General features: G+C 55.4%; 2 protein-coding genes across 2 annotated transcripts; one reads left to right on the top strand and one right to left on the bottom strand.

The window, feature by feature from the left end:
• The first annotated feature begins 15,350 nt into the window (after positions 1-15,350).
• On the top strand, positions 15,351-39,502 carry LOC127038376 (transmembrane protease serine 9-like). Its single transcript, XM_050930954.1, has 9 exons — positions 15,351-15,432; positions 16,636-16,789; positions 21,751-22,019; positions 22,275-22,411; positions 23,343-23,491; positions 36,916-37,218; positions 38,175-38,454; positions 38,578-38,691; positions 39,330-39,502. The coding sequence occupies exons 1-9, from the start codon at positions 15,384-15,386 to the stop codon at positions 39,480-39,482; spliced, it is 1,608 nt and encodes a 535-aa protein (XP_050786911.1). The 5' UTR covers positions 15,351-15,383; the 3' UTR covers positions 39,483-39,502.
• A 3,571-nt stretch (positions 39,503-43,073) lies between these two features.
• On the bottom strand, positions 43,074-60,416 carry LOC127037983 (synaptophysin-like protein 1). Its single transcript, XM_050930297.1, has 6 exons — positions 60,358-60,416; positions 59,679-59,750; positions 52,753-52,871; positions 51,284-51,488; positions 47,032-47,220; positions 43,074-43,606 (listed from the first exon to the last, which is right to left on the bottom strand). The coding sequence occupies exons 1-6, from the start codon at positions 60,373-60,375 to the stop codon at positions 43,481-43,483; spliced, it is 729 nt and encodes a 242-aa protein (XP_050786254.1). The 5' UTR covers positions 60,376-60,416; the 3' UTR covers positions 43,074-43,480.
• Between the last annotated feature and the right edge of the window lie 9,170 nt (positions 60,417-69,586).

The raw sequence follows: 69,586 nt of genomic DNA, 5'->3' as shown, positions 1-69,586 counted from the left end.
GACACCCCATTACTTCCAGGAGCTGCGCAGAGACACGGCAGGCAGGAAGTCTGCTGTAACCCCACTGTGCCATCAACCAGACTTTTAAAGGCCTGGTCAGCTGTGCTAACCGGAGCTGCCAGGGTCCCTTTTTGACTGGACATTCTGGTCGAAAACCAGACACCTGGCAACCCTACCCCCCACACGTCCACGCTCGCATGTTCACACACGTGCATTCAAACACAACCATGCACCTCTGCATTCTGCAAATACGGTAAGGGCTGTTCTAAAGAGGACGGGGATCGACTGTTCTCTGTGTCAGCCGAGAATGAGAAGGAAACAGCTACATCTGTATCAAAGGAGATGGAGGGTAGATATTTGGAAGCTGCTTTCTCAGCTCTGGAATCGACTTCCAAGACCCGTCACTGGAGGTTTTAAAGAACAGGTTGGGCAAACACCTGCGAGAGTTGGTCTACATTTACTTGTTCCTGCCGCAGTGTGCGGGGATGGACCCGCTGACCTCTCGAGGTCCCATCCAGCACATCATTGCTGTGATTCAATGTGCACACAGCCCCACACCTCCGCAGACAAACACCAGCGCACCAACAGAATATGGAACGCCCAACCATGCAGGCAGGCACTCAGTCTTCTTTGCACAATACTTGTGGATAAACACACAGTCATTCGCTCACACTTGCACATGCTCACAGATAAACGCAATCACGCACGTGCACGTACTCACCGCTTAACACACACACACACACACACACACACAATCATCCACCTATGTTCTCACAAGGAAACACAGACAAACACAGGTATGCGCACGCACACACACACATACACACACAATTGCACCCAAGCACATGCACTCAGAGACAAACGCTCACACGCACACAGCCAGAAACACACAAGTGTGCAGACACACACACCCCGCCACAGCAGGGCTCATCTCCTCCAGTAGAGGGTGACACACACACACACACACACACACACACACACTCACCTGCAGTCACCAACAGCAATGCGATGCCCAGCTGCTCCATGCCGGTGGGGGCTGCTGGCTCCGGGAAGGCCCCTGTGTGCCAAGGGGCTGGGGGGGAGGAAAGGAATCATTACTGGGGAATTGGCCCATAAGACACTCCCCGCCCTGAGCCCTGCCCATCACCCTTGCAGGCCTGCCACCCTCAAGGAATCTTGTGCTTTGATGGGTTCTCGCCAGAGCATCTCAGCACTGACCAATGGGAAAAGAGTGTGAGGGACGCTGTAGGTCTGGTCAACCAGTAGGGCGGAGCCCCCATCGCGCCCCGGCAGAGAAAGGTGCTTGGGCCATGGGGCCCGCAGGCAGGTTGGACGCGGTGAATCACGGGCTAAGAGGTGGTTGGATTCAGGCCAGGCCATGCGGTGGCGTCCTCCATCCCGAGGCCTGACTGCACGCACGGCGCCAATGGGCTGCACGCGCTCTTCGTGGGCGTAAACACCAGTGGAGTCACTCCTGATTTACACCAGGGCAAGCAGGGGAGGACTTGGCCCCAATGACACCAATGGAGTCACTCCTGATTTACACCAGATGAGCGAGAGGGGAATTGGCCCCATTGATGCCAGTGGAGTCACTCCTGATTTACACCAGGGTGAGTGGGAGAGAACTCAGCCCCATTGACACCAATGGAGTCACTCCTGATTTACATAGGGTCATCGAGGGGGAATTGGCCCCATTGATGCCAGTGGAGTCACTCTTGATTTATACCGGGTCCTCAAGGGGGAATTGGCCCCATTGACACCAGTGGAGTCATTCCTGATTTATACCAGGGTGAGCAGAGGAGGACCCGGCCCCATTGACACCAATGGAGTCACTCCTGATTCACACCAGATCATCAAGGGGGAATTGGCCCCATTGACACCAGTGGAGTCACTCCAGATTTACACTGGGTGAGCGAGAGGGGAATTGGCCCTATTGACGTGAGTGGAGTCACTCCAGATTTACACCAGGTGAGTGAGGGGGAATTGGCTCCATTGATGCCAGTGGAGTCACTCCAATTCGGCCCCAGCGCTCATGCCAGAGGGTCAGAATCTGACACCGGTAAGTGAGTGGCACCACTGAACAAAAACCCAGCCAAAACCACATAATCAACAACCTGTGTGTCGAGATCACACGTCGTAATCAAAATACTCCCGCCAAAACCACATAATCAACAACCTTTGTGTCGAGATCACACATGTCATTTCTGATCATGGTTCCAACGCGCCCTGACAGGTCAGAAAGAGGCCCCCATGCTGCAGAGCCAAAGAGAAGAGAACCAGGCGGGCTGGGCCTGCGAATTACCTGCAGCTCTGGCGTCCGCAGCCTCGTGCGATCTGTGGACGGAGACAGGCGCAGCGTAGCTTTATAATGAGACTTCCTGGCTGGCCAAGAGAGATCTGGTCTGTCAAATCTGCCCTCAAATCTGAGGATCACACAATGTCAAGATCTCCAGGTGGGAACCTCCCAACGCCTCCAGGAGCTGTGCCTATAGGGTGGATTGGCCCAGGGAGCAGGAGCAGGGCGGATAATTGTGTTCTGCCCTTCCCCACGAGTTAATCTCTCCGGGTCAGTCAACAGCCGGCAAGGCAGCTTCCAAAGAACCAGCTCCGATCTCAGTTCCCTCTTTCCCCACCCATCACCAGCTTTTATTCCAGTCCTGCCTGAGGCAGCAGGAAGCCGCCGCTAGTGACAGGGTGTTTCAGTCTTCATCCTTAATCCTTCCCAGAAGTAAGAAGTCACATGCTCTTCCTTCTCTGATTCTACAAGCCATGGGGACCGGCCAGGTGCAGAAGGAGGTGCAGAAGGGGCAGGTGGAGAGGGATTTTTTCAGCATAGTTTTGCAACAGAAAAAAAAAACCAACCCACTGGTTCATTAAAAGTGAGATTGGGGACAAACTTCCTGATTTTGAGAGACCAAATTGTCTGGTTTGACAGTTTTCTGAACGAAAAGTGTCGGGTTTTTCAGCTCCCGACAGTTTTACCTTTCAGACTTGGATTTAATTTAGCTGGAAAACAAACAGACAAAGCTAAATCCATGAAAAACAGTTGAAAATCAAAACGCTTCAAAACAATCACCGCAAAACTTTTCCATTGACCCTAGCTGAAATTGTTTCCAATGTTTGTTTGAAAAGCTTGTTGAAAATTTGATTTTTTGGCCCAATTTTGGGGGAAAATGTTGAAATCTCGCAAATTCTCACAAGATAGGAGAAACGCTTTCATCCCACCCCTGACTCTGGGTCCATTCTGCTCATGTCAAGGCCAGGCCAGCCAGGCGTGGACTGTCCCCGTCTACCTAAGGAACCTGACCCTAGAGGAGTCCTTAGTAATAATACCTAGTTGTTCATGAGTAGATCTCCAAGTGCTTTACAAAGGAGTGCTGTGTCATTATCCCCATTGTACAGATGGGGAAACTGAGGCACAAAGCAGGGAAAGAACTACTCCAAAGTCATCCAATTAACTAGTTGGACAACTTCCTTAGGGACAGGGTGGAATCGCCATCACTTGGAAAATGGACATCGCTTTCTAAAAGCACCACACTAGCTCAACCATCAGATATGGGCTGGATGCAGGAATGCAAGCAACAATCCTTCTGCTGGAAAAAGCTCCATCTCCTCACTATGACCCCACCCCTCACCCAGGCCCCTTACCCCCCTGGGAGTATAGAGCCTGAGCCCACTGCTCCGAGAAGGGGGAGCTGCTCTGAGCGTAACTGACTCAGTGACGCTGCCTGAATCTGCAGAGAGCCCGAACCCCTCACTGAGAGAGGACAGCTGCCTCCAATGTACCTGGCTCAGTAACACTGTCTGGGTCTGCAGGGAGCCTGGGACAATTGCTCAGTGAGCAGGGAGCTGACCTGAGTTTGACCTGATACATAACACCTTAGCTCAGCAGTGGCAGGGCACCGGGAATGTCATCACAAGTGACACATCTCAGCGCGATGTCACAAGAATGATACAGAACTCCCTCAGGGCAGCTCTCATAATGATCGGGAGGGGCCAGTTTAAATTAGGGCCCAGGATGGGGAAGCAGAAATACGCCCACCAGCTGCTCCACAGAGATCCTTTATGTTGCTGTTATCTGTGCGGGAAACAACAGATGAGGGACTGACTCACACGTGAGTGAGATCAAATGCCCACGCACTCTAGTGAGCAATGCATCAAGGCCAGGGTAATATGCAATAGTGTCTATTCTTGTTCCTCAGCCTCATCCATTGACACACACCTCATCCTTTCCTAGACCAGGAGCACTGGGTTCCACATCCCATCTACTGCAAGGAGGTAGCTGAGTACTCTAGGTGGCAGCTGATTCAAGATCTGGGTTAAAATATTCCAAAAAATGAGATCCTGATTAGAGCCGGCCAAAAGCCACACTGCCCAATCCATGACAAATCCCGGCCTGTTTTCATTCTGATTTGGAGCAAGAACAGGAAAACTCCCTTCAGAAACACTAAATTTCAATTTGGTTTGGCTGGAACATTCTAGCTCACTACGGAGAAATTTTTCTTCTGATTCCCCCACGGAAATGCTGATATTCGGTTCGGTTTTGCCACGATAAAAATTGAAAAGTTCCACTCGGATTCTGACTTCCACCCTTAGTTTAAAGTGCATGATCATCGATGGTTACAGCTATGAGCCAGTCACGGCTGCTGTGATTTTATGTGACTTCTGCAACTTCTGTCCTGCACGGCGGACTCCAGCTGTCAGCCCCGGGCAGCGAGGCTTGGGCTTCCGTGATCTATTTTTTATTGCCTGAGTCCTGTCTGTGACTTTTACTAAAAATCTCTGTGACAAAATCTTAGCCTTATTTATAGTTGAATCGAAAATCAGCTTGATTCTGGGATGTTAGATGGGTTGAGATCTGAGTTACTACAGAGAATTCTTCCCTGGATGCTAGTTGGTGAGTCTTGCCCACATGCTCAGGGTTTAGCTGATGGCCATACTTGGGGTCGGGAAGGAATTTTCCTCCAGGGCAGATTGGCAGAGGCCCTGGAGGGTTTTTGCCTTCCTCTGCAGCGTGGGGCACGGGTCACTTGCTGGAGGATTCTCTGCAGCTCGAGGTCTTCAAACCACAATTTGAGGACTTCAATAACTCAGACATAGGTCAGGGAGTTGTTACAGGAGTGGGTGGGTGCGATTGTGTGGCCTGCATTGTGCAAGAGGTCAGACTAGATGATCATAATGGTCCCTTCTGACCTTAAAGTCTACGAGTCTAGGAAAGGTCACTTGAAAATGAAAGAGCAAAGTGTTCCCTTTCAATCCCATCTAACTGCTTTTTTCTTTCTTTCCATTTTTCTTTTCTAAACACAGTTGCATTCAAAGGGTGGAAATGGGATTTTTCTGATGGAAAGAATGGGTTTGTTTGGAAAATTTCCCACCAGCCCCCCACAGACAAAGGGGGCAGATTTAATTACCAACTCAGGGTGCCCTCACTTATCCTCGCTGACGACCTACCAGCTGAGGCCTTTCAGGACTTAGTTCCCCTTTTCCCAACGCACCAAACTGACCCAGGAGCCTGAACTTGCCGTGAATTAAGCACCTAAACCCCTTTTCCAATCTGGCTCTAAATCACTTTGGAAGATAGGACTTAGGCTGTTAAGGAAATTTTTTAACCCAGATCTGGAACCGGCTGTGCTGCCAGGAAGTAAGGTAATTCTTTCCGTAGCGTGGTGCTGAAGGTAAGGGCAGTAGGCTCGGACACAGCCTTCCTTGGTTCTCTTCCCAGCCCTGCCATGGTGTGACCTTGATCGAGTCCCTTCATCTCCCTGTGCCTCACTTTCCCCTTCTACCCACGTCTATTCCGACTGTAAGCTCAGGGAGTGTTTCTCATTTTGTATAGCACCTGGTACAACAGAGCTGTGACTGGTGTCACTGACTGCTACCATAATACATCTGCTTGAGCTCGCACCCTTGTCATCATCCCCTTGGTAGAGTCATAGATTTTGAGAGCCAAAGGAACCATTCCACCCATCCAGCCTGCCCTCCTGCATGGCCCAGGCCAGAGAATCTCCCCCAGGGATCCTTGCCTCCAGCCCAGATCTGGGGGTTGAACTAGAGTGACGCTAAGGTTGCCCTTTTGCTGTGTGCCCTTAATTCTGCCCCTTCATATATTTCAAGCCAATATTTGGTGGGTGAGCTAGAACAGAGCTGTTAGAGAGAGGTGCCTGATCTCTGTGGAAAGACCCCAAGGGCTGGAGAATCCACCCATCCCTGGGCAGTCATTCCTGGGGCTGGTTCCCCTTATTTCCAGTCTGGATTGGTCTGGCTTCAGCTCCCAGCTGCTGAATCTTGCTCTGCTGTTGTCAGCTGGCTTAAGGAACCCTCTGCTCCCCGAAATCTTCTCCTTGGGGAGACGCTGACAGACCCGAATCAAGTCCCCTCTGAGCTGTCTCTGGGAGAAACTCCACTGATCGAGTTCCTTCAGTCTCTGCTCTCAAGCAGGTTTTCCAGCCTTTGGATCATCCCCATCACTCTTCTCTGAACCCTCCCCAATGTCCTGTTTGACATGAGGCCACCCCCCAGAGCTAGGTGCAATCTCCAGTCAGGGTCTCCCCAATGCCATATCCAGAGGGGACCCCATCTCCTGGCTCCTGCTCCCTAACCCCAGCTTCTCCAGCCCATCGTCTCCCTCTTAGCCACAACATCACGTGGGGAGCTCATGGGTAGTCAGCTCCCCCAGGACTCCTGGGTCCTTCCCATCACTGAGCTCCAGGGTGCCCTCCGCCCTGGATGCGTGAGCTGCAATAAATAAATATTTATGAGCAAAAATCACCCTGTTCCTTTATAGAGTCACACAAGGAGCCCAGGGGCAGCTGGTTTCACCTGGATCCTGGCATCCCATGTTGTCCGCTCAGGTTTCTTGTAGCTCTGCCCAATTTACCCCCGAGATCTCTACAAATCCCCCCTTCTTTCCTTCTGCTTTAATGAGCAAACCGCTCCAGTCAGCCTATTCCACTCCCCACAAGCCCACACACAGCCATCCGCCGACCCTCTGCAATCCCGGCCACCCTGAAAGGTGATCAGTGCCGTGAGTCATCCTCTCACCTGGGCTTAGGGCCAATCCCGCTCCGATGCCAACACAACAATCACTCAAGGCCTTCCACTGAATCACTCAAAGCCACAAGGCGGTGGCTTGGAGAATTGCACACACTCGGCTTATCTTCTGGGAAACTTGAAACTTAGGGCTAAACGGCTTCCAGGTAAAACTGGGAAATCTGGCACTCAGGAGTTTCAATCACCCAGTCATTAGTCCTCTTGTTCGTGCGTTGACGCTCAGCTCCCACAATACACTGGGGGCATTCCTGACAGGCAAGATTTTGACATAGCCTTTGGTAATTGAAGACCAGCTTGTGACTCTGTAAGGTCTAGTGGATAGAGCAGGAGTCCTGGGTTCTAGTCCCAGCTCAGCCACTCCCCCTGTGCCTCAGTTTCCCCATAACTTTGTAAAGTGCTTTGAGAACTACTGAGGATAAGAGCCAGGGCACATTATAATTGCAGAGAGAGAAAATGAAACAACATGTCAAAGGAGCTCAATCAATTTTGATTCTCCTAAAGAAGGAGAAGCAGTAAATATCAGCCTCTCCGAGGGGAGAGATTTTGGGGAGCAGAGGGCTTTGAACCCAGCAGAGAAGAACCAAGCAGGGTGAAAGCCAACAGTTGGCAGAGGAAGTCTAAAAGTTCATATTAGAAAGAAAGAGGATTCTTCAGTGGGAGGGGAATTAACATTGGATCAGCTTGAAGAGGGGCACATGGGACGCTCCATCTCTTGGTCAGGACACCTGGGTTTTCTTCTTAGCTCTGTTAGGCTCTGTGTCACCTCAGGCAAGTCACCACCCCCTTCCGTGCCTCTGTTTCTCCTCCTGCCTTTTGGCAATTGAGATTCTGAGCTCTTTGGGGCAGGGCAGCAACTGACACAACGGGGCCTTGATCTCAGCTGGGGCAGGGCCTGTCTCCCACTGTGTGTCTGGGCAGTGCCTGGCACAATGGGGCCCTGATCTCAGCTGGGGCAGGCCTGTCTCTCACTGTGTCTGGGCAGTGCCTGGCACAACAGGGCTCTGATCTCAGCTGGGGCAGGGCCTGTCTCCCGCTGTGTGTCTGGGCAGTGCCCAGCACAATGGGGCCCTGATCTCAGCTGGGGCAGGGAGTGTCTCTCGCTATGTCTGAGCAGTGCCTGGCACAATGGGTCCCCGATCTCAGCTGGGGCAGGACCTGTCTCTCGCTGTGTCTGGGCAGCACCTGGCACAACAGGGCTCTGATCTCAGCTGGAGCAGGGCCTGTCTCTTGCTGTGTCTGGGCAGTGCCTGGCACAACGGGTGTCCGATCTCAGCTGGGGCAGGGTCTGTCTCTTGCTATGTCTGGGCAGTGCCTGGCACAACGGGTGTCCGATCTCAGCTGGGGCAGGGTCTGTCTCTCGCTGTGTCTGGGCAGAGCCTGGCACCACAGGGCCCCGATCTCAGCTGGGGCAGGGTCTGTCTCTTGCTGTGTCTGGGCAGCACCTGGCACAACAGGTCCCAGTTCTCCTTTGGGTCCTGCGGTAACAGTAATAACAGTGTCAGTAATTGGGTTGGCTATAGTGTGGCTTATCCAGCTTTTGCCCAAGGGCTGTCAAGGCTGAATCTTTATGACTTTCCAGGGACATGTCTAGGAAGGCAGCCCCGAGCAGTGTATCTCATCAGTGGCTCTGCAATCCCCCCCCGCCCCCGACAGTGTCTAAGCAAACAAATGCCACCTGAGAGGGGCTTGGACACCCAAATTCTGCCTCCCCACAGCCCACCTCTCAAGTTCCCTCCTCACCCCTTACTGTAAAGCATCCTCACAACCTCCCCACTTTTTGATGAAGGGTTGGAGTAGCCTCTTCCCCCTTTTTTTAAAACAGATGGGGAAACTGAGGCATCAAGGAGCTGACTTGCATCTGTGGCAGAACTGGGGGTTGACCCCAGGTGCCCTGATTCCAACACCCCCCTACAGAAAGAGGAGATGCGCCTCCGCTGCTCTGTCATCAGGTCCGCAGGTTGAAAATTCCAAAAATGGGCCAAGGAAAAAATCACCAGTGGGGTTCTAAAAATCATGAGATGTTCTTAACAAGTCATCATGCCTGGGTTGGGTTTATTCACCTTCTGATTTCCGAGACTCTAAGCACCATGTTTTCCTGCTGCCCCTCCCGTCCCCCGTGCCCCTATCGTGATGACCAGAAGCTCTCTTTACTTTTTAGCTCAAGGTGTTGTGACAAAGTTCCTCCTCTACCTTGATGGGTCCTGAGCTTATTGGCAGATTTGCCCACCTCATTGATCTTCCCCTCTGGTGGAACCCACAGTCTGGGTCATCTCCTCCTGTATCTGATCAGGAGTTGGGAGGTTTGGGGGGAGCCCAGGCCCAACCTCTACTCTGGGTTCCAGCCCAGGGCCCTGTGGATTGCAGCTGTCCAGAGTGCCTCCTGTAACAGCTGCATGACAGCTACAACTCCCTGGGCTACTTCCCCATGGCCTCCTCCAAACACCTTCTTTATCCTCACCACAGGACCTTCCTCCTGGTGTCTGGTAATGCTTGTACTCCTTAGTCCTCCAGCGGCACGGCACGGCACGGCACGGCACGGCACTCCCACTCCCACTCCCACTCCCACTCCCACTCCCACTCCCACTCCCACTCCCACTCCCACTCCCACTCCCACTCAGCTCCTTGCACCTCTTGCTCCCAGCTCCTCACATACTCACCACAAACTGGAGTGAGCTCCTTTTTAAACCCAGGTGCCCTGATTGGCCTGCCTTGATTGGCTGCAGGTGTTCTAAGCAGTCTGTCTGTCTTAATTGGTTCTAGCAGGTTCCTGATTACTCTAGTGCAGCCCCTGCTCTGGTCACTCAGGGAACAGAAAACTACTCGTCCAGTGACCAGTATATTTGTCCTCTACCAGACTCCTGTACCCCACTGGTCTGGGTCTGTCACAGTAGCTTCTCTCTCCCCCAGCGACGGGCTCAGGCTCTTTGCAGACTCAGGCAGCGTCGTTGTGTGGTCACACTCAAGGCATCTGCCCCCTCTCCCAGCGATGGGCTCAGGCTCTAGGCAGACTCAGGCAGCACCGGACACACTTAGGAGGTTTTTCTGAGCTTTTCTCCCCAGTCACAAGGGCTAGAATATCATTTTTTAACAAAGGAAATTCAAGATTCTCCCGCAGTCCTACACCCCCAGGGGCAGGGCTCCTGGGCATGGGACTACACGGTCTGATTTTTTAAAAAGAACTCAGCCTGTAAATTTGGAGGGCAGGGACTGTTGTTTTATTTTGTGTTTGTACAGCTCCTGGCACAATGAGGTTCTGGCCTGGGGCTCCTAGGCACTACCATAATACACCTAATAAAGGGCAATAATAGCATACGGCTCTGACCACACTGTTGTAATACACCTACTAATGTGCAGCACCTAGCACAATGGGGTGCTGGTCCATGACTGGGGTGCCTGGGCATTACCATAATATACCTAATAATGCACAGCACCAAGCACAACAGGGTCCTGCACCCTGACAGGGGTTCCTAGACACTATCGTAATGCATCTAATAAAGAGCAATGATAACGTACAGCACTGAACGCAAATGGGGCCTTGGTCCATACCTGGGGCTCCCGCACTACCGTAATACAACTAATAATGTACAGAGCCTACCATGGGTGCAGGTCCATGACTGGGGCACCTAGCCACTACCGTAATATGGCTAATAAAGAGCAATGATAACATACAGCGCCGAGCACAATGGGGGGGCGGGTCTCGGTCCATGACTGGGGTTCCTGCATGCTACAGTAATATACCTAATAATGTACAGCACTCTGCATGATGGGGTGCTGGTAAATTGGGTGCTGGATTCTAGTGGCCCCGGCCAATAGTGCCCAGCCTTTAGCCTGTGTGGGTGCGGCAGAGGGATGGGGAGGTGGGGCCGAGAAGGGGCCAGGCCCGGGGTGGATGCCAGGAGACAGGCGGCTCTCGGGGTGAGTCAGCTGGGCTCAGCAACCTGGCCGTGTTGCAAGCGGGGTCACAGCTTCCAAGAATCAGGGAGCAACACCTCCCCCGGCGTGGGGCAAGTGGGGTCGAGGTGTTGCAAACAGGCTCAGCCAGCCAGGGCGGCTGCTGGCAGCTAAGTCACGAGTGGAGCCGTGGAGTGTCGTGTGCTGCCCCACAACAGAGTCGCCTGGGGAGGCCTTTACGCCCCATGTATGGGCCCCTACCCGGACGGGGGTGGTGGCTGTCACAGTCATACCCAGCCTAGGGGGCCAAATACGTAGGGGCCACCCCCAGCTCTGGGAGGGGAGTGATGTCTAATGGTTAGAGCGGGGAGGGCTGGGCACCAGGACGCCTGGAGTTTATCCCTGACGAAGGGAGGGGGGTCTAGTGGTTAGAGCAGGGGGGGCTGGGAGCTAGGACTCCTGGCTTCAAACCCTGGCTTGCGGATGGGAGGGTCTAGTTGCTAGAGCAGGGGGGTTGGGTGCTAGGACTCATGGTTCTATCCAAGGGGAGGGTGGTCTAGTGATTAGAGCAGGGAGGGGTGGGAGCTTCAAGCCTTGGCTCAGGGAGGGGGGTCTAGTGGTTAGAGCAGGAAGGACTGGGAGACAGGCATCTCACATTCACAGGATCTGGTCTATGCCCCTTCAGCCTACCAGGGTCCCACACAGCTCCCATGGGGCAGGCCCCATGGCATCTACAACTCCCAAACTGGGCCTTTGGGCCCCAGCCCTCCCCCACCCCTTGCTCCAGGGCTCCCCGCCACGCCAGCCTCGGGCAGGCTCTGAGTAGGAATTGGCAATGACCCCCATGAACCTTTTCCCAGCAAGGGAACAATCACTTCGTCCCCTGGCCTGCAGCAGCTGAATGCTGGGGCCTTAGCAGGCGAGAGGAACAGGGAAGGCAGAATTCAACCTGGCCGGTGCCAGGGCCCCACTGAGCCATGCCCCGCTTTCTTTCTCTAGCTCTGTCCCGTTAACGTGCCCGCTGTGAGCACTCCCAGAGCTAGCGGTAGGCACCTGCAACCCATCGCAGGGAGCCTCGAGGGTGGGGGGGGGCAGCAGGGGGGGCTAGGAGACATCTGCGCTGCGGTGCCAGCCCCGCGGCAGACTTGGGGGTGCAGGGCTTGGGCTGGAGGACTATGAATTTGCAGCCTGGACAGTCAGGCTAGAGGATCAGAGACCCCTCGGGAGGGAGGAGGGGTTCCAGGGCCCATGTTGTAGCCTAAATCCCGCATGTCCGCACTGCAATGTCATCCCCCCACAGGCCGAGGCCCGGGAGCCCGATCCGGCTGCTCCATGTCAGCCACGGGGCTGTGGTCACAATATACACGTCTCCTTGGTGACTAGCCCCCAGTGCCAAAAGGACCTGATCTCCCATGTCCTAGGGAGCCCATCAATTACCCCTTCCTCCCCCAAACGGCCGCAACGCCAAGGGGATAAGCACAAAGTCATCCAGAGAGTGCATAAAAACAGCAGACAGCACCCGTTTTCATCACAGCGGGACTCCTGGGTCCCCATCCCCAGCTCTGGGAGGGGAGTGGGGTCTAGTGGTAAGACCGGGGGGGGGGGCTCGGAGCCAGGACTCCTGGGTTCTATCCCCCTGTTTGGAGGGATTGGAGTCTAGTGGTTAGATGAGTGGGGGTGAGGGCTGGGAGGCAGGACTCCTGGGTTCTACCCCCATCTCTGCATGGCATCATTGGGTTAGAGCCCTGGTCTGGGACGCACCATGGCTCTCTGTCTCCTCCTAGTGGCAGCTGGGAGACATGCCAAGGTAGACACAGGCCCCTGGTTATGGCTAAGATTTTGTCACGGATATTTTTCGTAAAAGTCGTGGCCAAGTCACAGGCAATAAAGAAAAAGTCACTGACGACTGTGACAAATATTTTACAAAAAATATCTGTGACAAAGGGGGGATCTGTGGGTCCCCTCACTGCCTGCATTGGGGTAGCTGCAGGGACCCCCCCACGGGTTGAGTGTTGGAGCTCCAGGGATCCCCCCAGTACCCGTGGCAGCCGGGAACTGCAGGGTACCCCCGTCGCCTAGAATGGTTTAGAGCTTCAGGGGCTGCCGGAGCTCCCAACAGCCGCTGGCTGAGGTCACGGCGGTCGCTGAAAGTGAGTAAATTGTAGCTTTATTCATGGTCTTCGATTGAGAGGCCGCAGGTTCAATCCCCCCTGCTGGCAATGCAGGCTGCCTCTCTGAGATACCTACTGAGCCCCCATTATGGCGCTATCTCAATCCGCGCCCATTTCACAGGTAGGCAATGGAGGCTCAGACACTTGTCCACTATCTCTCGGGGGCAGAGCTGGAAATTGAGCAGCAGAGAAGTGCTCTAACCACTGGACCATGCTTCCTAGGTGTGATTCCCTAGGTTCTGTCACTGCCCCTGCCCTCTGTAGGGTTAGGAGCGCGATGTCCCTGGGTGGAATCTGTCGAGGTCTAGAACCCAGAAGGCTGGGCTCCAGCTCGTTGAAGTAGCGTTACAGTAATAATACCCAGGGCTTATATAGCACTGGCCCTCTGCAAAGCTCAGAGCACTTTAGAAAAGAATGGGATGTGACTGATGGGTAAACTGAGGCAAGGGGCGGCAGAAATGACTTGCCAAAGCTCACCCAGAAGGCCGGAACCCGGGATAGAACCCAGGAGTCCTGACTCCCAGCCCCCACTACTCCAACCGCTAGACCCCACTCCCTTCCCTGAATTGGGGAGAGAACCCAGGAGTCCTGGTTCCCCCCAAGCCAATATATGGGTCCATGGAATGGGGGCCACATGGCACATTCCAACAGAGACAGCTCCCCATCCTGTGCCATCCACCGCCGAGGCCTGGAGGAGGGACTGGGCTGCCTCTCCTGTGGTGCCCGGGACGGGGCTCCCCGTGCCAGGCAGGAGGAATGTGAAGGACCTTGGCCATGTTGACAAAGGAGCCCTGGGACCAGCTGCTCCGGAATAGCTGCGCAGTGACGTGGCTTCTGAGAACCGGGCGCTGCTTCATAAGTACACAGCGGCGGGGGGCCCCGGCTCCAACCCAGCTTCTGGGCAGGGGACTGGCTGGCTCAGGGGGGTGGGGAATGGGACACGGGGCCTTTCCCTTCAAGGGAGCACTGGCTCTGATCCGGCCCCAGGGTGGGGGCCTGGTTGGCTCAGGGGGGACGGGGAATGAGACATGGGGCTTTTCCCCTCTAGGGGGCGCTGGCTCTGATCCGGCCCCAGGACGGGGGCCTGGCTGGCTCCCGGGGGGTGGGGGATGAGACATGGGGCCTTTCCCCTCTAGGGGGCGCTGGCTCTAATCCGGCCCCAGGGCAGGGGCCTGGTTGGCTCCCGGGGGGGGGAGGAATGGGACATGGGGCCTTTCCCCTCTAGGGGGCGCTGGCTCTGATCCGGCCCCAGGGCAGGGGCCTGGCTGGCTCAGGGGGACGGGGAATGAGACACGGGGCCTTTCCCTTCAAGGGAGCACTGGCTCTAATCCGGCCCCAGGGTGGGGGCCTGGCTGGCTCCGGGGGGGGGGGATGAGACATGGGGCCTTTCCCCTCTAGGGGGGGCTGGCTCTGATCCAGCCGCAGGGCAGGGGACTGGCTGGCTCCGGGGGACGGGGAATGAGACATGGGGCCTTTCCCGTCTAGGGGGCGCTGGCTCTAATCTGGCCCCAGGGCAGGGGCCTGGTTGGCTCCCGGGGGGGGAGGAATGGGACATGGGGTCTTTCCCCTCTAGGGGGCGCTGGCTCTGATCCGGCCCCAGGGCAGGGGCCTGGTTGGCTCCCGGAGGGGGGGGAGGAATGGGACATGGGGCCTTTCCCCTCTAGGGGGCGCTGGCTCTGATCCAGCCCCAGGGCAGGGGCCTGGTTGGCTCCCGGAGGGGGGGGGAGGAATGGGACATGGGGCCTTTCCCCTCTAGGGGGCACTGGCTCTGATCCAGCCCCAGGGCAGGGGACTGGCTGGCTCCGGGGGGGGGGGGGGAATGAGACATGGGGCCTTTCCCCTCTAGGGGGCACTGGCTCTGATCCGGCCCCAGGGCGGGGGCCTGGTTGGCTCCCGGGGGGGGGGGGGGAGGAATGGGATATGGGGTCTTTCCCCTCTAGGGGGCGCTGGCTCTGATCCAGCCCCAGGGTGGGGGCCTGGTGGGCTCAGGACCAGGTTAGGAGAATGGGCTGAGCGTGTGCTGCCCAGGTGAGCTTCAGAGCAGTGGCTGCGCAATTCCTCCGAGGGGTGCCCTGGGGAGGCTGCGGAGGGGGGTGAGAATTTGCCACCTGCCGCATGACCTTTGCAGCGTCCAAACAAGCCGGGGCCTCATGGGCGGCCGGGGAAGGCGGCTGTTTCCCCATGACCCATTAATCATTGACCACCGGCCCCAGTCCCAGGTGTAAATTGCATGGGAAAGTCCAAGCCGGAGCATCTGCTGCCCTGAACACCATGGAGTGGACCCACTTTGCGCTGCTGCTGCTCCTGCTGCTGCCTGCCGGTGAGGGCCTGGGTGTGCATGTGAGTACGTGTGCGTACACATGTATGTGTGCGTGTGAGTGTGTGTACAGTATCAGGTGGAAGCCGTGTTAGTCTGTATCCACAAAAACAACAAGGAGTCCGGTGGCACCTTACAGACTAACAGATTTATTTGGGCATAAGCTTTTGTGGGTAAAAACCCCACTTCTTCAGATGCTTGGAGTCTGAGGAAGTAGGTTTTTTACCCACAAAAGCTTATGCCCAAATAAATCTGTTAGTCTTTACGGTGCCACCGAACTCCTTGTTGTTTGTGTGTGTGTACGTGTGTGTACACGTGTGTGTGTATGTGTGAGTACGTGTGTACACATGTATGAATGTGTGTGCACGTATGTGTGCATATGAGTGTGAGTGTGTGTGCAGAGTTGTGGGGATGTCATGTGTGCATGCACAAGTGTGTGTGTGCATATGAGTGTGCATATTGGTGTGTCATGCTGCTCTGTGTGTGCATGTTTTGTGTGCATGAGTGAGCTGTGCAAGGTGCATGTGTCCTTTCTCTGTAAAGGGTCGGTGGGTGGGTGGGTGGGTGTGTTTATATAGTGTGTGTTGCATATGTGTGAGTAATGCTGTTTGTGTAACTGTGTCTTTTCAATCCATGTGTCTGTGTGTAAGCATGGCTGTGTGTTTACATAGGTGTATGTACTGAGGAGCAGGTATAGGGGAATGTGCCAGCTCTTGTGTGTGTGTGTGTGTGTGTATGTGTACTGCTGGGGTATGCATGTTTGTGTGGCTTTAAATGAGCACATACATAGGAGCAGGGGGCCTGCATCCGAGTGTGTACTAATGGGTGTGCGGTGCTGTATGTGTGTTCGTATCCGTGTGTATGGATGTTGCATCTGTCCACATATAGGTGTGTGTCATTGCTGTACGGGCGGTTGAGTGTGTGTGTATGTGTGTCATCCCCTGGGGTGTCTGTGTATTTCCACTGAGGTGAGTAGATCTGATAGGGCTGGGGGAGGGAAAGTGCAGTGTCCGTGTTGTGTTTGTGTGTGCCATACCATGTGTATGTGCTTGCTTTTGAGTTCGTATATGAGTATCTCTTTTGTGTAACGTGAATTGGCTGTAGCTCCGTTGGAGTCAATGGGGCCTGACCCCAGCTGGGGTCAATGGGCCGTAGCTCCGTTGCCATCCCCACCCCCCACTGATCTCTGCCCCTCCCTCCCTGCAGCCTCTCCCCGAGAAAATCGGATCATTGGGGGTACCGAGTGCCCAGAGTCGGAGCACCCCTGGCTGGTTCTCCTCTACTACTTTGACCAACACTACTGCTCCGGCACCCTGCTGAACCAAAACTGGGTTCTCACTGCCGCCCACTGCCAGCAGAGGTGGGGGGCAAGGCGGGGGGGGGGGGAAGGAGGCGAGGCCAAGGGAGCGGGGCCTGGGTGGGCAGGTTGGGGGAGCTGCTTTGCGCAGAGGCTCAGCTCAGGACTCTCCAATGTACCCATCAATTCTCCATGCAGCTTCCCATGTGGGACTGAACCCACACCCCAGCACAGTGCTCCTGGGGCTACAGTGACACCCCAACGGATGCAGGAGAGCTGGCTACCCAGCCCCATAGACAGTCAGCCCCATAGACACTCATCTCTCTATCAGCCCCATACACAGCCAGCCCCATAGACACCTATTATCCCTCTACCAGCCCCATACACAGCCAGCCCCATAGACACCCATCATCCCTCTACCAGCCCCATACACAGCCAGCCCCATAGACACTCATCATCCCTCTACCAGCCCTGTACACAGCCAGCACCATAGACACTCATCATCCCTCTACCAGCCCCATACACAGCCAGCCCCATAGACACCCAGCATCCCTCTACCAGCACAATACACAGCCAGCCCCATAGACACCCATTATCCCTCTACCAGCCCCATACACAGCCAGCCCCATAGACACTCATCATCCCTCTACCAGCCCCATACACAGCCAGCCCCATAGACACTCATCTTCCCTCTACCAGCCCCATACACAGCCAGCCCCATAGACATCCGTCATCCCTCTACCAGCCCCGTACACAGCCAACCCCATAAATACCCATCATCCCTCTATCAGCCTCATACACAGTCAGCCCTATAGACACCCAGCATTCCTCTACCAGCCCCATACACTAGCCAGCTCCATAGACACCCAGCATCCCTCTACCAGCCCCATACACAGCCAGCCCCATAGACACCCAGCATCCCTCTACCAGCCCCATACACTAGCCAGCCCCATAGAGACCCAGCATCCCTCTACCAGCCTCATATACAGCCAACCCCATAGACATCCATCACCCCCTCTACCAGCCCCATACACAGCCAGCCCCATAGACATTCAGCATCCCTCTACCAGCCCCGTACACAGCCAGCCCCATAGACATCCATCATCCCTCTGCCAGCCCCGTACACAGCCAGCCCCATAGATACCCATCGTCCCTCTATCAGCCCCATACAGAGTCAGCCCTATAGACACCCAGCATCCCTCTACGAGCCCCATACACAGTATGTATGTGGATGGCGAGATGATACATAGATTTTGAGGTGTGTACAGGGATAGATAGATAGAGGGGATGTGGGGGATAGCTATAGATAGATAGAAGGTAAGTGGGCACATGGGTACATAGTGCAGAACAGATAGAAGGTAGGTTGGTAGTGAGGTTGGTAGGGAGGTAGGTTGGTAGGTGGGTCAGTGGAAGGTAGGTGGGTAGGGAGGTAGGAAGGTAAGAGGTAGCGAGGTACGTGGGTAGGTAGGTAAATGAGTAGGGAGAGAGGTCGGTAGGGAGGTAGGTGGGTAGGTAGAAGGTGAGTAGGGAGGGAGTTTGGTAAGGAGGTAGCTGGGTAGTAAGGTAGGTGAGTAGGGAGAGAGGTTGGTAGGTGGGTCAGGCGGAAGGTAGGTTGTAAGCAGGTGAGAGAGTAGGGAGGTATATTGGTAGACAGGTCAGGCGGAAGGTAGGTTGGTAGGGAGGTAAGAGGGTAGGGAGGTAGGTGGGTGAGTAGGTTGGTGGGTGAGTAGGGAGGGAGGTTGGTAGGGAGGTAGGTGGGTACTAAAGTAGGTGAGTAGGGAGGGAGGTAGGTGGGTTGGTAGGTAGGTTGGTTGGTAAGGAGGTTGGTGGGTAGGTAGGTAGGTGAGTAGGGAGGGAGGTTGGTAGGTGGGTCAGCCTGAAGGTGGTTGGTAAGGAGGTTGGTGGGTAGGTAGGTAGGTGGGTAGGGAGGGAGGTTGGTAAGTGGGTCAGTCGGGAGGCTGGTTGGTAAGGAGGTTGGTGGGTAGGTAGATAGGTGAGTAGGGAGGGAGGTCGATAGATGGGTCAGTTGGAAGTTTGGTTGGTAAGGAGGTTGGTGGGCAGGTAGGTAGGTTGGTAGGTGGGTCAGGTGGAAGGTTGGTTGGTAGGGAGGTGGGTGAGTAGGTAGGTAGGTGAGTAGGGAGAGAGGTCGGAAGGGAGGTGGGTGGGTAGGTAGGTAGGTGAGTAGGAAGGGAGGTTGGTAGTTGGGTCAGTCAGAAGGTTGGTTGGTAAGGAGGTGGGTGGGTAGGTAGGTAGGTGGGTAGGGAGGGAGGTTGGTAGGTGGATCAGTTGGAAGGTTGGTTGATAGGGAGGTGGGTGGGTAGGTAGGTAGGTTGGTAGGTGGGTCAGGTGGAAGGTTGGTTGGTAGGGAGGTGGGTGAGTAGGGAGAGAGGTCGGAAGGGAGGTGGGTGGGTAGGTAGGGAGGTGAGTAGGTGGGTCAGTCAGAAGGTTGGTTGGTAGGGAGGTGGGTGGGTAGGTAGGTAGGTTGGTAGGTGGGTCAGGTGGAAGGTTGGTTGGTAGGGAGGTGGGTGAGTAGGGAGAGAGGTCGGAAGGGAGGTGGGTGGGTAGGTAGGTAGGTGAGTAGGAAGGGAGGTTGGTAGTTGGGTCAGTCAGAAGGTTGGTTGGTAGGGAGGTGGGTGAGTAGGGAGAGAGGTCGGAAGGGAGGTGGGTGGGTAGGTAGGTAGGTGAGTAGGAAGGGAGGTTGGTAGTTGGGTCAGTCAGAAGGTTGGTTGGTAAGGAGGTGGGTGGGTAGGTAGGTAGGTGGGTAGGGAGGGAGGTTGGTAGGTGGATCAGTCGGAAGGTTGGTTGATAGGGAGGTGGGTGGGTAGGTAGGGAGGTGAGTAGGTGGGTCAGTCAGAAGGTTGGTTGGTAGGGAGGTGGGTGGGTAGGTAGGTAGGTTGGTAGGTGGGTCAGGTGGAAGGTTGGTTGGTAGGGAGGTGGGTGAGTAGGGAGAGAGGTCGGAAGGGAGGTGGGTGGGTAGGTAGGTAGGTGAGTAGGAAGGGAGGTTGGTAGTTGGGTCAGTCAGAAGGTTGGTTGGTAGGGAGGTGGGTGGGTAGGTAGGTGAGTAGGGAGAGAGGTCAGGAGGTTGATAGGGAGGTGGGTGGGTAGGGAGGGAGGTGGGTAGGTGGGTCAGTCAGAAGGTTGCTTGTAAGGAGGTAGGTGGGTAAGAGAAAAGAGAGGGAGATGGCTCAGTCAGTGGGTAGTTCAGTCTGTTTGTTGGTTTGTAGGTCGGTCAATGAGTAGGTGCCTGGTGCCCAGGGGTGCCAGCCAAGGCTGTTTGCCCAACCCACACTGGGGGGGTGGGAGGGGTCACTGTCCCAACAGCCAAGAGTGTGTTTCACTCTGTGAGACATGCAGGGATGACTAAGATCTGGGTAAGGAATGAGGGCTGAGTGAGAGCTGGAGGGGGAGTTTTGGAGTTGGGGGGGAGGGGGGATCAGTGGGGTCAGTGGGGAGTGTGTGTCTCAGGGCGGGACAGAGACTGCAGGATTTAGGGAGCTGAAAGGCCTGAGGGAGCTTCAGGGTCTGGGGAGCTGTGGGGTTGGCTGCAGGGTCTGAGGAGCCTGGCAGGGCTGGAGGGTCTGAGTGGGGCTGTGAGGCCTGGGGGTCGTGGGGGGCTGTGAGGGGCTGGAGAGCCTGGGAGGATGGCCAACTTTCTAACTGCACAAAAACAAACATCCTAGCCCCACCGCTTCCCTGACACCCTGCCCCCCACTCACTACAAGCCCCCTCCCTTTTTGCTTGCTCTCCCCCCCCCACTCACTTTCACTGGGCTGGGGCAGCGGATTGGGATGTGGGAGGGGATGAGGGCTCCATGTGGGGGTGCAGGCTCTGGGGTGGGGCCAGGGATGAGGGGTTTGGGGTGCAGGAGGGGGCTCTGGGTTTGAGGGGGGGCTCAGCAGCTGCCAGCAGGCCCAGCTCATAGGTGGAGACGGGGCAGGCGGCTCTCGCCCGCAGGCACTGCCCTCCCAGCTCCCATTGGCTGGGCACTGCAAGCAATGGGAGTGTGGAGCCGGTGCTCGGGGCGAGAGTAGCGTGTGGAGCCCTGTGGTCCCTCTGCCTTGGAGCCGGACCTGCTGGCAGCTTCCGGGGGGCAGCGCGGAGCCGGGACAGGCAGGGACTAGTCTGCTTTAGCCCCACAGAACCGCTGACCAGACTTTTAACAGCCCAGTCCGCGGTGTTGACTGGAGCCACCAGGGGGTCCCTTTTCCACTGGGTGTTCCAGTCGAAAACCGGACACCTGGTCACCCTAGGGCCTGGGGGAGCTGTGGGGCCTGGGTAGTCTGGGGGAGCTGGGTGTTGTGGAGGATGGGGAGGACTCTGGGGCCTGGGGTTGAGGGGGCTGGATAGGACTCTGGGGGCTGCGGGGCTGTGTGATGTGGGGGCTGGGGAGGACTCTGAAGGCTGCGGGGCTGTGGGGGCTGGGGAAGACTCTGGGGCCTGGATGTTGGGGGGCTGGGAGACCTGGGGGTGGCAGGGGCTGGGGAGGACTCTGGGGCTTGGGGGTCTTGGGGCCTTCAGGGCCTGGGTGTTGGAGGGCTGAGTGTTGGGGGGGGTGGGGGCCTGTGGGTTGCAGAGGCTGGGTGTTGGGGGGCTGGGGGGCCTGTGGGTTGTGGGGCTGGGTGTTGGGAGGCTGGGGGGCCTGTGGGTTGTGGGGCTGGGTGTTGGAGGGCTGGAGGACCTGTGGGTTGGGGGGTTGGGGGTTGGGGGGCTGGGGGGCTGAGGGTTGTGGGGACGGTGGAGGACTTTGGGGCCTGGGGGTTGGGGATCTGAGGGTTGGGTGGCTAGGGGGCCTTTGGGTTGCGGGACTGGGTGTTGGGGGGCTGGGGGCCTGTGGGTTGCGTGGCTGGGGGTTGGGGGGCTGGGGGCCTGGAGGCCTGGGGACCTGGGGGTTGTGGGGTTGGGGGGCTGTGGGGCCTGGGGGTTGGGGATCTGGGGGTTGGGGGGCTGGGGAGGACTCTGGGGCCTGGGAGTTGCAGGGGCTGGGCCTGGCCAGCAGCCCGGGACTCTCTGTTCTCTGTCCTTAGTCACATCCAGGTGCGCCTGGGGGAGCACAGCCGTGGAACGAGCTCAGGGCATGAGCAGTTCTCCGCCGCTCAGGATATCATCCCCCACCCCGAGTTCCGTGCCCTCAGCGCCGGCAGCCGGGACTATGAGAATGACGTCATGCTGCTCCGCCTGTCACCCCCGGCCAGCTACACTAACTACGTGCAGCCCCTGGCACTGACCGACAGCTGTCCCCTACAAGGGACCAAGTGCACCGTGATGGGATGGGGCACCATCACCAGCCCCACCGGTAGCAGACTCCAGTCCTGGTGTGGGATAGCAGGGACTGTGGGTCAGGAGTTGGGGGCACCGGCAGAGATGGGTGGGGGACCCCAAGGTGGGCTAGCAGGGGCTGCGGGTTGGGAGTGAGGGGCACCAGCAGAGCTGGGGGGTGGCAGGGCTGGGATACCAGGGGGCCATGGGTAGGGATGGAAGGGCATGCTACCCTCTCTCCCCCACAGCCTTGGCCAGCCCTCATGGGAAACTGTCACCCCTTCCCTTCCAGAGACGTACCCTGATGTTCCCCAGTGTGTGGAGGTTGATATTGTCTCCAACACCATCTGCCAGGATGCTTACCCCGAGAAAGTGACTGAGAACATGCTCTGCGCTGGGGTGCTGGAGGGGGGCAAAGACTCCTGCCAGGTGAGGGGGGCCATCCCATGGGCAGGGGCAGATGGGGAACGAGGGTTGGGGACACTGGCATGGCAGTGGCTCCATGGTGTGCTGTGGCTCTGTGTGGCACGGTGGGGCTGGCTCCATAGCATGGTGTGGCTGCATCTCCGTGGCTCACCCTGGCTGTGTCTCCACGGCTCTACGTAGCATGGCATGGCTGTCTCTATAGCACGGTGTGGCTGCATCTCCGCGGCTCTGTGTGGCATGATCGTGGCTCTGCATGGGGCAGCTGCTGCTCTGTGGCCCCATGGGTGTGGCTGCCTTTCCATGGTGCCGCTTTGGCTGCATCTCCTGGCTCTTCTTGACATGGCTGGGTCTCCGTGGCTCTGCGTGGCTACATCTCCATAGCGTGGTGTGGCTGGGTCTTTGTGGCTCTGCATGGCTACAACTCCATAACATGGTGTGGCTGGGTCTCTGTGGCTGTGTGTGGGGTGGCTGTATCTCCATAGCGTTGTGTGGCTGGGTCTCTGTGGCTCTACGTGGCCTGGCTGGGTCTCCGTGACTCTGCGTGGCTACATCTCCATAGCGTGGTGTGGCTGGGTCTCCATGGCTCTGCATGGCTACATCTCCATAGCGTGGTGTGGCTGGGTCTCTGTGGCTCTGCATGGCTACATCTCCATAACATGGTGTGGCTGGGTCTCTGTGGCTCTGTGTGGGGTGGCTGTATCTCCATAGCATTGTGTGGCTGGGTCTCTGTGGCTCTACGTGGCCTGGCTGGGTCTCTGTGACTCTGCGTGGCTACATCTCCATAGCATGGTGTGGCTGGGTGTCCATGGCTTTGCATGGCTACATCTCCATAGCGTGGTGTGGTGTGGCTGTATCTCTGTGGTGTAGCCTGGCTGCATCTCCGTAGCCCCACATGCCGTGGCTGACCTGTGTCTTTTCTGTGACATCTCCGCAGGGCGACTCCGGCGGCCCCCTGGTCTGTAACAGGAAGCTGCAGGGCGTGGTTTCCTGGGGAGATCACCCCTGCGCCCAGCCCAACAAGCCTGGGGTCTACACCAGCATCTGCAAATACCTCGCCTGGATCCAGGAGACCATCGCGGGAAAGTGATGGCCCTGGGGTCCGGGACGGGGGCCAGGTGGGGCAAAGGGGGTAATTACGGAGATGCAATAAATCATCTGGAACTCACCTCTCCTGCCCTGGCTGCTCTGCAAAGCCCACTTGAATAGAGCAGCGTTTATAGTCCCTGGCCCCAGGCAGGGACTGGCTGGCTCAGGGGGGTGGGGAATGGGACCTGGGGCCTTTTCCCTCTAGGGGGCGCTGGCTCTGATCTGGCCCCATCTCCACTGTCAGAGGGCTACCTTCAAAAGGTTGCTTAAAGTGGGGGCCTGGCCCCTGTAAGTTGGAGTGCTTTGGGGGTGAAATGTCATGCAGGGCTATGCTCCAGGCCCTTTGCATAGCCTGCCTGGCTGCACTGGGTCTTGGCCTTTCATTTTCCAACAGGCTGAGCTCTTGGTTGGGTCAGGCAGGGAATGTCATGTGCCCAACCACCGGGGTCTGGTATCCATTGTGTGTGTTGGACACTCCCTTGCCCCCTGGCAGGTGCTGTTCCTTGCTGGGTTTCATAGAATAGCAGGGTTGGAAGGGACCTCAAAGCAGGACCAAGCCCCAGGGAGATTTCTGCCCCAGATCCCTAAATGATCCACTCAAGGACTGAACTCACAACGCTGGGTTTAGCAGGCCAACGCTCAAACCACTGAGCTGTCCTCTGCTCCCCCAAAGGTGAAGTGACTTGTTTAAAAATGCTCTGAACTGGAAGACCCTGACACCTCCCCCAGCTATATTTATCAGCGATACACGCCCATGAGCAACCTTACCTGTAATCCATAGCGTAGCTAGTGGGGTTCAGGGGAAGCAGCCGCTTCCCCTCAGCACGTTTTCAAAAAGCAGCGCCTACTAGGCCGGCGCTGGCGGCAGCACGGCCAGAGGAGCCATGGGAGGGCGGCAGGCGCAGCCGGAGGAGTGAGGGGGCCAGCTCCTCACCCATCGCGCCCCACGCTCAGCACGGCCCCAACGTCGCCACAGCCACCTTCTGCGGCGGCGGCTCAGGGCTCAGCGGCCAAGCGCTCCCCGCCCCTTGCTAACGCGGCGGGGGGAGGCAAAAGGGCCCCTGCGCCTTTAAGGCCGCCTGACTGGCGAGTCCCACGTGGAGCGCACCGAGCGCCGGGAGCAGGTCGGGGACAGGACGGAAGGTGAGCGGCGGGGGTCCAGTGCCTTGCACTGGGGGGTCCGGGCAAGGGGCTCTGGGGCTGGGCCCGCAAGGCAGGGGCGCAGGCTGTGCTGTCTGGACAGGGGGGCCTGGTGCGGTGCAGGAGCCTGGAGTGGGGGGACAGGGCCCCGTGGGTGGGGCCGGGTGACACAGCCTGGCAGGGGACACCTGCAGAGTGCACTGGGCAGGAGAGACTCTCCCGGGACGGGGGGGTATCCGCACCCCCGGGAAGCCTGCAGGAGTCCTGAGCCGGCCCCGGGGTTAATCTGGGGGGGTAATGGGAGGAGTTGGGGGCGTGGCCAGAGGAGGAGCCAAGGGAGGGCGCCTTTTTTAGGTTTGCTCCCCCTACACTTAAAACCTGGCTACGCCGCTGCCTGTAATATAGCCCTGCTGGTCTGGGGCCGCTTGGGGCCGTGAAGTACCAGATGCGAAAGTTCTGGCCTCGACATGCCCCCACCCCACTAGAATCCTTCCCATGAGCCTCTGCCCAGCAACTCCTGCCTCCTCAGCTAGGCACAGAAGGTGCCTCCCCCCCTCTATTATTGAACACATACGGTACATCCTTGATTCCCCCCTCCACTATGGCTCCCACTTGGTATATGCTCCCACTGCCTCCCTCTGCCATGGACCCCACTTGGTATGCCCCTCACTACCCTCCCACTCTATGGCCCTCACTTGGTACGTGCCCCACTATTCCCCCCTGCTATTGACCCCATATGCTACATCCCCCATTGCCCCCCCTCTGCTATGGACCCTACATGGTACATGCCCCTTGCCGTGAGGGCCTCAGCAAAAGTCACACACCTAATTCCCACCACCTAGGCATTGGTGCAACATACAGGGAAACTGAGGCACAGACAGTATTTGTACAGGACAGTAAGACTTACATGCAACATAACATTTCCACCTTGCAGTTCCCAGCTTTTATAGTCAGTGCTGCATCCTGGAGCCAGTCCAGCATTTGTTTAACCTGGGACACAAGGTCCTCCCAAGTCTGGCTAAAAACACAGGTTTCATGAATATACGCTAGGGCAAAATTTTCCATCCCCTCCAGTAACCAGAGTCCTGCCTGACTTCATATGGAGCAGTTCCAGAGCATTGGTCCTGTGACTCCGAAACAACTGGTGGCAGAGTGGGATGGAGCATCCTGTATTAAGTGACTGGGGAGCAGTAAAATGAAGGGGGATTAGTGAGAGGTGGGGCATGCTGAAGGCTCAGAGAGGTGCAGTTCCAGGAGGTGGGGGAACCTATGGCTTAACCCCCAGAGAAGGGCTGTCGCCCTGAAGGGGTTCCTCCCAGGGATCATGGGGAGCTGTGAGTCCGTGACCACTTAGGAACAGCGGGGAGATGGCCTATAAGTATCTCCTTAATAAGGACCTTGTAGAGCTGTGCAGAGAGAGGGCTGGGCACTGGAAAGCTCACCAAGGCGCAGCTAATTGCTCAGTTGGAAGAGGAGACTCGCTCTAAGGAGCCAGGTCCTGGCCCAGCTGGGGCTGTGAGGGAGGCTGGGAGCAGCTGGGTGTCCCGGAGGCCCATGTCCCCGACCAGCAGGGAGTTTCCACTGTTTCCCCATCGGTGGATCTGAGACGGATGGAATTGGAGCTGAGATTGAAGGAGTCAGAGGACTACGAGAGACAGGACAGGCACAAAGCAGAACAGCAGGTGAGACAGCGGCCACAGGAACTGGCGATGGCTGAGCTGAGAGGCAGAGGGACCCATCCAGGGGTGAGTGAGGATGGACCCCAGGGTGCCAGTTCTGCAGGGAATCTCAACACTAAACTGCTGCCCAAGGTTAAGGATGAGGGGGATATATATGTCTGTCTCGCAGCCTTTGGGAGGTTGGCAAATGGAACCAGGCTGGCCCTGTGGAAAGGCTCCGATATCCAGCGCTTTCCTGGGTCCCAAGGCCATAGAGCTGTTTAGCCAGATGGGTGGGGGGGCAGACTTGCTCTCACACCTGACCCCAGCATATATCTCTGCATGGACTCTCCTGGGCTCAGGCCCCTCAGACCCCCAGTGGGAGCAGAAGGTGGTGGTCACTGGGGAGACAATCCTGGGGTGGCAAGACCCTGGGACAGAGAGAACAGTTGTCAGGCCCCGGGTGGTGCAGCTGCAGATGCTGAAGGGCTGTGTGACCTGGGTGAAGGTCCCTGGGATGAAGCCCCTCACCCTTCCTATGGCCCGGATCCCTGTGCAGACACAGGAGGGGTCTGGCTGGCTGGTAGTTGGAGTTCTCCAAGGTATCAGCTGTGACGTCCTGTTGGGGAGGTGACTGTGTCTATTTGCGACAGGATCCAGTCCCTGCTCCTGTAATGGCCAAGAATTCAAATTTGAATCCAGGGAAATAATCCTCTGAGACTGAAGTGGTCAGTGAAAATGCAGATGATCTGGCTGGCAGGGAGGAGGATACCTGCCTGTCTGTAACCAGAGCCCTGGAGCTGAGTGGGGCAGAGAGATACTTTCCAACCCCCTGCACATGGGGCAGGTGGCTCACGCTGGCTCTGATGCTGTGAGCAAAGCAGCAGGCTCGCTGCCTACCCGCACTGGGACAGCAGGGGCAAAGCTGAGACCAGGGGAATCGGAGACCCCAGCTGAGTGTGGGGAACTGCAGCCAGGGCGGGTCAGCTGCCAACCAGGGCTGCCTTGTCCAGAGGTGAAGAAGCCCCAGGATAAGAGAAAGCAGCTAAAAGGGCGCTGCTGGTGACAGAGCCACCTGGTCAGAGGGTGGCCAAGATCAAGATGGGGGCTCTCCACCAAAAGAGACTGAGTCCCAGAGATCCAGTCTGGAGGGCTCTGACCGCAGGCAGCAAGAGGAAACTGGTTTCACTCCCCTCTCCAGCTGCTGAATTCCAGGCTGAGCTGCGGAAGGATCCCTCCTTAGAGAAGCTGAGGGAACTTGCTGGACACAGTGCAGCGAAACCGCTGGGGGAAGGCTGCTGGGAAAGATTCCTGTGGGAGAAGGGATTCTTGTACCGGGAATGGGCTCCCCTAGGGGAAGTGGAACAGTGGGGGATCACGAGACAGCTGGTGGTGCCCCAGAAGTACCACCACAGGCTATTGTACCTGGCCCACGATGTCCCGCTCTCGAGACACTAGGAAATCCAGCGCACCAGGCAGAGGCTGCTACAGAACTTTTACTGACCTGGAGTCTTCGACGTTGTCCAGCAGTACTGCAGAGCCTGCGACTCCTGCCAGAGGGTGAGAAAGGTCCAGGACAAGGGTAAAGCAGCCTTCAGGCCCCTGCCTGTCATAGAGGAGCCTTCTCAGAAGGTGGCCGTGGACATAGTGAGGCCCTTCAGCAAGGCAACCAGGACAGGGAAGAAATACATTCTGGTGGGGGTAGATTACGCTACTGGCTACCCTGAGGCAGTGGCTCTGTCCTCTGTCGAGGCAGACACTGGCAGATGCGCTGCTGACCATCTTCAGCAGAGTGAGGTTCCCCAAGGAGGTCCTTACAGACCAGGGGTCCAACTTAATGTCAACCCTGCTCCAGCGTGGTGTCCAGCACACCTGGACCTCGACGTATCACCCTCAGTCCAACAGGCTGGTGGAGAGGCTCAATGGGGCTCTAAAGATGATGCTGAAAACCTTTATGAACCAGCATCTGCAGGACTGGGACAAGTATTTACCCCACCTGCTGTTCTCATAGAGGGACGTGCCCCAGGAATCCACAGGGTTCTCCCCATTCAAGTCGCTGTACGGGAGGAGAGTGAGGGGGCCTCATGACTTGGTGAGGGATGAATGGGAGGGGAAGGCCTCTCCTGATGGAGAATCGTGGTGGAATACATACTGACTTTCCAGGAAAAGCTAGCTGAGCTCATGGGCTTGGCCAGAGGAAATCTAGCTAGGGCCCAAGGGAAGCAGAAGGTCTGGTATAACCACTCAGCACAGGCCTGCTCCTATGCCATCGGAGAACAGGTGATGCTTCTGATCCCCATGAGGAAGAACAAACTGCAAGGTCATCAGGCAGGTAAATGAGGTGAACTGTGTGGAGAAACTGTCTAACTGGGCTCACAGCAAACGAGTGCACCATGTCAACGTGATGGAGCTGTACTGTGAAAGGGAGATGCTGATGCTGGTTGTGTGTGGCCAAGGGGAGCAGCAGAGAGATGATCCCTTGGCAAATCTATTCCCTGAGACAGGAGCCAGTCCCTCACTGGAATCAATCCCCCTCTCTGCACAGCTAACCCTGCTCAGCAGGAAAAGATCAAAGAGGTGCTAGTTCGAATCAGCAGCCGTTTTCCAACCGGCCTGGGCTCATTAACCTGGCTGTCCACTGGATGGAGACAGGAGCCAACCCTCCTATCAGGTGTTCCCCATTCAGAGTCACAGGGAAAACTGCCTAAGTCCTGGAGAGAGAGGTCAAGGACATGCCGGCTTTAGGGGAGATTCAGCTGTTCTCCAGCCCTTGAGCTTTTCCCGTGGTGTTGGTCCCCAAGAAGGACGGGTCGATCCTCTCTCTGAGCACACTGTCGAAGCATTCAGCATCCCTGTTTCCACCGTGGGCTTCCCACAGCCAGTCCGCCAGGGCGGGACCGCTGGGGAACCCAAAGGGCCCTTCACCCCAACTCCGCGGCCAGCCGTGACTCTCAGCCAGCATGTAACACAGCAGGTTTATTAGTCGACAGGTACATAGCGTAGAACAGAGCTTGTTAGCACAGAAATCAGTGACTTTCAGCCAAGTCCATCTTGGGGGAACCTGGGCCACACGCCCTGGACTCCCCCTCTTCCAGTCCCCCACAGAAAACTGCCCTGGACCCCGCTGCCTGGCCTCAACATGCCCATTCTCCTCCTCTGGTCTTTGTCCTGCATCCCAGGCAGTGTCGCCTGGTCGCCTCCCCCACCTGGGTCTCAGGTTACGAAAGGCACCAGACATACCTTATGTGCAGGCAGCTGGGCAGCCTCACCTTCCCCGAGGGCCTCAGCAAAAGTCATGCACCCAATTCCCACCGCAAGGGGAAAATGAGGCACCCACAGTATTAGTGTAGGACAGTAAGACTCACCATTTGGTACATTCCTCACTGGCCCCCTCTGCCATGAACCTCATTTGGTATGTCCTCCATCACCCTTCCCCTCTATGGACCCCACCTGATACTTCCCCCAGCGCCCCTCCACTATGGATTCCATTTGGTACATCCCCCACTGCTCCCTCTGCCATGGACTCCACTTGGTATGTCCTTCCACTACCCTCTCCGCTGCTGTGGACGCCACTTGGTACATGCCCCTCTACCACCCCATGCTATGGGGGGCAGTGTTAAGGGTGTGCAAAGGGAAGATTGAGTGGGCAGCATTAAGGTTTAAGGGGTGGAGTTAAGGTTAAGGGGGCAGTGTTACCTTTGCGGCAAAGTAGTTAAAGTTGAGGGAGTAGACATGAGGTTGAGGGGACAAAGTTAAGGTTGAGGGGGAGAGTTAAGTTTGTGGGGGCAGAGTTAAGATTGTAATAGTTCATTGTGAGAAGATGCGAGCTAGAGCTGTACTGTTAGGTAACTTCATTTTTCCAGGTCCTTCTCTGTGTAGTGGATGAGGCACATGTGCTGTATGTGTGTAGCCCAGATGGTTTCACAACAAAACATCGGCTGTGCAAAAACTATTATTTCTATTGCAACAATGCCCCGAGGCCCACTTGTGCTGAGTCCCGTGGGAGAGCACCGCACCCTGGAGAATTCATAGTGTAATTACCTGGGGTAGACAAAGGCCGGGAGGGTAAACAAAAGTACAGAAAGGGGAGGTGGCACTGTGGGTCCATGGCAGACTGGAGGATAGATCCCAGGAGTCCTAAGTTCCAGACCTACCGCTCTAACCACTAGACCCCACTCCCTCACCGAGCTAGGAACAGAACCCAGGAGTCCTGGCTCCCAGCATCCCTGCTCTAACCCATTAACCTCTGAAAGCCAGGTGAGAACCCAGGTGTCCTGGCTCCCAGCCTCCCTTTCTCTAACCATGAGACCTCACTCCTCTCCCAGAGACAGGGTAGAACCTAGGAGTCCTGCCCTACCTCCCATCCATGGTCCTCTACCTATTAGCCCAAACCAATTGGCCCAGATCCTGGCTCTGAAGCCTGCTGGATATTGGTGGTAGGGTGACCAGATGTCCCGATTTCACAGGGCCAGTCCTGATTTTTTGGGTCTTTTTCTTATATAGGCTCCTATTACCCCCCCACCTGTCCCGATTTTTCACATTTGCTGTCTGGTCACCCTAATTGGTGATCCCCCCCATGGAGCCCCCCAAGAGCTCAGGAGGATCAGGAGCCAAGAACATCCATCCACCCACACACCCCACGGGAGCAGGGAAGTTTTCGGCCTGGCATCTTACTGCACAGCCTGGTGTGTCCCCTGCACGTGCTGCGGTGGAGCGCTGGCTCCCCCTACTGGGCCCAGAGCCTGTGATGGGCTTGGCTACCTCTGCAAGGCCTTAGCTCCAGCCAGGGAGGTGCCTGCTTGGAGGGCCATGGTTCAGTCCCCACCCAGGGATGCGCTGGCAAGTCGGGACCGTTCCCCAGCCCAAAGGGGCAGATCCCTCCATGCAGCTGGCCAAAACCAAGCAATGCCGCCCCATCCAGAAGGTGGCACTCCTGGGCCTGCGAAGAGGGAGGGCAGAGCAGTGGTTAGAGCAGTAGCCGACCAGTCACAGTCAAGGACCTGCTCTGCTGGCCTCCCTGTGCCACCTCGAGGAAGTCACTTAGCCTCACCGTGCCTCAGTTTCCCCCTCTGTGCTTCAGTTTCCCTCTCTGCAAGGGGGGAATAGCCTACAGGGCATATGGGAAGGAGAAGGGAAAGATGAGTGAGGTGGGAGGTGGAATCGGGGCCAGAGTCTCGCGCCCTGCAGTGCATACGGGCTGGGGAGCAACATGCCACTGAGCCTCAGGATTGAGCCGAGGAATCGGAGACAGCATCAAGCTGGCCTGCCCCAGCATGAGCAGCGTCTCTTATGTGCATTACGGTAGCCGCCCCAGCTGAGTTCAGGGCCACAGTGTGCCAGGCGCTGCCCAGACACAGTGACAGTCCCTGCCCCAGCTGAGATCAGGGCCCTGTTGTGCCAGGCACTGCCCAGACACAGAGACAGTTCCTGCCCCAGCTGAGATCAGGGCCCTGTTGTGCCAGGCGCTGCCCAGACAGACAGACAGGCCCTGCCCCAGCTGAGATCAGAGCCCCCTTGTGCCAGGCGATGCCCAGACAGACAGACAGACAGACTCTGCCCCAGCTGAGATCAGCACCCCAGTGTGCCAGGTGCTGCCCAGACACGCAGCAAGAGACAGTCCCTGCTCCAGCTGAGATTGAGGCCCTGTTGCTCCAGGCGCTGCCCAGACACACGGCGAGGGACAGTCCCTTCTCCCACACACAAACACACAATCACACTCGCCTGACAGCATGCGCCCTGCTTGATTCTCTAACTTCCTGCTGTGACACAAGTAGCCAGCAACTCCATTAGCACCAATCTGACGTGCTTTCTAATTTCAGTGAGACCCACACAAATCATTCCTGCTTCACCTGGTGCAACTCCAGAAACAGGACGACTCTGGCTTCCCTCCCCTGCATCTGGGACATGTGAGCTGCCCCTAATCCCCAGCTTGCGTGGGCCCCACAAGGTGGCACCACCCCTTATCCCTTTTGCCGGCGACACCCAGGCTTTATTTGATGCCAAGGTAGGGTGAGAGAGGCCTCGGAGGGTTAATGACAGGCTGAGAGGCGTGGATCAGCCCTGCCCTGCCCTGCACGCTGCCTCGGGGGCAGCTGGTTCCAGGGTCGAAGGCAGGTTATAAGCCAAGCACACGGAGGATCCAGCAGAGAGGAGTCTCTGGGCACAAGCCAACGCGTCGTCGCTTGCTGGGGAAGCCGAGGTGCCAGGGGAAGTTCCTCCACCCAGTGCACGGATTACCCAGCTTCGGTGAGGGCAGATTTCTGGTTGATCTCCGGGCTGAGCCAGTTTGAGGAGCCTGCAGTGGAGGGGGATGCCAGGACAGCTCGGTGGCCGGTACAGATTGGTGAAGGGTAATGCTGCCGCTGCTTCATCTCGGTTCATTCAGGAGGGGAACCACACGAAGGATGATTCCTGTGGCCTCTGCTTGACAGAACGCGGGGCCAGGTGCTTGGGGCACTGTCTCCGCAGACCCTGCTCTGTTATTGGATTCGTAGACTCCGAGGCCAGAAGGGACCACTGTGATCATCTAGCCGGACCCCATGTATGGCCCAGGCCGGAGCACTTCCCTCGCTTAAATACCGGTGAAACCAGAGCATCTGGCGAAAATGGCCCATCGTGATTGCAAACTTGCTGCTAACGCAGAAGCCGCCAACAGCCCTTTGATGAAGGGCAAGGGAGTGACTGTGGATTTGTTTGGTGCTCGGTTAACAATAGGAGGGATTAGCTCAGATGATCACAGAGGTTCCTACCTGGCTTTATAACCAGTGAAGCTGGGAAAATTGCAAGATTGGCATGAAAAATCATGAGATTTAACGCCAATAATAATCCAGGCAAATGAAACCCTGTTGTACAAAATGGGAGGGCGAAAAAAAATCCCTCTGCTTTGAGAGCAAACAAATCAACTGTTTAAATAACAGGCAAAAAGCCTTTTAGCATTGAAAATGGTTTGGTTTTGACACTTGCCCATTTTGAAAGTTTCTGAAATTGTTATTTTTTAAACAAGGTTTTGAAATTGCTGCTTAATTAATAGACACCTCAAAAAAATCAGTTCTGACAATTGCTTATCTTGGAAATAGAAGTTAAGAAAAGTTTAAAAATGAAAAAAAATGGTACTAAATAGCAGTTAAAAATTGTCATGGAATGTTTCAAATGAGGCAAAACTGTTCCAGTTTGAAAAAAAAAAAGATATGAAAACTGTTTACAAGTTTTCAAAACTTACCCAACATCTTGCATCCCCGTGAAATATTTAAAATGTTCCAGAAATTCTTGTAAATTCCCCCCAAAATTTGCAAAATTTCCCCAATTCTTGACATTTTCTCAAAATTTTTTGAAAATGTCACCTAAATTCTTGGAATTTTCACCAAACGTTTTGCAATTTCCCCAAAATTCCTGATTTTTTCCTTTTTAAATGTTTTGTGTAGTTTCTTGAAATTTTCTCCAAAATCCTTGAAATTTTCCCCAAAATATTTGAATTTTTCCTAATATTTGAAATTTTCCTTCGAAGTCTTAAAATGTTCTCTAAAAGATCTTGAAATATTCCCCATGTTTGATATATTCCTACAATTCTTGAAATGGTCTCCAATAGTTTTTGAAAATTTCCCACTACAATGTTTTGAAATGTTTCCTGCACATTTCTTGACATTTCCTGCGAATTCTTCAACACTTCCCACAAATTCTAGAATTTCCACTCAACATTTTTGAAAATTTCTTCCAGGTTCTTGAAATTTCCCCCCAAAGTTCCTGAATTTTTTGCTCAAGCATCTTGCTATTTTCTCCCAAATTCTTGAACTTTTCCCCCTCTAAACTTGACTTTTTTTTCAAAATTTTTGACATTTCCCCCAAAATTTCTGATTTTTTATTTTTTTTAAACTATCTCCAGTGGTCAGACTAATTGTCAACGGTCTGTTGAACAGGAAACCCCTATTGGCTAACAGCTAAAGCTGCTTCTACGTTTGCTTCAAAGTCTTTCGTAAGTAGCTTTTCACCACTTTCCCACATCCAACCGGTGGCAAGCGGAGGGTTGGGAAGAATCTATCTCAGTATCCAACTGTTGCTCTTTTATCGCAAGTCTTGTAATACTTAGAGATTTCCTAAATCTCCAGCTCCTGGAGGTGTGGCATGAAGGGAGAACTTCTAGATTTTACTGTGAGGGCAGTGAGCCTTCATTAGGGCTGTGTTTGTAGAGTGGGAATGGGGGCACACAAAGCCCCAGGCATGGGGAGGGGAATGGGACACACAGAGCCCCAGGCATTGGGGGAGTGGGAATGTGGGCACACAGAGCCCCAGGCATGGGGGAGGGGAATGGGGCACACAAAGCCCCAGGCATGGGGGGGAAATGGGGGCACACAGAGCCTCTGGGATGGGGGAAGGGGCACTGGGCACACAGAGCCCCTGGCATGGGGGGAGGGGGAATGGGGCACACAGGGCCTCCGGTGTGGAGGAGGGAAATGGGGGCACACAGAGCCCCTGGCACGGGGGAAGGGGCACTGGGCACACAGAGCCCCTGGCATGGGGGGAGGGGGAATGGGGCACACAGGGCCTCCGGTGTGGAGGAGGGAAATGGGGGCACACAGAGCCCCTGGCATGGGGGAAGGGGCACTGGGCACACAGAGCCCCTGGCATTGGGGGAGGGGAATGGGGCACAAAGTGGAGGAGAGCATGGAGAGTTTGTAGCAGGAGATGGGAGGTGGCCCCAGGTGCGTGGAGGGCTGTGAGATGCCCCTGGTGAGCACAGTGAGAGCTCGGGGGACACAAGCACCAAAGTGCACACACCCTCCAGCAACGTGGGTCAGTTTTCTGCCCAGACGGGGCTGCCACGCTGGCTGGGGTTCTCTGCTGGAGAGACATGGTTTCTCTCTCCCTTGGGTGCTAGGCTGGGGCAGGCAAGCTCCCAAAGGCACAGGAGCCCGACACCCAGTGACACGGCCCATCAGTTAAAACCCCCCACAGCTCCCGTGCTTTGGGAGCCCCATCTGGGGATTTCTGGAGTTCTGACGGGTCGGTCTGGCAGATGTCAGGCAGCGAGGCAGGTCCTTCCGTTTCTACACTACCCGTCTGAGTCATGGGCTCAGGAGATCCCTGCACCCTTGGCCAGACCTGACCTTCATTTAGGCAGGAGCTAGTCACGGCAGGCCATGCCACCCAGAACCAGATGCAACAGCCATTCCTCTGGCTTAGCTTTCCAGGAACCATCCAACCGGGAGGGCGTGGGAAGAGCAATACGCTGCTCCCTTTTCTGCTTCAGTCCTGGGGGTTGGACATGGGGTGAAATCTTTGGCGGAGACTTTCAGAGCTTCCTCAGGAGGTCAGATGGGTCCATCCTGTTAGGGCTTTCTAATACTCCAAGATGTGTACCTAACTCCCCATGACAGCTCTGAACATTGAGACAGATTAGATAGATAGATAGATAGATAATGTGTATGTATGGGGATGGAGGGGAGTGGACACGTATATGGATAGTGTTTGGGGATGGAAGGGTGGGTGGGTGGAGGGGTGGATAGATGGATGGACGTGCATGGAGATGGAGGGATGGGTGGATGGACGTGTTTGGGGATGGAGGGGTGGGTGGGTGGGTGGATGGATGTGTTTGGGGATGGAGGGGTGAGTGGATGGATGGATGTGTTTGGGGATGGAGGGATGGATTAATGGACATGTTTGGGGATGAAGCGGCATCAAACGCAGAGCAAGTGGTGGCTGTTGGTGGGCAGAGTCTGTGTTGAGGGGGCAGGCTAAGTTATCTGTTAATTTTCCCTTTTCCTTCTCCCCCCCACCCCTCCGAACCAGCAGCCACTAGCCCTGTGCATCACCACAGCTGAGCCCCATGGAGCTGATGGCTATCGTGCTGCTAGTAGTGACTGCAGGTGAGGGGGGCACATAAGAGTGGGGGGCTGTGGGAGGGGAAGAGGGTGTGCAGGGAGGAGTTGTGTACACATGGGGGGCTGTGTGCGCAGACAGGGACAGGGGGCCCATGTGGGGGAAATGGGTGCTGGGGGGGATTGTGTATGTGGAGGGGGAAGGGGAGGTGTCGGGGGCAGGGATGGGGATTGTGGGAGGATGAGTAGGGGTGGGGGGATGGGGTGGGGGGCAGGGAGAGGGTTGTGGAGGATGGGAAGGTGTGGGGGTAGGGAGAGGGTGGTAGGGGAGGGCTGTGAACAGCTGCGATTTCTGAGGGTGGCTGGCCCTGACCCTCGCTAGCAGTAGGGTGGGCACGCGTTGGTCGTGGGGACTGAACGGGACTGACGCATCTTAATGCATGAGCCACTTTAGCTAGCTAGAGGGGGTGTGGGGGGATAGATGGATAAAGAGATAGTGGGGGTGTGGGGGGATAGATGGATAAATAGAGGGGGTGTGGGGGATAGATGGATAGAGGGGATGTGGGGGGATAGTGGGGGTGTGGGGGGATAGATAGAAAGAGGGGGTGTGAGGGGACAGATAGTGGGGGTGTGAGGGGATAGATAGAGGGGGTGTGAGGGGATAGGTAGAGGGGGTGTGGGGGGATAGATAGATAGTGGGGAGGGGATTGTGGGGCTGGATAGATAGTGGGCTGTTTGGGGATTGATTGATAGATCGATCCATCAATGGATCCTCTCCCATGACCTCAGCAGCTGGGGATTTAAGACCCAGACATTGCCCTACAATCGCTGGAACCAGCCCCACAGCCCATTGCAGCAGCTCTGCCTGTGACACCAGCACCCCCCTGGTGGCCCTGCTGGGATCTCCCACCCAGTCCGGGCCCCTCGTGCTGACGTGGAGTTTGCTGACAGGTGCTGCAGTGTCCGCCCAGGACGACGGGGACCGGATCATCGGCGGGTACATGTGTCCCCGCTACTCCCAGCCCTGGCAGGCCTTCATCTACGGCCCGCTGCAGTGTGGGGGCATCCTGGTCGACAGGAGCTGGGTGCTATCTGCCGCCCATTGCTACAGACCGTAAGAGGAGAGAGAGAGAGAGAGTGAGAGTGAGAGGGTGTGTGTGTGTGTGTGTGTCCCTGCCGACCCCTGCTGGAGAAACTGAGCCCTGCACTGCTCTGTGTGTGTGTGTGTGTGTGTGTGTGTGTGTGTGTGTGTGTGTGTGTGTGTGTGTGCACCCTCCCGCCCCCTGCTGGAGAAACTGAGCCCTGCACTGCTCTGTGTGTGTGTGTGTGTGTGTGTGTGTCTTCCCCTGCCATCCCCTACTGGAGGGGCTGGGCCCTACTCTATGTGTGTGTGTGTGTGTGTGTGTGTGTGTCCCTGCCACCTCCTGCTGGAGGGGATGGGCCCTGCTCTGTGTGTGTGTCCTTGTGTCCCTGCCGCCCCCTGCTGGAGGGGCTGGGCCCTGCTGTGTATGTGTGTGTGTGTTTGAGTGTACGTGTCCCTGCTGACCCCTGCTGGAGGGGATGGGCCCTGCTCTGTGTGTGTGTGTGTGTGTGCGTGTGCGTCCCCCTGCTGCCCCCTGCTGGAGGGGATGGGCCCTGCTGTGTGTGTGTGTGTGTCTCCCTGCCAACCCCTGCTGGAGGGGATGGGCCCTGCTCTGTGTGTGTGTGTCCCTGCCGCCCCCTGCTGGAGGGGATGGGCCCTGCTGTGTATGTGTGTTTGAGTGTGCGTGTCCCTGCTGACCCCTGCTGGAGGGGATGGGCCCTGCTCTGTGTGTGTGTGTGTGTGTGTGTGTGTGTGTGTGTGTGTCCCTGCCGCCCCCTGCTGGAGGGGATGGGCCCCGCTCTGTGTGTGTGTGTGTGTGTGTGTGTGTGTGTGTGTGTGTGTGTGTGTGTCCCTGCCGCCCCCTGCTGGAGGGGATGGGCCCCGCTCTGTCCAGTCTCTCCCCCATTCCCAGGCGGGCGGCAGCGGTGGGGGTGGGGGGCCTGTGGAGCCAGGACTCTGACCCGGCTCCCTCTCGTCCCTGCGGCTAGCGGCCTGCGGGTGCGGCTCGGGGAGCACAACCTGGCGGTGCGGGAGGGGCCGGAGCAGGACCGAGTCGTGTCCGGCGCCATCCTGCACCCCGGCTACAACCGCTTCACCCTGGACAACGACCTCATGCTGCTCAAACTGGCGCAACCGATCACCATCGGCATGACCGCCCGCCCCGTCACGCTGCCCACGGCCTGCGCGCCCACCGGGACCGCCTGCCTCATCTCGGGCTGGGGCACCGTCACCACCCCCCAAGGTAGGGCCGGGGAGAACTCCCTGTGCGTCTCTGGGGCTGACACCAGGGTGATTCAATCCAGTCTCTGGGGCTGATTCAATCCGGTGTCACTCGGGAGTGACCCCACTGTCCCGGTGTTTTCCCCAGCCACGTTCCCCAACCTCCTGCAGTGCGGAAACGTCCAGATCATCTCTGCCCAGAGCTGTCGGGCTTCCTACCCCGGCCGGGTCACCACCAACATGGTGTGCGCGGGCGTCATGGGTGGGGGCATCGACTCCTGCCAGGTGAGGGGGAACAGCGGGAGTGAGGGGGCTCGGGGCAGGAGTGGGGATCTGGAAGGGGATGGAGGATAGTTGGGTGGAAGGGAGTGTGAACTCTCCCCCCCACATGAGGGGGGGCGGAAGGAGGGCAGATGGGCAGCACCTGTTGGGGAAGGTCTGGCTCTACCCAATGGAGGGGGAAGGGGCACACACTGGGGGAGAGGTGCCCTGCCCCACACTGTGGGGGCAGAGGCAGCCCAGATTCAGAGCCATGGTTTGCCACTTGTCATGGCAAAAGGCAGGATGGGGGTGGGGACCCGAAGGGGAGGAGCTGGGAGGGGGCTGGGTTTGCAGAGGGGATTGGAGCCCCACAGACCATGTCAGCTCCCTTCAGGGCAGGGGATATGGACTGGGTCTACCGGTGCCCCTCACTCCCAACCCGCAGCCCCCGCTAGTCCAGCCCTGGGCTCCCCTTAACTCCCCCAGCTCTGCTGGTGCCCCTCACTCCCAACCCGCAGCCCCCTGCTAGCCCAGCCCTGACCTCCTCCCCAGCCCTGCCGGTGCCCCTCACTCCCGACACGCCGCCCCCTGGGAGCCCAGGGCTGGGCTCCCTCAGTCCAGTCAAGGGGAGTCGTTATGACGTAGGTGTTGTCTCTCCACAGGGTGACTCGGGTGGGCCTCTGCTCTGCGCTGGGCAGCTCCAGGGCATCGTGTCCTGGGGGCTGCAAACCTGCGCCCAGTCCAACAGGCCTGGCGTCTACACCAAGGTCTGTAACTACGTAGCGTGGATCCGCAGAGCCATCCAGATGAATTGAGGACGGTGCCGGGGGGCAGAATCCACAATAAAACCTGAGCAGCAGGGCCTGTGTCCTGGTGTGTCACCTCCTGGGCCCCTGGGAGTGGCTGGACCCAGCTTCCACCAAGCAGAACCTGCCCAACGGCTCGTTTCTCCCCCCCCGAACTAGGCACGTTAGCGCCTCCCTTTGGAACCCAACCAGTGCCGAAAACACTGACACAGCAGGGAAATCTCTCCCCCTTGAATCTGCAAGCAGCTGGTGCCCCTCACTCCCGACCCGCAGCCCCCTGCCATCCCAGTCCCAGGATCCAGCCCAGCGCTGCCAGCGCCCCTCACTCCCGACCTGCAACCCCCTGCTGTCCCAGTCCCGGGATCCAGCCCAGCGCTGCCAGCACCCCTCACTCCTGACCCACAGCTCCTGCTATCCCAGCCGTGGGATCCCCACCAGCACTGCCAGTGCCCCTCACTCCTGACCCACAGCCCCCTGCCGTCCCAGGCCTGAGATCCCCCCCAGCGCTGCCAGTGCCCCTCACTCCCGACCCACAGCCTCCTGCCATCCTAGCCCTGAGATCTCCACCAGCTCTGCCAGTGCCCCTCACTCCCAACCTGCAGCCCCTTGCCAGCCCAGCCTTGAGACCCCCCCCCAGCGCTGCCAGCGCCCCTCACTCCTGACACACAGCTCCTGCTATCCCAGCCCTGGGCTCCCCCCTAGCTATGCCGCCCCTCACTCCCGACCCACAGCCTCCTGCCATCCTAGCTGAGATTCCCACCAGCTCTGCTGGTGCCCTTCACTCCCGACTCGCAGCCCCCCGCCAGGCCAGGCCAAGCCAGGCCAGGCCAGGCCAGGCCAGCCCTGGGCTCCCCCCCAGCTCTGCCAGTGCCCCTCACTCCTGACCCACAGCCCCTGCTATGTCAGCTATAATAGGTGTAAACACCCCTTCCAGGTTTGCAGGAACTACAGCTAGTGGGAAAACTATCCCTCCAAAACTTTTTTTCAACCAAGACTTTTCTTACCTGGCTCCCATTACCTCTTTAATGCATCATAATTAGGGTTGGAAGGGACCTCAGGAGGTCATCTAGCCCAAACCCCTGCTCAAAGCAGGACCAATCCCCAACTAAATCCCCAGATCTGTAAGGGGCCCCTTCGAGAATTGAACTCACAACCCTGGGGTTAAGCAGGCCAATGCTCAAACCACTCCCCCCACTTCTGGCCCCAGGGGTGAGGATGGCAGCTCAGAAAACTCCATTGAGATAACTGGTTTTTATTATCAAGTCGGTGGCATACAGGAGAGACATTTTTCTTGAACGATTCATAAGAAAAAGGGTAAATAACAAAATTAAAAGCCAGGTCCAACTGTCATGACCTTAAAGCCGAGCTTCGAAACCAGCGACGAGAACAGGGCGAGAGAGTCCCACGCGCATCTGCATCACAACCGAGCCCAGCCCACGGCTTGGCTGTTTTGCCGCAGGCAAAGTGAAATACTGGATCACAGACATAAGTGCTGGTTGGTGGAGATTTTTCCCTCCTGCGAAAATTTTCAAACATTCAATACCCTCTCTCCCATCCAAAAGCCCAGATTTCCAAATTCTCCATGCAATGAATTTCTGGGCGCAAAACTCATCTGAGCTCGCTCCAAACGATTCTGACCATGGGGTTTTTTCCAATCTCACACACGTATTTCAAAAGAATATGTTGCTTCAAAACAAATAGTGAAAAATTTTCAAAACGAATAATGAAAAATGCGACCAAACAGGAGATTTTGACGTTTGCAAAACTGCCCTCGGTAGTTTTTTTTAATCTAAACATTGTGCCCCAAATTGCTTCAATTTCGCAAAAAAAAAAAAAAAAAAAAAAAAAAAATCCGTTTCGGGCAAACCACATTTTCCAACTGAAAACCATTTAGCAGAAAATTTTCCAATCGCCTCTTAATTCAGCTGGTCATCCAGCCTGACCTCCTGCATAGCGGAGGCTGGAGAATGGCCAGCCCTTAACTCTGCCCACAAATTTCTGCAAACATGTGACACCATGCTAATGGCAAAGGGTAGCAAAGTGAGATTCCCACAGGTCTAAACTGGCACTCACTGTGGAGTTATTTTAATCTACACCGCTTGAGGATCTGCCAAATTTAGCTTCCTTCTGTAGTTTTTCATTGTCTACCAATCAGATTCAAACGCAAATAACTTCAGAGATGGATTTCTTGTCTCCTGCTGAGAAAAATGCAGAGAAGGCTTATGCTCTACAGGGCGTACATCTTGGAAGCAGTCACGCAACATAAAACAGAGAGAGATAAATGCAAGCAGACACACGCTCGGCCCTTTCAAATCAGCCAGGCGTGACGTTCAAACTCCAGGGAAAGCATCTGCTAAAAGCCAGCACTGGACGGGACACCTAGAAGCTAATAGTGGGAGGGGAAATATACAAGGGTGACTGAACAGTAGTGCTCTCCAAAGCTCTGTTTAGATTCATAAAGCGAGGAGGGAATTTTTGAGATTAAGGTATTTTCCTGTCCTGATTTGGAATGAAAAACCCAGATCTCGACAATTTTGGCAAGTTGAAAAAAATCCAGAAAAAATTTCAGTTGGGGTCAAAACATTTCATTTCCATGATTTTAAAAAGTGTTGTTTTGAGGTCAGTTCTTTTGAAGCCCACTCCTACTAAAATTTCAAACCAAAAATGTACACTCAACCCCACCCCCCCCCAACCTTTTCATGCTGAAGGTGTGGACAATTTCTAAACTTTCTGCCCTCCGATACATTTTCCACCTCAGGAGATTCCTCCAAACCCAGAGTGCAGCATCTCTGGCTTGGTTTGGACAAATCTCCTAACTCCAAAAAGTTTCCGTTTCAATGAGTCTGCATTTTGCAGTGGGGGGAAAAACGGTTTGTCGAAAAAACTCCCGACTGGCTCTGCCCTGGGGGAGCGAAAGCTGAGATGCTGAAGCTCGTCTTTGCAACGAAGAATCGATTCAGGTCGATGACAGAGGAAGCCTGGTGCTAACGCGAGTTTTCAAACCAAGACAAGTTGTGTGTGTCATGTACAAAGTGAGAATAGTGCATTTCAAATGCAGCTCCCCCCCCCTCCGCCCCCGCCCGCCATGTGCCCCAGATACAAACCCTCCCCCATCAGAGGGACGTGAAAGACAAAAGGCACTTATTGAAATGCAGCGCCAGCCACTCAGCTGAGAGAAATCAGCAGCAATCTGCTGCAATGAACACGGGGATACTGACACGCACGCGCTCCAGATCTGTACCAGTTAACACAGATCTACTAATTACAGCTGGCCAGATTGCTTTCTGTGCCCGTCTGCTCTCTCTGCTGTCAGTCACGTGCTGCACCAGCCCGCACACACCAGCCCTATCTGCCATCAATAGCTCCATGCCAATCTGCTGCCAATGGTGCTATTCGGTTCAGCAGAGCACTGCTGGGTCACGCCAGCCGAGGGCTGGGACCCCAGACCAGGGGTTCTCAAACTGGGGGTCACGGCTCCTCCGGGGGTCACGAGGTTATTACGTGGGGGGTTGCAAGCTGTGAGCCTCCACCCCAAACCCCGCTTTGCCTCCAGCATTTATACTGGTGTTAAATATATACAAAAGTGTTTTGAATTTATTGGGGGACGGGGGAGGGGGGTCGCACTCATCGGTGAAAGGGGTCACCAATATAAAAGTTGGAGAACCACTGCCCTCAACACTACAGATAGTTTGCCGGGCTGCAGTTCTCGCAAAGAAGCTGCCCCTCTCCCTTGCCAACACCCAGGGTAATATTTCAGTAGAATAAAGCAAAAAAAAAACCCAAACACAAAAACAAAATCAACCCACCACCGCCACGCCCTGCCAAAGCACCGCTGCCTTCAAAACATAAAGGCACCTGCTCGCGATTGAAAGCTGAGCTGTATCTGCAATTCCCACCCGTCCCCTGCCGGTTGAAATGGTGACTACAATTAGGACAGATGAGCCGCGCCGATGCCAGGTTGAGGCCGAGGGGTCGTGCGTGGCGCTGGTGTGTCCCAGCGGGGCCATTTACATTCCCGCAGGAGCCGGAGTGCCGCCTGGGGCCAGAGCGTCTGGGGGACTGTGCAAGTGGGTTTCCTTATACACGAACCAAGCGTTGCCTGCCCACAGAATGAGGTTCAGGAAGCCGATAACCTAAGGGGTCCAAAGGATGAGGGGGTTAGCTGCAGTATCTAGCTTCCAGTTCGGCTGGGAGATGCCCTCTCCAGCTCTACATGGACCATTTCTGCCCACCCAGCTTGCCCGGCTGCATAGCCCCAGGCTGGAGAACCTTCCCCAGGGATTCTTGCCTGCAGCCCAGATCGGATGGTCGAGCTAGAGCACCTTAACTCCACCCCCTTGCGTGCGTGCCCTTTACTCCACCCCCTTTCTAGATTTCAAACCCAGATCTGGTGGGTCAATTCCATGACTAAAATTCACTTCTTTCCAGCCTGGATCTGTCTGGCTTCATTCCCCAGCTGTTGGCTCTCACTCTACCTGTGTTGGCTGGATTAAAGAGCCCTCTGCTCCCCAAAATCCCCTCTGAACACTCTCTGGGAGAAACTAAATAGATCAAGCTCCTTCATTTAACCATCAGAGGGGTAGCCATGTTAGTCTGGATCTGTAAAAGCAGCAAAGAATCCTGTGGCACCTTATAGACTAAGACGTTTTGGAGCATGAGCTTTTGTGGGTGAATACCCACTTCTTCAGATGCATTTTTATTGAGGTTCTTTAAATGAAACAAACGGATGTTTGGAAACAGAATCTGCCTTTTCTGCTGAAAGAAGGTTCATCTGGAAAATTTCACCCATTGCTACTCCTGAATAGTTTCCCCGATGGATTTTGCCAAATCAGGACGAGCCATTCATACTCCGGAATAACAGTATGCACACACGGAGTTAATCAGGAATAATTAGGGCTTTAAATTCACACCCAGCCTTAATCCAAATTAAGTTTCAAGTGTAGACAAGCCCTCACTGGTGTGAATTTAAAGTGGATTAGTTAAACCGCATGGCGGATGCTCTCATTCTGAATTAAAGTGGCCCTGACTGAGATTAGTTTAAATCACCGTGATTTAAGAATGACGGTGACTTTAATTCAGAATGAGAACATCCATATTTTAACCAATTCCGAATTTTCATCAAATCCACAATCTGGTCTCAGACTCACTCTCCTAGATTCATAGATTCTAAGGCCAGAACAAACCCCTGTGATCAGCTAGTCTGGCCTCCTGTCTAACAGAGGCCAGAGAACATTCCTGAATTAAATTTCCGTTTGAAAGAGAGCAGATCAGTTAGGAACCCATCCAATCTTCGTTTTAAAAGTGCCAGTGAGGGAGAATCCACCACACTCCCTGGTAAATTGGTCCAAGGGTGAATCACTGTGACTTAAAAATTTACACCTTATTTTTAGTCTGTGTCCGGCTTCAACTTCCAGCCATTGGACATAGTTAGACCTTCCTCTGCCAGATCGAAGAGCCCATGATCAAGTATTTGTTCCCATGTAGGGACTTAAAAGATGGGGATCAAGTCACCTCTGAAACCTTCTCTTTGTTAAGAGAAATAGATTGAGCTCCTTGAGTCTATCACTACAAGGGAGGTTTTCCAATCCTTTAATCATTCTTGTGGCTCTTCCCTGACCCCTCTGCAACTGATCAACGTCCTTCTCGAATGATGAGCACCAGATCCAGACACAGGATTCCAACAACGGTCGCACCAGTGCCAAACCCAGTGGTACAATAACTTTTCTTCTCCAGCTCCGAACCCTCTCCAACCGACGAACACCCTACGGGAACCAATCCATTTCAAACTAGAGCTGTCAATTAAATCGCACTTAACTTCAGCAATTACCTCAAAGTAAATTACCTGACTAAAAAAATTAATCGCAGTTTTAATTGCACTGTCAAACAATAACAATTGAAATTTATTATAAATATTTTGGATGTTTTTCTACATTTTCAAATGCACTGATTTCAAACACACCACAGAATACAAAGTGTACATGGTCACTATTTTTTATTACAAATATTTGCACTGTAAAAAAGATAAAAATAGTATTTTTCAATTCACCTCATACAAGTACTGTAGTGAAATCTCTTTAAAGTAAAAGTGCAACTTACAAATGGAGATTTTTTTTTTTTTGCTTCATAACTGCACTCAAAACCAAAACTATCTAAAACTTTAAAGCCTACATGTCCACTCAGTCTTACTTCTTGTTCAGCCAATCCCTAAGACAAACAAGTTTGTTTATGTTTACAGGTGATAACGCTGCTCGCTTCTTATTCACAATGTCACCTAAAAGTGAGAACAGGCTTTCGCATGGCACTGTTGTCGGCAACGTTGCAAGGCATTTATGTGCTAAACATTCATATGCCCCTTCGTGCTTCGTCCACCATTCCAGAGGACGTTTCCATGCTGATAACGCTTGTTAAAAAAAATGTGTTAATTTAATTTGTGACTGAACTCCTTGGGGGGAAAATTGTATGTCTCCTGTTCTGTGGTTTTAACTGCTTTCTGCCATATATTTCATACCTTAGCAGTGTCAGATGACGACCCAGCATATATTGTTCGATTTAAGAACACTTTTATTGCAGATCTGAGAAAATGCAAAGAAGGTACCAATGTGAGATTTCTAAAGATAGCTACAGCACTCGACCCAAGGTTTAAGAATCTGAAGAGCCTTCCAAAATCTGAGAGGGATGAGGTACAGAACATGGCGTCAGAAGTCTTAAGAGAGCAATGCGGTGATGTGGAAACTACAGAACCTGAATCACCAAAAATGAAAATCAACCTTCTACTGGTAGCATCTGACTCAGATAATGAAAATGAACATGTGTCGGTCTGCACTGCTTTGGACTGTTATTGAGCAGAACTCGTCATCAGCATGGACACACGTCCTCTGGAATGGTGGTCGAAGCATGAAGGGGCATATGAACCTTGAGTACATCTTGTACGTAAATACCTTGAAACACCAGCTACAACGGTACCATGCGAACGCCTGTTCTCACTTTCAGGTGACACTGTAAATAAGAAGTGAGCAACATTATCTCCCATAAATTTAAAGAAACCTTTTTGTCTTTGCAATTGGCTGAACAAGAAGTAGAACCGAGTGGACCTGTAGACACTAAAGTTACATTGCACTCAAAAATAAGTTATGTAAAAAAATTTCTACATTGGTAAGTTGCACTTTCACGATAAAGGTGAACTGAAAAATACTATTTCTCTGGTTTATCTTTTTATAGTGCAAATATCTGTAATCAAAACTAAGAGTGAACACTGTACACTTTGTATTGTGCTGTAATTGAAATCAATATATTTGAAAATGTGGAAAACATCCAAAAATATTTAAAGAAATGGTATTTTTTTATCATTTAACAATGCGATTAAAACTGCGATAAATTTTTTAAATTTTTTGACAGCCCTAATTTAAACTCTTAATTTGGATTCACTTCCCTTCGCATCCCCATGTAGACAAGATCTCCAACCACGGGCTCGGAGCCAAGCACACGCCCCTGAGTTTCAAGGGAGACCCGCCCAGTGCCTCAGTGGCGCAGGGGAGGGGAGGGCGCTGGCCATACGTACCACGGACACGTTGAGGGAGCCCATGCTGCTCACTGCACCGAATAGGCAGGAATTTGGGGGCGTATGGCAGAAGAGTATTCCCGACATAATCTCAGACCCAGTAGATATTTTGATGTCAGTCAGGGCTTTGGCCCAAGCCGAAGTGCTGATCAGCCAGAGAAGTGTGACCACCATGGTGATCACAAAGTCCTGCAGGAGGGGGAGATGGGAAGTTACTAGCCCAAGGCCACCAGGAGAGAAATACATAATGGAGGGGACTGATTCCCAGGCACCTACAATGGACACGCTGAGGCCAACCCTCCAATGGAGCTACGGCCCATTGACCCCACCTGGGATCTGGCCCCATTGACCCCAATGGAGCTACGGCCCATTGACCCCACCTGGGATCTGGCCCCATTGACCCCAATGGAGCTACGGCCCATTGATCCCAGCTGGGATCTGGCCCCATTGGGCCGTAGCTCCACAGGAGTCACTGACCCCAGCTTTGGGTCTAGTCCCACTGGCTTTAATGACTGGAGTGTTATTACACCAGGTGATGGACACACGAGGCCACGCCCTCACACAGCTCCATGTGCCACTCAACTCACATAAGTGTTGATTCCACCTCAGGGCTTGGGGCTGTCAGCTGAGATGTGGGCACTGGGCAGCCCGGTTGGGGGCACCCCCAGTCTCAGTCATGGGGGGGAGGCGGGGGGCTGTGACATCCCTGGCACACGCCTCATAGGTGCTTTCAAGAGAGACTCGACTGCGGGTGCCCAACTGGAGATGCCATGTAGTGAGCCTGGTTTTGATGGGTACTTGGCGTTCTCTGATATCCCGTCTCCTTTCACCGTGTCACGAGTCGGGCACCCAAAACAATCCAGCCGGCTCTTTCGACAGTGCAGGGTGGAGCCCATGGCATTCCCACAAGCAGCCCGGTAGAGAAGCTGGATCTTCCTCTGTTACACGGGAGGTGGACCCCGAGTTACAGCACGCAGCCCCAGGTCTAGACTCTGGCTTTAGGCTTGGATTCCCGAAGGATGGCACCAGGCGCTGAATTCCCCCGGCAATCAAGCCACTAAACAACGTTCTAGGTCTGGCCAAAAATGCCACTTATTGCGAAGGCTTCATCCACTCACAAAAGTTGAGGATTAATTTAATCACTTCTCTTCTCTGCAGTACTGTTCTTCAGGGGTTTGTGATGGGGCAGCTGCCCCTCACCGGCTGGCAAAGGGTTAATAGCAGCCCTTGGAGCAGCTGCACAGAACCCAGCCAATCAGAGGAAGACTTAGAAGCAGCCAATCAGGGCCCGGCTGGGCCCTATAAAAAGGGCTGCAGGACAGAGAGGAGTCAGTCTCTCCCTGGAGCTTGAGGGAGAAGGACTGGCTGCCTGCAGAGAGAAGTACCTGGGACAGAACAGTGCTGGGCAGGGTCGGGGAACAAGTGGAGCTCCAGCCTGGCTCATTCCCAGACTGTGGCCATGATACGGGGGCCGAATAGGTGCTGGGAAGGTGGCCCAGGGAAAGCAGGTAGTGGCAGAGGGGAAGGAGAGGCAGTGAGTGGCTACCAGCTATAAGGTGCCTGGGTCAGGGCGCAGAGTAGCAGGCAGGCCTGCCCCCCTCCCCTTTGCCCCACAGGCTGCTGAAGGAAGTGGCCACCCAAAGGACGGCAGTTTGCCCCTGAGCGAGGGGCTGCAGTTGGCGACTGCAGTGACAGGCTGGGCCAAGGCCTGTCGGTTCCCCCGTAAGCGGTGGGACAATGGAGTTGGGGAAGCCAGACGGCCGTGCCCTGAAGAGGATGCCATGATCCGGGAGTGACGTGGGTCCTCACAGACAGTGGAGACGGTGGAGAAGCTGTGACACTGAGTGAGACCCCACAAGGGGAGGGCACTCTGCTGATGGACAGATCTAAAACTGGAACAACCACCAGAAAGCACCACAGTGGTGAGCACAACCCATTAGTGTTATTCTGGTAGCACCCAACGGACCCAGCTGAGATCAGGGCCCTGTTGTGCCAGGTGCTGCCCAGGCACAGAGAGAGTCTCTACCCCCAAAGATCTTACAACGTAAACAGACAATGGAATGATCATTATCCCCATGTTACAGATGAGGAAACTCAGGCACAGACTCAACCAAGCCCTGTCCAAGGCTCTTGAATCCAGGTCTCCTGCCTTCCAGCTGGATCTCTCTAACTGCTAGCTCACCGCTCCTCGCTAAGAGAATCTGTTCCTGGCAAACCCTGATTTTGCTGCAACTTTAGCTGCATTAGAGAATGTGGGGAGGTCGTGGGGGGCAGTGCCCCATAGATCTCACCCACACACCCACCCATTCTGGACACAAATCCCCAGAGCTCTGATGCAATTTGGATTTTCCCTCCGCCCTCCTCCCCCCACAACTCCCTCCCCCCATGCTTGGAAGTTGGGGTTTGCCAATTACTCCTGAATAACTTATCCGATGGGCAGGTCAGCACCAATGTGGGACCGGCAGGAGACGCCTGGGCACTTACCGCATTTCCCAGCCCTCCGAGGAGCCAGCGCAGCAGGGAGAGAAGAGAAAAGGGGCAACTGTTTATCAAGTTATAATAATCCTCTCCCGCTCGCGACCCCTCTGCCTTCCAGAGCCAGGGGCTTTGGTTCGCATGCCAGCATGGAGCCAGGGCATTGTGCCAAAGATTGGGTCTCACGGCCTCTTAATTAGAGCTGGGATCCAGCCAGCGGGTGAGCTGGGAATTACACAGATCATCGCAAGAACAGCTGGGCAGAGCCTTTGCTGATGTGAATCGCCACAGATCCACTGGACTAAATGGAGCTACGGACGATTGACCCCAGCTGGAATCTGGCTCCACTGACTCCAGTGGAGCTATGGCCCCTTGACGGAAGCTTGGTGTTTTGGGAAAACAAAAGTGGCAGAAAAATGTCATCAGAAAACAAAACCTGTTGAGCAGAATGTTTTAAAAGGCCAGGGCAAAAGGGAAAAACCAAAGGCAGATTTTGCTCCAACGAAACAAAAAATGTTCCTGTTTTGTAACTTGACCTCAGAAAGCTGAGATGTGTATTGCACAAAACCGTTTTCATTGCAGGTGCCTCATTGTCTGCTTTCTTCTTTAAGGGGAAGTTTTCCCCCCACTAAAAAAAAAATGCAAAAAATGTAGCTGAACAGCAAAAAAAAAAATTTGATCAAAGATTTTCCCATGAAAGTTTCCACGCTGGCCAATAAAAAGAGTGTGTTAATCTTTTTGTGGTCCCAAAAAACCTGGCAATGCCAAGATTCTGAGCAGGACTCTCTTCTGCAGAGTGCTTGGAGATCTAGGTTACAGGACACTTCTGGCTTAAGAGTACAGCTCTTTGAAAATTCTTTGCGACAGCTGCTTTTTGACAGAAAATTGTTATTTCAACCAAAATATTTGTGACACATTTCTGCTTCCCACGGAGAACTTCCACTTTTCAGTGAAAATTGTTTGTCTGAAAACTGAAATGTTTCGATTCAAAACGACAGAGTGGTACATCATGGCAACTGTAGTTCTGAATACCTCGTGCGTCAATTTTTCTCTATGGTCTGGGCTTTCTGGTTAGACCACATTCCCCATGATGCACCACTTCCTTGCTTCCTGCTGATCTATTATGGTGCATGATGGGAGTTGTAGTTCAGGTGCCTCTTTTATTCCCCTCTCTTGCCTGGACTACATCTCCTACAATGTGCCACTCTTCCCCCTTTGGGCGAGTTGTGTCATAGGAATCTCTGGACATGGTACATCATGGGAGTCATAGGTCAGCCAGAGAGCCTGGACCATAGAGAAGAATGAGAGCACGGGGCACCCAGGACAACTACTCTCATGAGGCATTGCAGCCACGGACACCCAGGACACAACCCCACTCCTGACCATGAGAGAAGTAGTGCACCCTGGCCTACAGAGAACTGAACATGAGACACCCAGGACTACAACTCCTATAAGGCATCACAGTGACTCAGTGAGAGGTGGAAGTGGTGTATCATAGGAGATGTAGGCCACCCAAGGTGCCCAGCCCATAGGGGAGAATGGGAACCCAAGGCACTCAAGACTACAGCTCCCACGAGGCACTGCAATGTCATTTTGAATTCAAATATTCAAGGTTTCGATCAAAATATTTCAGTGGAACGTCAATTTTTCCCACCACAAAAACGAATTAAGATTTGAATTTTTGTCTAAATTCTCCACAGGAAATTCCCCCTCTGCCTCACTGCCCCCAATTTTCCTCCCAGCCCCCATTAAGAGCAAAATGTTACAAGTCACTTACAATCATGGGTAGCTTGCCAGTGCCACGGTAAAGGTGCAGATATCCCACGTACAGCACCAGCGCCGCCATGCAGTAGAGGAAGACAAAGACAGCGAAGGTGACGAAGAACTGGGCCGAGGAGGAGAAGTCGCCCATGAGGTGGGTTGGGGTCCATGTGTTGTTACATTTCTTTGAATCCAGTTCTTTGAACACCACAGTGTTCAGCCTGCCAGGTGAGACAAAAGCACCTTGAAGCATTTCACTTTTACACCAGCGAGACGAAGTACTGGGCCTCTGGGGCGAAAGTGTCATATTTACCCACCTGCTCTGCCCTCCTGCATAGCCCAGGAGGTAGAAACTCCTCCAAGGCTCCCTGCTTCTAGTCCAGATCTGGGAGTTGAGTGCCCTTAACTCCACCCCCTTGCATACATCCCCTTAATTCTGCCCTTTCATAGATTTTTAAGTCCATATCTAATAGAGGAGCTTTTAAAGAGATGTCAGACCTTGATGGAAAGACTCCAAGGGATTTAGAATCAGCCCCATCCCTGGGGCAGTCGTTCCAAAGGTCAATTCTCCTCATTAAGAATTTACCTCCTTATTTCCAGTCTGGCTTCATCCCCCAGCCATCGGCTCCTGCTCTGCCTTTGTCAGTTAGATTAAAGAGCCCTCTGCTCCCCAAAGTCTCCTCCCCAGGGAGGCACTGACCGACCGGGTTCAAGTCCCCTCTGAATCTTCTCTGGGAGAAATTCACTAGATTGAGCTCCTTTAATGTCTTGCTCTCAGGCAGGTTTTCTAGTCCTCAGATTGTTCCCATCGCTCTTCTCTGACCCCTCCCTGATTTCCCGACGTCCTGTTTGACAGTGCAGTCTCAAATCATTGTCTCCCCAATGCCGTACCGAGACTTCACCCCCACCACCCTTTAGATCACTGTGCATCTCGTGATGGCTGGGGGTTTCCCTTCCATCTCCAGCTCCCGGAGTCAGAGCATTTCTGGGAGAATCTCTATTAAGATGACTTTTCTCATCTTCAGAGTTGGGGCCGGGGGGAATGGGAAATGATCCCCCTAGAAGCTAAAAAAACAGAGGGGAACAGACCCAGCCTGATGCTGGTTGCTTGTTTAAAAACAACCTGTGATGTTTAAGCCAGACCCAGGGTGTTTCATTCCCAGGGGCTGGGAGAATGCATAGGAGAGGAGAAGGAAGTAAGGGTCATGTGGGAATGATTCACTGATTCTAATGTCAGAAGGGCCCACTGTGATCATTCAGCCTGCGTTCCTGCATCACACTAGCAAGAGAATGTCCCTGAATTCATTCCTGTGAACACTGCCCTCCCGGAACTGCAGCCACCAGGACCGGACATGGGATTGCAGCAGCGGTTGCAGATACAACCTCCTCTCTGCTCCGCGTCTCGGGATCGCGTTAGCCCCGCTGGCCACCGCATCCCACCACAAGCACAGATTCAGCCGATTGTCCGCCCGGGGCTACACTCACCGGAACGGATAGCCAAAAGCTGCCTCAAGGGTCTCATTTTTAGTGTCCTGACAGCTGACTTTAATGGAGGTCTGGCCACTGTACCCTCCACAGGTGGCAAAAGCAAAGATGGAAAAAATCTAGAGATACGGAGAGACACAGCATTAGAGTCATAGATTTCAAGGCCAGGATTCATGCCCATCCAACCTGCCTTCCTGCAGAACCCAGGCCGGAGAACCGCCCCCAGGGATGCCAGCGTCCAGCCCCTATCTGGTGGTTGAGCTAGCCCCGATCTTTTCGATGCCCCGACTCCATTTCAAGCTCAGCACATGCACTCCAGCCAGTGTCAGAAGGATCCCATTAAGGAATGCCAGCAGTGCACATGGTTCGCATCAGCTGATCCCAGCACACTCCGCTGGCATTCACCCAGAAGAACAGCAGCTGGGTTGGCATGCGTCACTCACTCTCAGCACGATTCTGATCGTAACAGGGTCAATTTTCTGCAGCCACCTGGCCCGTTAAAAACGGCTCTAATGAAAATTGAAAGCAGAGGATGCCAGATCATGAGCTAGGGTAAACGGACTCCAACGGGGATCTGGCCCTATTGACTCTCTGGGCCAAAGATCACACCACTTTCTGTTGGCACAGCTAACTGGAGACAAAACACCTCTTTCAACACCCCTCCCGGCTTCCGCAGACCTTGTCAGAGTCTGGGAATAATCCCTCCCCTTCATGTGCTCTTCATGCACAGATCTCAAATGGTTGTGGCAAGGAACGTGCGCAATGTTATCACCAATGGGGAAACTGAGGCACAATGTCACCGTGACTTGCAGGTCACTCAGGAGACCACAGCTGGGCTCCTCTTTAACTGCTGCTAATGTCCCGAGATATTGCTCAATCCCTGTGCCCATTCACAAGCTAAACACAAACAAGTGTATGAAGTTATACACAGCTTGAGTTCCACTTCTGTCTCTCTCGTTTCCCAAGGGACTTATGCAGATTGGAATATTTTCATCAACACATTTTCCCTCCCCATGGACATTTCTACTAAGAATGAAATTTTAATGATTCACAGATTGCAAGGGACCATTGTGATCATCTTGTCTGACGTCCTGCATAACACAGGTCAGAGAGCTGCCCCACGGTAAGTCCTAGAGCAGAGCTTTTAGAAAAACCTCCAATCTTGATTTAAAAATTGTCAGTGATGGGAACTCCATCATGACTCCTGGCAATGTGCTCCAGTGGGTAATTCCCTTTTCCACAGCAATGAGAGTAAAGTTATTTTGATCACAGATCAGAAAAATGTTGATAACTTCCCCCATAAGTGTGTCACAAAAATGGTCAGTTGCAGGCCACAAAAAAATTTTGAGTAAAAACATTAGGGTTTGGTTTAAAAGTCGAGTTCAAGTTTTCTAAAATCAGACCTCTGAACTGAAATCCATTCTCAGTAAACAGTTAAAAAAACCCGTTTTATGTTAAAATTTGCAGTTTGGGGTGAAGGCTTCAGTTTGCCCTAAAAATGTTCTGGTTGTGTTTTTAAAAATTGAGTTTTACTTTTCAAAATCAGTTTTTTGGCAAAAACTGCTCCCAGGAAAGCATTTTTTTCTACAAAGTTATTGACTTAGCTGAAAATTTGCTGTCTGAGGTTTAACTTCATTTTTCGGTTAACAAAATGTTTGAGGATTGGGGAAATGAGATTTGTTTATTAATTCCAGTTTGAGTTGAATTGAGGTCGGAGTCTTCAAAAAACTGATCTTAGGAACATTTTCAACAACACCGTTTTTTGAAAACTAACCCCCTCCATGTTTTATTTAGTTGGATTTTTAACAAAATTTGGACGTTTTACGACAAGCCATGCTCCACAACAGAACCATGGGGGAGGGACTGAAAAAACAGCCAGGTTCTCCCGTGAAATTTTGAAGGAAAAAAGAAAATACCTAAGAAAAATTTGCAAACTTTCCCCAGGAAAACCATTTTTGACCATTCCACCCCTTGCCTGTACAGCTGGCAGACACCCCGTAGTAACAGAGTAACGCAATACACGTGAACGAATTGTCAGCTTAGGGTTTCTGCTTCGCAGCAGGGACAAAAAGCCAGAGGATCTGGCTTTGGGCCTTGAAGGTCACAGCCAGGTTTAGCAACTAGAGAAGCGGCAGACTGCAAGTCTGGGCTGAGTGAGCACAGGGGAGTTTCGGACATTGTCCCGCTTGGAGTGATTCCTCCTTAAGAAACCTTGCAGAATTGGATCTGCTGGCATCATGCGCCGATGGTCCCCAGGGAGGGGGGTGGACTAAGCCAGCCAGGACCCCACCGACGCCGGGCCTGGCTGGGAGCCAGGGAAGCCGAGTGCAGTGACTACAGAGAGACGTGCCCGTTCTATGGAATTCACTGCAAGGCTCAGCGATCTGAGGCCGGGCTGGAGGCTTTAAGCGAGAGTTATTATTTCGATGCCAGCAGCTAGGTCATCCCCCAGTGCACTCAGTGCCATAGCAATCCAGACTGGGATGGGGGGCCCTCTTCCCGCTGGGTGCCACACAGGCACACACCCTCTCGATTGAGATCAGGGATAATGTCACGCTGGGTGCCACACAGATTTCCCGCCCTCCATCCAAGATCAGGGACCCCGTCAAGCCAGGTGCTGCACACACCGTCCCTGACTGAGATCGGGCACCCTGCCATACCAGGTGCCACACAGATTCCCCGGCTCCACCCCACCCCTGACCAAGATCAGGGCCCCGTCGTGCCAGGCGCTGCATATCTCCCCGCCGTATGACCGAGATCAGGGATCTCTTTGCACTCTGCTTTAGGAGGGATGGTCCAGGCTGGAAGGAAGAGAGGCTGCGCTGAGCACGGCAGGCGGGCATCACAGGGGGGCTCAGAATGAGGTGATGCACAAGGCTAGCGGATTCTCATCTCGTTAGGGCTGGAGAGGTTGATGGTGGAGCCCAGCGGACCCACAATCTCTCCCCCCACTCCTCTCAAACAGACCAGCCCTGCCACGCCCCAAACAGAGTCGCGGAAGCAGCCACAAGAAGCCGGCTGCCTGCATCGGCGCCGCAAACCCAGATCACATCCCCACCAGGCCACGGGTTCTGCCCCACGTGGCGAAGAGAGGAAACGCAACGTCACAGCCGCCCTGGACACAGGCTAACGGAGATGCGCTCATGGCCAATGCCCTGCTCCAAGGATTGGGATGGGATGGCCAAATTTGCAAATCTTCCATTGGGTAAAAGAAAGGGATGAATGAAAACAGTCAAAACAGCAGATTTTCCAAAGAATAAAAACTGGGCCCAAACAGTAAAATTTGCAGATATTCTGATTAATACAAATTGAGATGAAAATAGTAAAACTTGGGAGTGGGGGGTGGGATATTAAATGTTTGAGGATTGCAAACAGCCTGCGTGCAAAGAATGCCCTTTCCTGTAACCCCTAAATTTTCCATGGGGGGAGGGAGTTTTTTGACCAGATTCTGCCACGGGAAAAGATTGAATGACTTTTCCTTCTGGATCACGTTAGAGGCTATAAATATCTAGGTTGCAGTTTCTGGCCAGCGGAACTGCTCAGAGATGAAGCGGGGTGGGGAGAGGGGAGGACATGGCATAGACTTCCTGCTGGGCATAGTTTTGCACTGTGCCCAGAGATGCCAGCAGCTAGCACCAATTAGCCGGGTGAGGTATCAATCTAGGTACTGACCTGGCTTTTGTCTAATTGTCAACATCACCCCAGGACAGGGACGGGTCTCCCTTCTGTGTGTTTGTACAGCACCTAGCACCATAACTGCAGAACAGCTCATAACCTGACTTTGCAGTTGCGGAAACTGAGGCACAGGACAGCTGAAACTATTTGCCCCAGGTCGGGGGGACCAAGCCAGGATTTGACCCACGGTCTCTGCACATCCCACTGCGCTGCTCTGCCACGACTGGTTGGGCCCAGGCAGAGGGAGCGGACACAGGCCCAGTGATGTGTACGCAGGTGGCGCGGGTGCAATGCAGAAAGGGCACAGTGGTTACTAGATGTTGCTAGCTCTTGTTTCCAGCCAGCTGGGCAGAGCGGGAAGGGAAGCCAGGAGGAGCCGGAGGCGCCAAGGGCACCATGCAGGCTGGAGCTAGCAACGTGGGGCATTGCCTTCTGCTAGCACTGCTGCTGCTTTCCATTTAGCAGCTTCACTCAGCCAGGCGGCACCATGCCCCTGCCCTTCGTTGAAGCGTGCCTCCAGGGACTGCACGAATCCCTATGACCGAGATCAGGACCCCCTTTCAGGACAGGCACTACACAGACCCCCCACCCCACCGACCAAGATGAGGGCCCCCGTCAGGCCAGGCTCTACAAAGACCCTCATCCCCCTCTCGACCGAGGTCAGGGCATCCATCAGGCCGGGCGCTGCAGAGATTGGGGAGAAGGGGCTTCTTATGTTTTTCAATCAGCAAAATGACAACTCTGCCAACTCCAGCAACATTCTCGCAAACCTCTCACTCCCAGGGGGCTTTTTGTAAATCTCCAGCTCCCGGAGTCAGAACACAACCCCAGCTTTCGCCTTGAAACTCAGGCTTCCAGCTTTGGGTTTGGGGAGCTAATCTGGAGAACGTGGCCGGGTCAGAAATGGGTGGCAAAGACTCAGCCTTCCCAACTACAAAACACAAGCATTGGTGTTTGTTTTTAAATCTTGTGATCTTTTACCCCAACCTTGGGATTTTGCTGGGGCTGACTTTGGATTGGACACAGCCGGCGCTGCTCAGCGAGCCCTGGCTTTTTTCCCTTTCCTCAGGTCCTTTTAAAGGATGCCGCCAAGAGACGACAGGAGCCTGCCTTCGGTTCAACTTTTCAATACCATACAGGGAAAAATGTTTTCCCGTTCCTCCTGGCTGTTCAGCGACAGCAGTTTTCCCAACACTGCAGGAAAAAGAAAGCGAAACTAAAGCCAACTTTCCCTCTGACAGCACGAGAGCAGAAAATAACCCCGGAGAAATAGCGACCGAAACTACTGCAGAGGCTACACTTTAAGTCCCAGAGCTGGCAGACGTGGGAGTATAGATAAAACACCCAGGAGTGGCTGGCATCAGGTGATTCGAGATTGGGGCTATAAAACTGCAGCGTAGACACGCAGGCTCAGGCTAGATACGGGCTCTGGGGAGACAAGTGTCTTTCCGTTTCAGGTCTGTACAGCACCTAGCGCAACCGGGATTTGATCTCGGCCTGGGGAACCTACCAGCTTGGTCTGGGTTTTGAAAGCTTCTGTCTGGGTCCAAATCTAGCAGGTCGGGCCCAGGGCGCAATGTTACAGTTAGCTGATTATGGCAGCCCTGAGGCCGGCACGATCGCAGCCAGTCACCCATCGTCTGCGGTTCTCACTCAATCCCCAGCGCCGGGAGCCATCGTGGGTTGCCAGGAGAATGGGTTTCAATTCTCGCCCTCGCGGGATGGGGAAGAACAACTGGGAGCCCACGAAAGGGCTCGGAGGCTAACAGGAAAATCAACCAGATTTGGTCACAATCGTGCAGCCTCCCAAGGCATTTTGGGTTGTTTTTCTAAAAACACTCAGTTAGCCAAACTGAGGAGGGAAGATTGAATAATGGCCCTCTCCACACACACACAAGAGCTGGGAATAGAATGCAGGAGTCCTGGCTCCCAGCCACCCCTGTTCCAACCATTAGACCGCACTCCTCCCCCAGAGCCAAGGATAGAACCCAGGTGTCCTGGCTCCCAGCCCTTACCTGGGGGTCGAGCTAGACCTCCTTATCCAGGCTGCCAGGCGAATGACCGCAGTGGTGGAAGGGCCCAGCTGCTATCTGCCACCAGCCCTGGCGCTGCCCTCCCCACCAAGCCCCCGGCCATCCCCTCGGAGAGCTCTGTTTCATTAACAACCAATATTACCAAACCACGGGCAACCCACAAACGGACGCGACTTCCCCTACAATGTCAGGGCCTCCTCTCTGCAGTCCCCTCCCAGGGCGGCACTGGTGAAAGTGCACCAGGATCGGGTGGCATGGCCCAGCAGACAAGGAGTTGGCGTGGGTGGCAGGATGCCTGGGTTCTCTGTCCAGATCAGGGAAGAAGGTCCATCCCAACAGCCTGCGCACGGCCAGCGCTTGTGTAAATGCCACATCAGTGCTAGCGCACGGGGAAATCAGCTGAACTACCTGGGGGTGCTCAGAGAGATCACCTCTGGGTCAAAACATGGACTAGTGGGTGGGGATGAGCGGGGCTGGGAGCCTGGGCTCTTGGGTTCTTTCCCCAGCTCTGGGAGGGGAGTGGGGTCTAACGGTTAGAGCGGGGGAAAGGGGCTCGGACACAGAACTCCTGCGTTCTCTCTCTCGCTCTGCCACTCCTTTTTTCTCACTGTGCCTCAGTTTCCCCTCTCACTCTGTGTCTATTCATACTGGAAACTCTTTGGGGCAGGGACTGTCTTTGGCTCTGTCTGGATAGCGCCTGGAACAACAGGGCCCTGATCTCATCTCACAGCGATGTGCCATGGGCTACGCGGGGGTTTATACCTCAAATCCAGGATGCACCAGAAATCGGTTCATAGCAAGATCTCTCACTGGCCAGGTCAGGAAATGCCCACCCGCGCCATTAGCCCTGGGGCTCGATCCCCATTGGCATCAACAGGCCAGATCCCCTTGGAGTCAGGGGGTGCTGGGGTACTGGGCAGGGGGGTTGGGGGTGGGACCAGTCCAGAGCAGCAGCAGTTTCTTCCACTTCTCCCTACCACCCCCGCATCCCCTCCAGCCCCACTCCTTTGTCCCATCCTGTTTTGTACCCCACCCATGTACCCGAACTGCTCCACCCAGCCCCCCCCACACACACTTGGCCCCCAGCTCCAACCCCCCTCACCTCTAGCCCTCCCTCCAACCACTGGCACCCCCACCCCTCCCCATTCACCCCCACACACCCTGCCCCTCCCTGCACCCCGCCCACTGTCCCCCCTCCCTGCACCCCGCCACACTCACCCACTCCAGGACCTTGATGAACCCCAGCGGCTCCTTCAGGGGGCCCAGGTCGAGCCGGAGGCCGGTCATTTTCTGGGGAGAGATCAGAGGCGTCAGGAGTGGGGGGGGGGCGGAAGTTTGCAATTGGAGAGGTTCGGGGGGGGGTGTTGGGAAGGAGAGGGCGGGGGGGCGAGGTTGTAATTGGAGGCGGCAGGCGGGTTCCTGAGGGGCGGGGTTCCCTGGCCGGAGTTTGCAATGGGTGGGGACGGGGGGGGGGGGGGGAGAGGCTGCAAAAAGAGGGGGTCAGACGGGTTCCTGGGGGGGCAGGGTTCCCTGGCCAGAGTTTGCAATGGGTGGGGGCAGGGGGGGAGGTTGCAAAGGGAGGGGGCAGGCGGGTTCTTGGAGGGGCGGGGTTCCCTGGCCGAAGTTTGCAATGGGTGGGGGCGGGGGGAGAGGTTGCGAAGGGAGGGGGCAGGCGGGTTGCTGGGGGGGTTCCCCGGGGGGAGGAGGGGAGTTTGCAATGGGTGGGGGTGGGGGTGGGGGCGGGGGGAGAGGTTGCGAAGGGAGGGGGAAGGCGGGTTGCTGGGGGGGTTCCCCGGGGGGAGGAGCGGAGTTTGCAATGGGGGGGGCAGAGGGGCTCCGGGGGGGAGGGGCGGGGAGCTCACAAAGGGCGGGGGCGCGGGGGGGCCGCAGCGCCTACCTGGCTCACGCGCTCCATTCCCCGGATAGACGCGCGCGCTGACCTCACCAAACCCCGCCCAGCCCGGCCCGGAGCTGATCTAATGAGCTCATTTGCATACCCCCCCTTGCAGGGCCGGAGCCCCCGGCTGCTGGGTGCGGCGGCCTGGGAGGGTCCCACTGCAGTGGGGCAGCCCCCCCTCCCCCATCGCAGGGTCCTGCCCCCCCCCAGGAGCTCTGACCCCCCCCGCCCGGGCTGCAGGGGGACCCGTGTCCGCCCCCCCCCCCAGCCTGCCTGCCCCGATCCCCCCCACCCCGCTAGGTGCTATGGCCAAGGCCGGGGGGGTTCAGCCAGTCCCTTCACCCCCCAGTTCCACCCCTCACAGCTCTGCAGCGCAGCCCCCGCCACGCAGATTTCATCCGGCCGCCCCTCTGGGGAGCAACCCCCAGGCCAGGAACAGCAGCATCCGGGCGGGCAGGGCAGGGCAGCTGGGCTCAGCTCCCCCTGCACGGGGGGATACCGGGGGGGTAGAAGGGAGACAAAGCCGCTACCCAGGCCTAAGGGGGGAGCTGCCCTGAGTGTGACCAGCCCGGCGATGCTGCCTGAGTTTGCAGAGAGCCTGAGCCCATCGCGGGGAGAGGGGCAAGTTCTCCAGGCCCCCACATAGCCCAGGCCAACCCCGGACTCCAGAGCTGCACCATGGTAATTTGAACACTTGGACACTATTATGTCTTGGGTGGGAGGACCTTATTTAGTGGGTGGAGCTTAGAAGAGCTCCACCTCCTTTTCTCAACCCCCACCCCCCCCATCAGGCTGTATCTGTCCAAACAGGTGGGAACTCCCTCCTCCCTCCACCTCCTCCTAACCACACATCCAGCCGCCCCTCTCCTGGGAAGGAACTCCATGGGGCAGCAACTTTCAGCCGGCGCCAGAGCCAAGGGTCAGTTGGTGTAGCATAGGGGCTTCTCTGGCCCCCCATTCCCATAGCAGCTGAGCCCCTCACTCTCTTTAACAACACCCCCATGAGGAAGGACAGGGCTCTTGTCCCCACGGTACAGATGAGGAAACTGAGGCATGGAGTTGGGCCTAAGGTCATCCAGGGAGTGTGTGACAGAGCAGGGAATTGAATCCAGGCTTGCTAAGTCCCAGGCTATTGCACTAACCATTGGGCTGTCCTACCTCTTGGCAAAAGACTACTTGTTTTTCTCCACCCCAGCCCAGCCCCAAATGCCATTTCATCGAAATTTACTGCTGGTGGGAAAACACTGTTGGAAGCACCCGGCCACCTTCACTTCATAGCCTTCAAACCTCTGCACAGCCCGGCGTGTGCTGAGCACACCTGAGCCCCGCTGAAGTTCTCGGGGGTGTCAGCCGCCTGCCGGGGTAAGGGTAATGATGTAGCCTGAGAACCCCGGGGTCTGCCTCTCGCCGATCCCCTCAATAACTCCGCCCCTGGCGTGTCTGCCTGGAACCAAAGCCGGGACCAACGTGTCAGTTTTGAAGTAAAAAAAGAAAAATCAGGTAACGATTTTCAATTCTTTTTTGTTTTTTTAAAAAAGGAAGTTTTTAAAAAACCCAAACCACAAACTTTCAACCCAAACCGCCTCCTGGGTTTTTTTTTTTTACCAAAAAGGGGTTTTGACAATGAACTTTTTTGTTCTTTTGTTTTTTCATCAAATGCCTCCCCCTCCCTCCCCCGCCCCTCTGCCTCCCCTGCACAAAAAAAATTTGCAGGAAAAATCTTTGTGACCAGAACATTTGTAACTCAGGTTTTTGTTTTTCAGTTAAAAACCAGGAGGCTGCAGTTTTTTAAACATGGTGGGAGAATATTTGCTGCTTCCTCCCCCCAACTTTTTAACCAAAAACTTGAATGTTTTTGTTTTATTTATCAGAGGGTAGCCGTGTTAGTCTGGATCTGTAAAAGCAGCAAAGAATCCTGTGGCACCTTATAGACTAACAGACGTTTTGGAGCATGAGCTTTCGTGGGTGAATACCCACTTCCTCAGATGCATGTAATGGAAATATCCAGGGGCAGGTATATATATGTGTGCTAGCAAGCAAGCTAGAGATAACGAGGTCAGTTCAATCAGGGAGGATGAGGCCCTGTTCTAGCAGTTGAGGTGTGAAAACCAAGAGAGGAGAAACTGGTTCTGTAATTGGCAAGCCATTCACAGTCTTTGTTCAATCCTGAGCTGATGGTGTCAAATTTGCAGATGAACTGAAGCTCAGCAGTTTCTCTTTGAAGTCTGGTCCTGAAGTTTTTTTGCTGCAGGATGGCCACCTTAAGGTCTGCTATAGTGTGGCCAGGGAGGTTGAAGTGCTCTCCTACAGGTTTTTGTATATTGCCATTCCTAATGTCTGATTTGTGTCCATTTATCCTTTTCCGTAGAGACTGTCCAGTTTGGCCGATGTACATAGCAGAGGGGCATTGCTGGCATATGATGGCGTATATTACATTGGTGGATGTGCAGGTGAATGAACCAGTGATGGTGTGGCTGATCTGGTTAGGTCCTGTGATGGTGTCGCTGGCCACACTATAGCAGACCTTAAGGTGGCCATCCTGCAGCAAAAAAACTTCAGGACCAGACTTCAAAGAGAAACTGCTGAGCTTCAGTTCATCTGCAAATTTGACACCATCAGCTCAGGATTGAACAAAGACTGTGAATGGCTTGCCAATTACAGAACCAGTTTCTCCTCTCTTGGTTTTCACACCTCAACTGCTAGAACAGGGCCTCATCCTCCCTGATTGAACTGACCTCGTTATCTCTAGCTTGCTTGCTAGCACACATATATATACCTGCCCCTGGATATTTCCATTACATGCATCTGAGGAAGTGGGTATTCACCCACGAAAGCTCATGCTCCAAAACGTCTGTTAGTCTATAAGGTGCCACAGGATTCTTTGCTGCTTTTGTTTTATTTGAACCCCAAAACTGTTTTGGACAACAGCAGTTTTCATGTTACTTCTGATTTACACCAGAGTTAGTGAGGGGGAATCGGCCCCATTGACACCCATGGACTCACTTCTGATTTACACCAGAGTGAGGGGGAATCGCCCCCCACCCCCGAGTCACACCAGGGGCCGAGAGGGGAGTCTGGTTCTAAGGCCGTTGGGCCAGCACACCAGCCAGGACAAACCAGTAGGACTCAGGCCCGCGGTTTTGCTCAGTTCCCTTTATTTGCTGCAGTTCCCAGCTACCAGCCCCACATGCTGGGCTCTGCCAGGCTCATTAACCAGAGCAGAGCCCGGCGCAAAGCCTGCCCGTGTGTGTGCCGCGACGAGGGGGCGCTGTCATGGCTCTGCCTGCGCAGCTCAATGGGCGACGCCGGCAGGATTCTGGCCCGGCCCCTCTCCCGTTCCCGGCTGCTGCTCCGAGATCAGGGCCACGTAGACCTCAGCCGCAGCAGCTATCAATTGGAAAGATTTGCAGGCCGGTGCCAGTGCCTGGAGCGCCTGCTCCAGGTGCCAGGAGGCCGCAGCCAGGGCGTTCCTAGCACGACGCCCCGTGAGGACATCGAGCAGGTAGCCCCTCAGCCTCTGCACCATGCGGTGCTGGTCCCAGAGAAGTGGCCATTCTCGGGGGGCCTGCAACCATTTTGCCAGCTGGGCCGCCGCAGGTGGCACGAATGGACACGGCCCTGGTGATCTCCTTGTTGCTCCAGCGCATGGCTTCCATCGGCAGGCGCAGCACTGGGGAGGCCTCCGCCTCCCGCAAAGCCATCTCCAGACGCTTGGGGAGGCCGGCGTTCTACAGTAGCATGACCACCACGGGGCCACCCAAGCTGCCGAAGATCCTCATGGTGGCCTGGTGGAAGCCTCGGACGATGGCTCCCTTCTCCAGCGACGTGTGGGGCAAGGCCATGCGCGCGTACAGGTCCCTGCTGGCCTTCTTCCGCACGTATCTGTCCGTCTGCTCTGCCGCAGCGTGCATCTCCCGTGCTGCCCACAGCAGGCGCTCCAGGTTCTCCCCCGCGCTGACACTGCCTCCAACCAGATCAAGAGGCACGCTGGTGTCAAGGTGCTGGTCGAGGATGAGGAGCAGCGTGCGGCTGGCTGAGATGTAAGTCATGCAGGGAGTCGTGCAGGGACTGGCCTCTTCCTTTCACTCTCTGTGCTGGAGAACAGGGACAGCATCACGTGGCTGGGAAACAAAGCGGAGAGTGCGGGTGAGGGGGCGAAAGCGGTTCCCCACCTGGTTCCCCAGCACAAGGCCAAGGGGATGTGCGATGGAACTGAGAGGCAGCCCCTTTGAAATGGAGTAGAGGGAATGTTGCTTCATATAATCCCAGAATTTATCTGTGGAACTCACTGCCACATGATCTCGCTGAGGCAAGAGCCCAGCATGACCCAGACAAGGGATCTGATATTTATAGGGCTAATGAGGAGAACCAGAATGACATTAGAGAAGAATTTTTTTTAATTTGAAAAAATTAAACACTCTCATGCTCCAGGGCACGAACCCACCCACCTCTAACGGTCAGGCAGGAACTGTCCCTGAGTCAGAATCTCTCTAACCTGCTACTGTGGGGTTCTCTGAACCATCTGGTGCTGTCACTATAGAGACAGGGCAAAGGGCCTTTGGGCTGAACCAACCTGGCCAGTCCAATGGTCCTAGTTATGTACATTTCAATGCACTGAAAGTGCCCAGGCAAACCCAGGAAGGCCCCAGGCCTCATAAGAATGGTGGAGGCTTTTGGATCTCCAGCTCAGGCATGTTTTGAGCAAGTTTCAGCATAGACAGAGGAAAGAACAAAGCACCAGAAACTTGCCACAGCGAGTCCTTTCCCGGTGATCTAAAGCGCTGGGGGGTGATTCCCAAAGCACCTGGTGGCATCTTTGCCCTGGGAAGAAGGGTCCCGTTCTTCAGAGGTATTTTGGCTCCCAACTTTGGAATTGCCAGAAAGGAGGAACTGAAATCCCTTTAAGCTGACAGCTGTGCAGGTTGAGTTCTTTATTGTAACAGTTCTGGCTTCTGTCCCTGGCGCCCGTAGTCCCAGGGAGATGGGGAACTCCGTGCCAGCGAGGAAAAATGCAGGGCAAGTCACTTTAGGCACCTAGCTTCCCTTGAAATCAATGATGTTGCCTGAGTCTGCAGAGAGCCTGAGCCAATTGCTCTGAAATCAATGGAAGTTAAGTGCTTAAATACCTTTGAATTTCTGGGCCTCAGTTTCCCTATCTGTAGCATGAGGGTAATAGCCCTGCCCTATCCCCAGACATGGTGGGAGGATAAAGACATTAATGAAGCCTGAAGCACTTTGAGCTCTGCTGATGAAAAGCGCTGTGTAAGAGCTAGATATCATTTACTGTGCTGGCTTTAATGGTGCTGGGCTAAGTCTTGATAGATGGGAGCTGGTCCCCCCGGTCTTATTTTCACAAGTAATGGTAACTTGCAGCTTGGTCTGGAGTCGTCTGAGTGGCTGATTCTCCTCTGGCTTCGGTAGTATGAATCTGATCACCTGGACGTTTTTGTTATACTCCTTGGAGGCTGACTTGAACTCCCTTACCAGCGTCTCAAGCTCCTGAATCGCTGTCTCCAGGCGGTCTCTCTCTGGTGCCCAGGATCGCACTGAGAATCAAGTCGACACCCACACCCAGTAACATGCCAGCCACAGCGCCGATCATGGAGGCACCGACCTTGACCACGATCATCATAATTTGGCTCAGGACTCTGGCCAGACAGGCTCAGCCCAGAGGTCCTTTGCGCTGTGTCCTGTGTCTGATAGTGACGGTACCAGATGGTTCAGAGAACCCCACAGTAGCAGGTTAGAGAGATTCTGACTCAGGGACAGTTCCTGCCTGACAGCCAGTAGTTAGAGGCAGGTTCACGCCCTGAAGCATGAGAGTGTTCCATCTTTTCAAACTTAAAAAACAATTCTTCTCTAATGTCATTCTGGCTCTCCTCATTAGCCCTATAAATGTCACATCCCTTTTCTGGGTCTTGCTGGGCTCTTGCCTCAGTGAGATCATGTGGCAGCGAGTTCCACAGACAAATTCTGGGATTATATGAAACAACATTCCCTCTACTCCATTTCAAAGGGGCTGCCTCTCAGTTCCATCACACATCCTCTTGTCATTGTGCTGGGGAGCCAGGTGGGGAACCGCTTTCACCCCCTCACCTGCGCTCTCCACTTTGTTTCCCAGCCCCGTGATGTTGTCCCTGTTCTCCGGCACAGAGACCGAACGGGAGAGGCTCGTGCGAGCTGGCCAGTCTCCGCTTGACTTACATCTTGGCTACCCACGTGCTGCTCGGCATCCTCAACTAGCACCTTGACACCAGCGTGTCCCTGGAACCGGTGGGGGAAAGCGTCGGCGTGGGGGAGAACTTGGAGTGCCTGCTGCGGGCAGCGCGGGAGATGCACGCCGCGGCGGAGCAGACGGACAGACGTGCGGAAGAACGCCAGCCGGGACCTGTACGCCCGCATGGCCTCCCCCTACACCCCGCTGCAGGAGAAGGGGGCTATCATCCGGGACTTCCACCAGGCCACCATGAGGATCTTTGGCAGCGTGGGTGGCCCCGTGGTGGCCGTGCTACTGCAGAACGCCGGCCTCCCCGAGAGGCTGGAGGCGGCTCTGCAGGAGGTGGAGGCCTCCCCAGTGCTGTGCCTGCCGATGGACACCCTGCTCAGGAGCAGCGAGGAGATCGCCAGGGCCGAGTCCACTCTTGATGCCTGTGGAGGCCCAGCAGGGGAATCGGCTGCAGTGCCCCCCGAGAACGGGCCCTTCTCTGGGACCAGCACGGTGCAGTCTGGGGGGCTACCTGCCTGATGTCCTCACGGGGCGTCCTGCTAGGAACACCCTGGCAGTGGCCGCTGGGCACCTGGAGGTGGTGCTCCAGGCACTGGCACCGGCCTGCAAGTCTTTCCAGCCGGCAGCTGCCGCGGCTGAGGTCTACATGGCCCTGATCTCGGAGCAGCAGCCGGGAACGGGAGAGGGGCCGGGCCAGAATCCTGCCGGCGTCGCCCATTGAGCTGTGTGGGCAGAACCATGACAGCGCCCCCTCGCTGCAGCTTGGTGTTACACAACTAAACCTCCCCCTCCCACCAAACAAGTGTCCTGTTCTCACACTCGCTCCCTGGTCCCCGACCTGCCAGTGGCCCCATTGAACCGCCCCCCGAAATGTGCTCCCCAAAGACCCCAGCTCCCTGTGTCAGGTGGGGGGTCCTGGGGCAGGGGAGGGAGTCCTACGTCCCAGCCCCCCATCTCTGCACAAACCTAGCCCTCCCTCCTCTGGGGGCAGTGTGAGGCTCTGGCTCCAGCGCCCTGTAACCATAGCACTGCACGGACCTAACCCAGGCCAAGCCCGGCGCAGGCCCTGCAGGGGTTACACAGACCCCCCCCCCCCCCATAGCGTGCACCCATGAGAGCCAGAGGTATCAAAATACATGTTCGCCTAGGATGCCATTTTCTCTAAGGCCGGCCCTGCTCCTGCCGGTGCCCCTCACTCCCGACCCGCAGTTCCTGCTGGCCCAGCGATGGGCTCCCTGCACCCCAGCTCCGCTGGTGCCCCTCACTCACAGAATCATAGAATACCAGGGTTGGAAGGGACCTCAGGAGGTTCTAGTCCAACCCCCTGCTCAAAGCAGGACAAATCCCAACTAAATCATCCCAGCCAGGGCTTTGTCAAGCCTGACCTTAAAAACCTCTAAGGATGGAGACTCCACCACCTCCCTAGGGAACCCATTCCAGTGCTTCACCACCCTCCTAGGGAAATAATGTTTCCTAATATCCAGCCTAGACCTCCCCCACTGCAACTTGAGACCATTACTCCTTGTTCTGTCATCTGCCACCACTGAGAACAGTCTAGATCCATCCTCTTTGGAACCCCCTTTCAGGTAGTTGATTGCCCTCATTCCTGACCCACAGCCCCTGCTAGCCCAGCCCTGGGCTCCCCCCACCCCCAGCTGTGCCGGTGCCCCTCACTCCCGACCCGCAGCCCCCCGCCAGCCCAGCCCTGGGCTCCCCACCCCCCAGCTCTGCCGGTGCCCCTCACTCCTGACCCACAGCCCCTGCTAGCCCAGCCCTGGGCTCCCCCCACCCCCCAGCTCTGCCGGTGCCCCTCACTCCTGACTCGCAGCCCCTGCTAGCCCAGCCCTGGGCTCCCCACTCCCGGCTCTGCTGGGCGAACGTACAAACTGCTGCCCTCACACTGTGCTGCTGGCAGCAGTTACTGACAGCTGGTGCGAGCTGCAGCTGCCCCTACACAACCGGCTCCTGTTGCCCTTCCTCAGCCTCTGGGCCAGGAACGTAATGCACCTGCGGGGGAGCTGGGCTGGCAGGGGCTGCGGGTCGGGAGTGAGGGGCACCGGCAGAGCTGGGGGGTAGGGGGAGCGCTGGGCTGATGGGGGCTGCGGGTCGGGAGTGAGGGGCACCGGCAGAGCTGGGGGGTGGAGGGGGGCTGATGGGGGGTGTGGGTCAGGAGTGAGGGGGACCGGCAGAGCTGGGGGGTGGGGAGCCCAGGGCTGGGCTGGCAGGGGCTGCGAGTCGGGAGTGAGGGGCACCGGCATAGCTGGGGGGTTGGGGGGGGCTGATGGGGGGCTGCGGGTCGGGAGTGAGGGGCACCAGCAGAGCTGGGGGGGGGGGCTGATGGAGGGCTGCAGGTCGGGAGTGAGGGGCACCGGCAGAGCTGGGAGGTGGGGGGGGGGCTGATGGGGGGCTGCGGGTCGGGAGTGAGGGGCACCGGCAGAGCTGGAGGGTGGGGGGTGCTGATGGGGGGCTGCAGGTCGGGAGTGAGGGGCACCGGCAGAGCTGGGGGCTGATGGGGGGCTGCAGGTCGGGAGTGAGGGGCACCGGCAGAGCTGGGGGGTGGGGGGGGCTGATGGGGGCTGCGGGTCGGGAGTGAGGGGCACCGGCAGAGCTGGGAGGTGGGGGGGGCTGATGGGGGCTGCAGGTCGGGAGTGAGGGGCACCGGCAGAGCTGGGGGGTGGGGGGTGCTGATAGGGGCTGCAGGTCGGGAGTGAGGGGCACCGGCAGAGCTGGGGGGTGGGGGGTGCTGATAGGGGCTGCGGGTCGGGAGTGAGGGGCACCGGCAGAGCTGGGGGGTTGGGGTGGGGGGTGCTGATAGGGGCTGCGGGTCGGGAGTGAGGGGCACCGGCAGAGCTCGGGGGTGGGGGGTGCTGATGGGGGCTGCAGGTCGGGAGGGAGGGGCACCGGCAGAGCTGGGGTTGGGGGGGGCTGATGGGGGCTGCGGATCGGGAGTGAGGGGCACCGGCAGAGCTGGGGGTTGGGGGGGGCTGATGGGGGCTGCAGGTC

The sequence above is a fragment of the Gopherus flavomarginatus genome, chromosome 20, assembly GCF_025201925.1.
Source record: "Gopherus flavomarginatus isolate rGopFla2 chromosome 20, rGopFla2.mat.asm, whole genome shotgun sequence".
NCBI lineage: Eukaryota > Metazoa > Chordata > Testudines > Testudinidae > Gopherus > Gopherus flavomarginatus.
This window is presented reverse-complemented; position numbering and strand designations above follow the sequence as displayed.

What these genes read in the sequence shown, in the direction of transcription:
- LOC127038376 (XM_050930954.1), top strand. Translation starts at nt 15,384, where the DNA reads ATGGAGTGGACCCACTTTGCGCTGCTGCTGCTCCTGCTGCTGCCTGCC. An exon ending in GCCGCCCATTGCTACAGACC is followed by an intron (nt 37,219 to 38,174) that starts GTAAGAGGAGAG and finishes CCCTGCGGCTAG; the next exon opens with CGGCCTGCGGGTGCGGCTCG. An exon ending in GGGGCATCGACTCCTGCCAG is followed by an intron (nt 38,692 to 39,329) that starts GTGAGGGGGAAC and finishes GTCTCTCCACAG; the next exon opens with GGTGACTCGGGTGGGCCTCT.
- LOC127037983 (XM_050930297.1), bottom strand. An exon ending in GCTTTTGGCTATCCGTTCCG is followed by an intron (nt 51,489 to 52,752) that starts GTGAGTGTAGCC and finishes CTCACCTGGCAG; the next exon opens with GCTGAACACTGTGGTGTTCA. An exon ending in GCTCCCTCAACGTGTCCGTG is followed by an intron (nt 43,607 to 47,031) that starts GTACGTATGGCC and finishes TGGACCCCTTAG; the next exon opens with GTTATCGGCTTCCTGAACCT.